At 47.2% G+C, this 72,089-nt stretch overlaps 1 protein-coding gene across 5 annotated transcripts; it reads right to left on the bottom strand.

Annotated features, from left to right (window-relative positions):
• Positions 1 to 14,017: 14,017 nt before the first annotated feature.
• Positions 14,018 to 71,177, bottom strand: RACGAP1 (Rac GTPase activating protein 1). Of its 5 annotated transcripts, none has more exons than XM_078689129.1 (17): positions 71,065 to 71,177; positions 52,018 to 52,109; positions 48,066 to 48,268; positions 47,712 to 47,845; positions 45,820 to 45,889; positions 45,298 to 45,351; positions 44,939 to 45,016; positions 40,284 to 40,410; positions 39,278 to 39,408; positions 38,995 to 39,159; positions 38,488 to 38,583; positions 37,118 to 37,316; positions 16,564 to 16,669; positions 16,215 to 16,347; positions 15,990 to 16,125; positions 15,026 to 15,134; positions 14,018 to 14,725 (listed from the first exon to the last, which is right to left on the bottom strand). In XM_078689129.1, exons 1-17 carry the CDS (start codon positions 71,100 to 71,102, stop codon positions 14,650 to 14,652), a joined length of 1,947 nt encoding a protein of 648 aa, XP_078545255.1. In that variant the 5' UTR covers positions 71,103 to 71,177; the 3' UTR covers positions 14,018 to 14,649. The 5 variants fall into 5 exon arrangements, with proteins under 5 accessions (XP_078545255.1, XP_078545256.1, XP_078545259.1 ...); XM_078689130.1 differs by having other exon boundaries at positions 40,296 to 40,410; XM_078689133.1 differs by having other exon boundaries at positions 70,895 to 71,074.
• Positions 71,178 to 72,089: the final 912 nt, after the last annotated feature.

Raw genomic sequence — 72,089 nt, 5'->3', positions numbered from 1 at the left:
TTTCCGTTAGAATGGCTAGGTCCAGATCCCTGGCTGAGACGAGATCAGCAATATCGGAGGAGTGTCTCTGGGCCGATCTGCAGTTCAGTAGGATGCACTTGAGTTTGGGAGAGAGAAGGGTGGTCGAGCTTTCTAGTGTGAGGGGGACTTTTCTGAGGTTGTTAGGGACGGAACATCTGTTGTTGAGTGATGGGCGCCTCAGCGTCTTCTTTAGAAGACGGGACGGAGCGGCTTTCGTCGTTGCAGGCGTAAGGAACAGCTCCTCCGCTGGCTCTACCAATCCTGGCATGAGCGGTAGTAGAGGGCGAGACAAATGCTTCTTGTGAAGTGTCTCAAAAATCACGGACATCGTAGGTTTTTGAGCAGTCACCGTGATTCCCAATTTCGCAGCACCCCTCAAGAGAACATCCTGGAACGTGCTGTTGTCATCCACGGGAGACACCCTCGTCCCCGGGGAGTCCGATAAGGTCGGGGAGAATGACCTGGTCCTGGAGGAATCCGTGCGGGACCGTGATCCGTGCCTCCTGTGGCACCGTCTTTACCTCGTAGAGGATCTGTGACGACTGCGCGACCTCCCTCTCCGTCCGGAGCGGGATCGCGACTTCCTTGGCTTCGGTCACCCTGCCGGTTCCACCGGGACGGGAGACTTTGGCTTGGATGAAGCCCTCGGCCGAGGGGTCCCCTTAGGAGGAGTAGGAAATCATGGCAACGACCCGATCCTCGGAGGAGGCTTGTCAGCCGCCAAATGGGGTTGCGGTTGAGGCGGTGGAGGAGGTGGAAGTGGAGGCGGGATGGGAGCCCGCGGAGGCAGTCCTCTCGGTAACGGAGGAGGCGGAGTGTAGGAGAGTGGGGTCTGCAATCCTATGGTCACCCCAGATTTTTGCTTCACTGGTTTACGACTTTCCCTGGCTGTGGGCCTGCTAATCAGACCCACAGCCTAGCTGTTCTCTCTCTAAATTGACAACCATGTACCTTAGGTGCATTTACCAATTGGTACTGGGCCACCTGATCAGTCCCTGTACAGTATACCTTAGGTATCCAGGGCATAGGTGTACCCAGGGCCTACCAGGGGCAGAAGCATGTATTATGCCACCCCTGGCTGGCCATCTAAACAGACACAACTGGCTGCACGACAGCTGGGGCAAGGTGGTGTAATCACCCTTTGCTTTAGATATAGTTACCTATATCTAAACCTAAAATGGACACATATATTCCTATCAGTCACTCCTATGGCAGGCCTTATCAATCCTGAAGGCAGAGTGCTTGGAATTATGTGAGATGGTGCTCTGGCATGAGCTGAGCCCGTTTGCAGCTTGCGGAACAAAGTCCTAATAGCTGTTCCATGATAACGCTATACCATATACTCTTAAGTGCATTATAATCCTCGCGGTTAAATGCTAACTCTGGTATAACATTATCAAAACATGTCGAGTAAGGTGTCATACGAATTGGAATACTACCCCCTCGCCAATTCTGGCGACGGGGGTAGCATTCCACCCTTCTAGAGGGACACGACATGTATGTAACTGAGAATCCCGGTTAAAGTTAACTCGAGCCTTGGCATCACAAAATGGATACTGCCACCACAGACACAAGTCTGACCTCCTGCTGCTGGGAGTCCTTCCAGCGAGGGAGGCTTGGACACAGGGTTTCCTGCCTTGGGAGGTGCTAGCACCACCCCAGACAGGATTTTGTGTATTGGGTAGGATAGGCCTGAAAGGAATGAGACATGCCCGGGGCACACAAGGTGTCCTGTGCATACACCGGTTCAAACCAGTTGCTGGGGCATCCCTGCCCCAGCTCTGGCGGGAAACCGGACAAAGGATAGGGGGTGTAGCCACCCCCCTTCCTGGTCCCACCCAGGGGAGGGACCTAGTCAGTAGTGCAGCCCCCTTTAGCAGGATAAAGGTAGGAGCTGGTCCCATTCCAGATTAGATTAATCCTGAACTACTCTACAAGAAGAAACTCTGGACTTCGACATTCTGCTCCACAAAAGACTGAAGAAATCTCCCTTGTGGGCAAGGAGTGTCCACCTTGCACAAGCAGGCACCATCAAGCGTCCAGCGGCTTCACTTTGTCGTTTCCCTCAAGGATCCAGACTTCAGAGCCCAACGAGACCCGGATTCCCAGACCTCTCCGACCTCCACTCACATCTACAGCAAAGCTGAGACCCGTGGGTGCGACGAGACAGGTGAGACCGGCCATCTTGAAAGAAACTGCACTTCGCTTCCAGCACGACTCCAGAGGTAAACTCGACCAAGTGCTTTGGGGACTGAGAAGCCCCATTCCCGAGCAGCCCCTGCACCGAAGATCAGCCCTCCAGCATCCACGAGATCTGCGTGGGGCCCTTCTGCTTGGTTGCTGCTCGACGCGTTGTCTGGTCACTTGCCGGCTGGCTAGTGGCCTCCTAGACGACAAACTCTGAAACACCCACTGCTGGTCTGGTTGCTCCAGACTGGCCCTTGCTCCCTTCCAAAAGAGGGGCACCCCGGACCCTCCTGGTCCACTCCAGACGCCGTTTCAACTCACCGCGTGGGTTGCCTTTGCCAAAGCCTGTTGAGGCCAATTCCGGATCCAACACCGCCAACAGCGAGAGCCTTCGTGGGACAGCTCGTGCCTCCATCCTGGTCTTAAAAGACACCTCCTGGTCCACGTGGCTGCAGAGTCAAGCCTCTCTTCACCTGATCGCGGCGACATCTGGTTCCTTCCTAGTTCCACTCCAGTCACTGGCTAGTGACTTTGAACATTGTCCCCTCTGCTTTCAGGTCCTCTTCTTCACCGATCCACCCTTGGATCGCACCCGACATCTTCCTCCTGGTCGCCTGCAGCATCTTTTCTTTCAGGCTCCATTGACTTCAACGCGAGAACCCAACACACTTTGGCACCTATGCACCCGCGGCCCGGGTTCTCAAGGGTAGTTTAACTGTCCTAGTGTCCAGTTCCACAGTCGTTTTAGCCCTACCTAGTCAGGATTGTCCGTACTCACCTTTAACTTGAACTGTACTGTCCATAGACATTGTTACGCATCTCGCGTGTGAGTTCACACTCTGCACACGCGTTCCGTGGGCCTCCTATTACTTACCTAGAGTTAGTGTAGCGTGGTCCCATCGATCCTACAACCTCTGGACAGCTCCATTCCTTCTATCGACTCTCACATTCCACTTACTTAGTATACGGTTTGTCGTGCCCCTAGGGCACCATTGTAATTTTGTGCAACTTAACGTATTTTTCCTAAGAGATTGTCATGTGCTTAGCCCTCTGACCTCATAAAGAGTTCAGAGGTGTTTGTTATTAATAAATATACTGTTTATTTTCATAACAACCTGTGTGGTGTCCTTTCATCTGGTATTCAAGGGGTTATATTGTGGTAAAACAGCTGGCTTCACATGCCATAAAGAGTTTAGCCTAAGACTGCTTTGTCCATGCTACCACTAGGATAGCTGGTCTATAAGGTTGACTTACAACCAATCACCATAAGGGTTGTTTGGACTGATACAAGGTGATCACTAGAACTAGTGAGCATCATAGATCAGGCCAACTTCTCACACGGAGGAGGAGTAACTGTCTTCGGCCTAGCAGGGGTATACACAACAGAGTACACCGAGCCCGGTGAACCGCCCTCCTTACTAGGCTGGGACTTTGGAGTGTCCTCCATAGGCACTTGACGCCTGCCAGATCGACTCCTGGCGCCAGAACTCCTTCCGCGCCTACCCGGCGTCGAAGAACGGCGACCAGACGGCAAGCGTCTGCCCCTCGATGGCGAGCTTCGCCTCTTCGACGGCGAGCGCCGATCCCTCGACGGCGAATGCCTTCGCCTAGACGTCGACCTTCTTCGCCTCAACGGCGACCTCCTATACCTCGACATCGATCGTCTACGCCTCGACGGCGACCTCCCACGCCTCGACGGGGACCTCCTACGCCTCGACGGCGACCTTCTCCTCGACGGCGATCTTCTCCTCGACGTCAAGGATCCCCTCGACGACTACCTTCTCCTCTTCGCCGACTGCGAACGGCGGTGTCGCCTCGACGGCGAGCGCCGAGCCTCTCGACGTCGAATACTCGACGATGACAACGAAATAGTCACTGGAGACTTCGACGCCGAACGTCGATGTCGCCTCAACCCAGAGCCCTGGGGAGACAGGGAACAGACTGCAGCCATCCCTCTCGACGTCGTGGTCGGCGCAATCGACGCCAACGGGGACATTTGCTGGTCTTCCTGCCCCTGGAGAGCCCCCCAGAGGCCTCAGCATGGGCAGAAGAAGCCCCTCCAGACCCACCTTGTGCCTTTCGTCTTCTGTCTTCAAGGCCCTGAAGCCTGATCTTCATCCTATCTCTCAGAGTCCTGGTAGAGAAACCCTGGCAGAGGTCACACTCCTCAGGGACATGGGATGAAGGAAGGCAGATGATACACACCTCGTGTGGGTGAGACTTGGCCTTCTTCCTGGAACACTCAGGGCATTTGTCGAATAATGCAGGCATATTTGACAATAAAGAGTGCACCCAAAGACAAACAGGAAGAAACAGCAAAGTACTTCAAGAAAAGCACTCAAATAACTTTGAAAAAGTGAAAAATATCACCAATAAACCCTTGAAAAGGGAGAGCTCACTGCTCCAGGGTCCTGCTTGCAGGAGCCGGAAAAAAGAACTGAAAGTAAAAGGGACCTGCAGTGCATTCTGGGATACTGTGAATTTCTGGAAAGTTTTCTTAAAGGCACAGTATCCGGTTTTGAGCCACATAATGGCAGCCTATGGGGCTTGTCTGTCCATGTCCTCCTCTCTATCATTCCAGAGGGATTTTGCTGTTGAAAGCAAGGGAAATCTGGACAGGCTTTGCTGTTTGTGGATTTTTGGTGGAATTTCCAGTTGAAGTACTGGACAGTGTAGCCTGTGGATATAGGCTGCATTATCTGTCTTTAATTCTTTCTTAAGTGTCTGTGCAGTTCTGCATTTTGACACCTTAAGAGATTATTTTTGATTGCTCCGAGGTCCACGCACATGGGCGGGACTATTCACTAGATTATGACTATACACAGAGATCCCCTACTACAGAAAGTGGTTTACCCACTTTGTCCTTTAAGGTGTCCCTTTCAGTATTGTCCTGGTTTTACCACCGTCCTCTCCAGCCTCATCTTTCTGGCAGAGGTGGGTGGGTTCGCTAGTGAATCCAGAAAGATCTTCAAGCTGCAAAACTACACCAACAGGTAAGAAACTATTCGTTTTGCAGCGTGAATCTTTTTGAATTCACTTAGTAGAGGTTTGTAATGTTTGTGGCGCTGGGTGGAAGATGAGCGTTGGTTGTTTAATATACGTTGAAGCATCTTCTGTCCTACTTGTGCTTCCTTGTTCATTTGTATATCCACACAGTCGTGCTTAGTGAACGTGTGAACTGAAGCCCATGTTGCCGCCAGGCATATGTCTTGAATGGATGCGTTAGCCAGGAAGGCTATTGTTGCTCCCTTTTTCCTAGTAGAGTGGGCCTGTGCCCCCTCTGATAGTTCTTGATCTGCTTGTTTGTGGCAGAATTGTATAGTTTGTGCGATGGTTCCCTTTGTCACTGGTCTACCCAGGAAATTGCTTGCAAAGGACACAAAGAACTGCTTTGTCTTCATGTGTTCCTTGTTTCTTTCTATGTAGTGCATTACTGCCTTTCTAGCTTCCAGAGTGTGCAGTGCCCTCTCTGCGATTGTTGCCGGTTTCTGAAAGAAGCTTGGTATTTGCACTGTCTGGTTAATGTGGAACCTCGCCACCACCTTTGGCATAAAGTGTGGGTCCGTTCTCACCACCACCCTATCATTTTGTATCTGGATGTAGGGTTCTTGAAAAGTTAGCGCCTATAGTCCGCTCACCCTGTACAGCGAAGTGATTGCCACCAAGAAGGCTGTTTTCATTGTTAGCATTTGTAGGGAGGCCTTATGACTGGATTTAAAAGGCGCTTTCATGAGCTCTGTTAGGACTAAATTAAGGTTCCATGCCGGCAGCAGCATCCTCTTTGGTGGTGCGATCCTTTTTGCCCCTTCCAAGAATCTCTTTACTATCTGTGATGTAAAGAAACTCTTCCCTGTTTCTCCTCGTGTAGGCTACTATTGCTGCCAGGTGTACTCTCAGCAAGGAGGAGCAAAGCTTTGCCTTCAGCAGGTGCGTGAGATACCTTAGCACCGTTGATTCTCTTGTCATCTTGTGTAGCTTCTTCTTGCTGCACCATTGTGTGAACCTCTTCCATTTCGCCATATAGCACCTTCGTGTGCTAGGTCTCCTAGCCTCTCGTAGTACCCACAGGATGCTCTCAGGTAACCTCAGGTACGCAAACTATGTCTTCAGGAGCCATGCTGCTAGGGTGAGGCTCTCCGGCTCTGGGTGTAGTACCTCTGCGTCTTGCATGGAGAGCAGGTCTTTTCTTTTCCCGAACTTGTGGGGAGCACCTTGTGCCATTTCCATTATCTGTGAGTACCAGGTCTGCCTGGCTCACTGTGGTGCCACCAGGATCAGAGTCATGTTGCTGGTTCTACACTTGTTGAGTACTCTGTATCAGTGGTATCGGGGGGAAGCGCAAGCAAATGTTTTCGGCCAGCTTATCCATAGGGCATTCCCCAGGGATCCTTCCCCTGGTTGCCTGGATGCGAAGCTTTGGCATTTTGCATTCAGGTGTGTTGCAAATAGGTCTATTGTCGGTGTTCCCCACCTTCTGAATGGCCTTCGTGTTTCCTGCGTATTGAGCTCCCACTCGTGGGATGCCAATGTCTGCTGAGCCATTCTGCTTCCACATTGTCTTTCCCTGGTAGGTGTATGGCTAGCAGGTCTATTTTTAGTGGGATGGCCCATCTCCATATCTCCTGTGCTAGGTTCGATAGCGGAGCCGATTGTGTTCCTCCCCATATGTTGATGTAGAACATCGCTGTTGTGTTGTCTGTTTGGATCAACACTCTCTCTGGAAGGCTTTCAGGGCGAGGAACACGGTCTTTAGTTCCAGGTAATTGAAGTGTTTGACCGCATCCGCTGGAGTCCACAGACCCTTCACCCTGAGTTTGCTCATGTGTGCTCCCCATCCCTTCTGGGATGAGTCTGTGGCGATGGTCACCCTTGGGGTCGGTGGTGATAGAGGCTTTCCTTCTGTTATGTTCTCCTTGTTCCACCACGACCTCTCCTCCTGCACTGCGTGCTTTACAACCACTAGATCTTCCAAACTTCCTGTAGCTTGTGACCATTGTTCTTGCAGCCATTCTTGGAATGGCTGCATGTGGAGGCGTACATTTGGTACCAAATGTATGCAGGAGGCCATCATGCCCATGACCTTGTTCGCTGTCCTCCCTGTCAGAGCTCGCCCCTTCTGGTAGAGGTGCGTCTCCTTCAGCAGTGCCAGTGTCCTCTTGTCGCTGGGGAACACCTTGCTCTGTATGGTGTTGATCTGTGCTCCTAGGAAGATGTGCGTGCTCCTGGCATGTCCTGTGTGAACTTGCCTTTATTAGCCAGTTGTCCAGGTAAAGGTATACATGGATCCCTTCCCAAGTGCGCTGCCACTGCTGCAAGGCACTTGGTGAAGACCCTCGGTGCGGATTTTAGTCCGAACGCTAGGGCGGTGAACTGGTAGTGATCTTTGTTGATGGTAAATCTCAGTAGATGTTTGTGTTGCCTGTTCATTGGGATGTGCAGGTAGGCATCTTTGAGGTCTATGGTGGCCATGAAATCTCCATCCCTTATCTGGGGAATGACCTCCTGCAGGGATGTCATCTTGAACTTTTGTGTTTTTACGTACTTGTTCAGGAACCTTAGGTCCAGGATGGGTCTAAGAGTTTTGTCCAACTTTGGAACCAGGAATTAGGTGGAGTACACTCCCTTGTTCCTTTCTCGGTATGGTACTGGTTCAATGGCCTTCTTTTGGAGCAGTTCCTCCGCTTCTTTTTGAAGTAGCTCTAGCTCTTTTCCTGACTGCGCCTTCTTTTTTGGTTTCCCGTTTGGCGGTGTCCTTTCCAGTTCTATGCAGTATCCGAACTGTATGATGTTTAGTATCCATTTGTCTGTGGTTATCTTCCACTCCCGGAAGAAATTACTTAGCCTGCCTCCTACTGGTGTTACATGTCCGCTCATTTTTGGTCCGTGTAACACTGTGTTGGTCTTTTTGTGCTCCACCCAGGGAGGCATTGCGTGGGTGGGCACGTATTGCGTGACGGAGTCAATTTGATGTGGGTTGTTGGCCCCCTCTTATTTTGCCCACGTCAGTTTGCCCTCCCGCGAAAGGACTGGCCCCTTTGCTGGTGGTGCCAGGTTTGTCTTTGGTGACCCTGCTGTGTTTGGCTGTCGCTCTGGTGGGACCATGGAATGTCTGGTGCGACGTTCCTGGCTGGCCCCCCCCCCCCCCCCCCCCTCTTCCGTTCGGTTTCCGTGACAGGGTACCCCTTTCCATTCCTCTGAATTGTAAGGCCCCCATGGACCTTGCAGTTTCATTTTCCTTTTTAAGCTGGGTGAGTTTTTTGTCCACCTGCGCCCCAAACAGCGTCTCTCCATTGAACGGGGTGCTAAGGATGTTGTGCTGTACCTCTGGTTTGAAGCCTGAGATCGTGAGCCAGGCCTGCATTCTCTCAGTGATTCCCAACATCATCAGCCTGCTGGATGTGTCTGCTTCATCCAAGGCTGTTTTGAGGTAAGAATTTGCCACATTCTTCCCCTCCTCCACAAGGTGTGAAGCTCTTTGTTGGTACTCGTCTGGGAGGTGCTTCATCAGCTGCCCGATTTCGTCCAGGATTTGGTACTGGTGCCTGTTCAGTAGGGCGTTTGAGTTTGCCATGCGCCAGTGCATTGCTGCATTCCTATCTATCTTTTTCCCAGTTAGGTCCATCCTCCTGCTTTCCTTGTCTGGTGGTGGCCCTGATGTCGTTGGCACATTGGCCCTTTTCCTTGCGGTCGCCGCAATAACGGAGTCCGCTGTAACTGCCCCTCTGATGTATGGAGGCTCTTTAGTGAAGTGCTTCTATTTCTTCTCCGTCCTTGGCACAACGGACCTGCATGTCGCCGGTTCCTTTAACGCCTCCTTCCCCTTGGCCATGACGCTCTCAAGCATGGGGAGGTACTGGCTCCTAGTCTGTGTGGGGAGCAGGGTCTCCAAGAGGAAGTCTGCCTTAAGTTTTTCCTCATCAAGCTTGACTCCAAATGCCGCTGCTGCGTTCTTGATGACCATATTGTACACCCCAATGTCATCTGGCGGCGAAGACCTCGAAGGGTACGTGTCCACGGCCTCTTCTGGGCTCTCGGTGTCTTGCCACTCTAGGTCCTGAGTCCAGAGGATGCCGATCCGAGGGTCGTCCACTGGTCGTCGTCACCCTCCTCGTAGGAGAAGGCTTCTTCCTCTGGATGTTCCTGAGTCTCTGGACTTTTCGGCGGCTCTTTTGCCTCAAAGTCCTCCTCCTCTTCCATCTTCGTCGCTGGCTTCGAAGGAATCGTGAACCTCTTCATCTTTTCAAACTCCTTTCTTTGCAGGATGTTAGCCATTTTAGCCTCGAGCCATTTTTTTTTTCTTTCCAGTTCGGCGGCCTGTTCTGTGTCGGCCTGATCTCTTTGCCGTATACATAGACGTCGAAGTGGGCTTCAGGTCCTTTGTCGACGTCGAAGCGACCTTCGGGGCCTTCTACTTTGAAGTCGAACGTTCCTTTGCAGGGACGTGCTTCGACGACCATGGCTTATCGCCGGTCTTCACCGCCTGGGAGTCCTTCTCGAAGGATCCGCTGGGCTGTTTGTCCTTGGATGCAGCTGCTGCCGTCAAGGTTTTCGGCGCCAGTGCTCCCTTCGAGGACTTAGACTCTGTTTTTCTAGAGTGATTCAGACCTTCGAGAGTCTGTCGGGGCTTTAGGGTTGGAGACTCTCCTACCTCTTTTGAAGTTTCCTTACCAGTCTCTGCAACCGTGTAGTCGTCTTCTCCAGCGACGTTGTCCTCCTCGTCGCTCAAGGACCCCAGGTCTCGAAGGGACAGCTGTTGGTCCTTGCCCTGCATGCTGTAGTTGGCTCTTCTGACGCTCTAACGCGGAGGGTCTTCGGTGTGAAGGCGGAACAGGCGTTGCAGTCCTTGCTCGCGTGGTCGACCGTTCGGCAGAGGTTGCAAACCAGGTGCTGATCCTTCTGCTCGTATTTGTTGTGGCAGTTACAGCAGAATTTAAAGGGTGTGTTGTCCATTTCTTGCCCTCAGGGGGCCCCCTGTGTGCGCATTCTCCGTTGTACGTCGAAGTTCTTCTTCTTCGTCATCCCGGCTCGATGGAGTCTTTCCTCGTCGTCTTCTCAGGCTTTTCCTTGCAAAATTCGACTCTTCTGTGTCTTCTTCCCTCCAAAACTCCGGAACCTCTCAGTGAACGATCCAGACCCACGCCCAAGGGTGGGAGCTTCCGCAGGAAGCGTGCCGACGTCATGGGAAGGACACCAAAAGGTGGGACGTCGACACCCACCTGGGTCACAAAAAAAAAGAAAAAGAAAAGACTACGATTCCGGACCCAACCACTACACTGCAGAATAATGCACAGCATAGTGAATCCAGAAAGATTCACGCTGCAAAACTAGTACATCAAACACCGTTCACAGGCATGATACATTGTAGCATCCTCTGGCAAACAGATTTTGACTCTGGCACTGAAAACATTGTTGGGGGGGGGTATATAGTTTTTTTCTTTAACTATACATTTTAGCAACAATAAGATCTTTAATGAGGACAAGCTGCAGTGTCGTAAAATAAAAAAAATGTTGGTCATCTTATAAAAAAAGTTACGTTACAGATACAGTTTCACCTGCACCCACAGGGAGGGTGAAATTCAATATCTCCCATTCTTTTGGCTCGTACAAACGAGACTAGTCTTGATCGTTCTAATAAAATAACTGAGTTTGTCAATTCCTTAGGCCCAGTATAGGTTAGATTTCTGACATGCTCCATAATACCAGTGCTAACTTCTACAGAAATGCTTCCTGGAGGACAACACTTCTGCGTTTCCTTGGCACAAAGGCTGCATAAGACCTTGTCAGGTGAATACGATTTCAGTATAAGCTCAAACAAGCATTTACAATGCAATTGTCTCTGCATTATTAAAGGTAGAGCTATTGGCATTGCTCATGACTTTTTTTAAATCATAAATAAATGGCATTTTATTAACATTGCCAATAGCTTAATCGTTAAATAAATGGCATTGTCATTTACAATGCCAATAGCTTAATCGCTCGCAAATGCATGACCTATTGCATTTACACCCACACAGAGCCACCCACACACATACAGAGCAACCCACACAATCATTCACATAGAGCCACCTACACATGGATATTAATCCTTTGAAAGCCATGTTCCTTCTGACTTCAAACACCCTCTGGTGACGTCACACGACGAAGGGTGTAGTTAGACGGTAAGGAGTCTGTTGAAGACCACAAAGGCAACATTGGACACCACACAAGCAACTTTTATTAATGTTTCCTAAACCAGTAGACAGTGTTAAAATCACTGCAGAGTTTGTTTCACTGTTCGTAAGTGGAGCTAAGAGAAGCAAAATATTATTTAATTTTTAATAATGTAAAGCGTTCCTCTACTGAATAAAGGGTTGCTGTAGAGAAAGAGGTAGCAACAGAGGAAGGTAGTGAGATGAGAGTTAGGAGGAACCAACGAGGAGAAAGAAGGGAGGTGGAGAGGTGAGGCTGCGAATAAAGGTTAGACAAATTGAGAGATTACCTTGTGAGAGAGGTGGGGTACACAGATAAGAGTGAGTGACGTGAGGAAGAGAGGAATGAGATGGAGATGAAGGGGGTGGGGTGGGGAGTGAAAGAGTGGGACTAGAAGGACAGAGAGAGGTGAGGTAAAGTGATATGAAAAGAGGCGCGTTAAAGGAAAAGATGAGCTTGAGAGAGGTGGGGCAGTGAGATGGTAACAGTGCGGTGAGGTGCACAGAGAACAGTGACACAGTAAGGTCATCATAGTGAGTGACAGAGGTCAGGTACATAGAAGTGTACCTGTGAGAGGTGAAGGGTGCTGAAGAGATGCAAGAAAGCCAGAGGCGAGATGGGAGTGGGTACATGAGGATATAGTGGGCGTGAGTTAGAAGACCTGAAGCAACCTAAGGACATAGGTGTGAGACATAGGTCGGTGAGGCAGAGATGGGGGCTAGAGGGTGGTACAGAGAGGGAACACTCAAAGGTAGATAAAGAGCTGCAATTTATTTATTGTGAGATAGATAGATAAGGTAATACAATATCGAGAGGTAGAAAGATGAGAGCCAAGGTAGAAGGAGATGATGTGAAGAATAAGTTAGTGGAAGTAGACAGAGGTCAGTAAACATTAGTGAGGGTAGGTAGAGGAAGATGGCGGAGAAAGAGGTGTGGAAAGGGGGAGATCCATACGTAGGGGGTTTGGAAGAAAATGATAGAGGCGCAAAGGAGAGAGAGTGGTGAGGTAAAGTAAGGATAGGTAGAAAGTACGAGAGTCCGGGGTAGAGGTACGCAGAAAGGTTGAGCTAAAGAGAAGGGTCAAGTACCAGAGATCACTTTATCGGTGGTGGGAGGTTGGGAGTGGCCTCTTGGAAAATGGGAGGACTGTGCCCAGGCTTAAAAAGCCTGTGCTTACTTCTTCCGTCTACGTGGACAGCTGAAAAATAAACGCAAAAGATCTAAAATTTGTAAAAAGCTGAAGCCGACGCTGAAACAAGGCCCTGTCATAAAAGGGCAAGAGAGGCCTGCAGACGTCCAGTGTGGCGGAAAGGGCGCCACAATGTTGGACGTTGAAAGGCGGGGCCCCAATACTTTTGCAATAATAGTGCTCCTTTTGGAATGCCCGAAGTGCAGGTTTGCAACACGTCCTAAGTCCCAAAAACACTTTATGCAGCGTATCAGCAACTTCTTTAGTGTCAACAACACAAGATGCAGGGTTGTAGCTACTTTTGGCCAGGTTGGAGCAGGCTGTGCGCTTCGTAGCGCTCTGGTGCGCTTCGAACAGGAAAAACAAAGGCCCTACCGATGCTCACGCATCTCGCGGTACAGGGCATACTGCTTGCAACGCAGGGACTCAGGAGTACGCGGCGGACAGTACAGGCGGTTCGCAGCGCACATTCGTTCAGTCAATGCGATGCGTACAGTTCTCTGCTTTAAAATCACAGCGTACAGTTCAATGCTTTTGGTCTTAGCGTACAGTTCCAATGTGCCCAGGCAGAGGTACGCGACGTACCGTTTGCCTGGGTCTCAGGGCACAGTTCAATATTAACCTGGTGTACACAGCGTACAGAGCTAACGGGGAAATCCGTGCAGGGAGCGTACAGCTCCCAGCATACGGTTCTTACTGAATTAAAGAAGACGAAGCGTACCCTTCTCTTCGCGGAGCAGCAGGGGTACGATGCAGCCAGATGAAAGTACGCCGCGGGTGGGTCTGTTCGAAACTTTAGCAGTGGCACACACTCTATGAGAAGCGTACCAGACGCAGGGAAGTACCGCAGGGGTACGCGGCGCACACGTGGATCCAGGCGCGGAAAACAAACGTTGCGGACCCCGAGTCAGTGAGACAGGCTGCTGAGCCAGCAGCGCGCGGAGAGCCCTACTGTCCACAAATCACTGCTCCACGCCATGAACACGACCACGTTTCTCCGAGGCGAGGCAGAAATGCCTCGGAGAAACACATGGCCATTTTGGGATTCGGGGGTATGTTTTTAGGTTTGAGTGAAAGATGACGTCACAGATAGAAAGAACCTAAAAAACACGCCCGAATCTCCAAAAGATGGGGCTTAAAGGGAGTGACGCGCCTCTCCTCCAATGGCTGGCCAGCATTTACTAGGCCAACCAATGGAGAAGAGGGGCGGGTTCAAGCCCCCTACACTAAGAAACAATCTTCGGAGCTCCGCCCACTGCTTACGCAGTGGGACTGAGTCCTCGACCTAAAAAAGGGACTGTGAGAAAAGGGGACATGTCTAGCATGATAAAATGGCTGCCTCTTGTACAAAGTGTGGCAACGTGCACGCCACCCTCTCCTCTCCCCCACACTGCCTCCCTTAGATGTAGTGCTGCCTGTGAACACAACACATTGAATTTAAAAACAAAAGCTTTAGTGGAATTGTAAATTACATTACAGATTCTGAAGCAAAATAAATACAAAAGCATTTTCTATTTACAGATTTTGCATATTTAGTTTAAGTCTTTAAAAGCATATAATGAGGGGGGAAAGGATGCAAATATTTCTTGCTTGAGAGGCAAAGATGGTCCGAGATTCTGCATGCATGTTTCTCATAGCTAAGCCTTTCAGCACAAAAAGAGTGAGATGAGAAGGTAGGAACTGAGTGTTCCAGCAGTCCATCACGCTGAAGGGTGACCGTGTAATTGCCAGTTTGTGCACAATTGGAGTATGTCAAGTGAAGGTACACATGTCAAAATAAAAAATACAAAAACAGAGCCAGGAGTCATTTGCTAGAGATGAAGTATAAACCATTCAGAGAGCATCTAAAATGTTTGTATTCTTGCTGAAAATAGTACTATCCATCAAGGTTTTAAATTCTAGAAGTCTTTTATATTTTTTGCAGCCATTCGGGATTAAAAGCTTTCGGAAAACTGCAGGAATATAGCAGGCTTGGAGTAAAATTCATGTGTAGTCTCCACAAAACCACTGGTACCGTCCATCGCTCTAGTCATGGAGTAGGCTAAACAAATATTGCCAACAGCTCACTTCAGCATGGGAGAGGCAAAGAAGTTTCCAGGACGGCCAATGCTGGTCACAGACTTGCTTTTGCTCCCAAACCTAAACAAGAGAAAAGCAAGCAGAATAACTGAGAATGCTTCCATACAAAAACACTTTTCAAAGTATCCTTTTGGTAAAGAGCAAACCAGCTAATATTTCAAGAGAAAGATGAAAGGAGAGTAATCCTTGAGAGGAAGGTACACATAGGCATATGTACCAACACTTCCCACAGTTACTGCATAGAGCAAGTTGATCTTCTGTGAGAACTGCTGAACAAGCTAGTCTCTCTCACCCACAGGAAAAATATGATAAATCTTGTTCTATAGAGTATATACTAATAACAATGGACAAGAGACATACTTGGGTGTGGTTTTGCCAAGGGTCGACCGGACTCTCTGGGACAATGAGCTGGACGAGGGGGTCTTGGAGAGTTGCTGCTCCGGGGTAGTGATTGGTCCAAACAGTTTCCCTAAAAGGTAAATAGACCAAAAATGAACACCCTAACCAGGGAAACAAAGACAGTAGTGAAACCAAACTATGGTACTGCAGCACAACCATCAAAAACAAAGTAGGATATTTCAACCAGGCTTCAACCATTGGTGAAATGTTGCAGACAGCAAAAACAACTCGCACATTCGTTGAAATATTATGCGGACTAGCTAGCCAGAATCTTCATAGTGCATTCTGTAACTTATGGGTCGGTCTTAAGAGTCCCTATGACCATAATTATTTGGAATGGCAGTGAGAAGAGAACAGCTGAACAATTACCGCATGATGAGATTTGAGCTTTCAGACCAATATTTTTTCTGATTTATTTTCCTCAGAGGCAAGATATGGCCACTGGTGTGCAGATGAAACTGTCCAGCCAGCAAGTTATTGTATTAAGCACATCATTTAGGTGGTAAGGTGACCAATAATAAATGAACAGTCTTTGTATTCAATATTGCAAGAAGAGGGAGGTAATCAAGCACTGCAAGGTGATTCATAGGTTATTGAACTCTACTTTAAATAACACTGATGCAAGTAATGAATGTCCTTAATGCAGGAGTACTTTGCTGAGCAAAGTTTGCCTTCGGACACTAAGGGGTACTGCTTTTGTTTTTTCTACTGCTGACATAGCATTGCAAGTCAACTTTCATACGAGAGAAAACTTCAACATTTCACTTTGATCTACTGCCAGTGGTACTTCTTGATGAGCACAATCTCACTGAAAAAGGTTTCTCTATAACAAGTTACTACACACACGGCGTCTAGATTTAAAGGATGCGCTACGTCAAAGTACAAGAAAAGCCATTATAATTACACAGCTCAATTACAACCATACCTTGTATGTCCGGTGTGCCTGGTGTGTTGTAAGCATTGTTGTTTTGTATGATGTGACTTGGGTCCATGTTCTCCTGTTCCACCATCATGAACTGGCTCCAGTACTCAACAGGCAATGAAAGCAAACGCTCTATCACCTTGGGGAAAATAAGCACATGGTAACAGAAGCTAGAGTCCAGCTACAATTCAATGTTTGAACTCCGTATTGTATACAATGCAAATTTACCTTGGGCTGTCTCTTGGTGTCCTGAAGGATAGTCATGGGGTCTGGGTCCGGCACAGCATGCGCAACAAGTGTGGGGCCAAATACCCTGGCTAGGTTAGAAATATCCATCTTACAGTCTGGACTCTGGGCAACTCTAGACAAGAAACAAGCAGTTTCCTTTGAGACCACCAGAAAATCAATCCACATTATAGTCAGCCTTGTAACAAAGTAAGAAATAGCTTTTTTGAAGGTTCCACATTACAGCTCAAAAGGCAAGGCCAACCATTTCACCAGGTCCACAGATAATCAACAGAAGGCATTGCGCCCTCACCACCACACCTTTCCCATCAGCAAATTACTGCTCACATACCTTTGTAGGTGAATCATAAGGAATGCCAAGGTATCCCGGTGTGCAGGGGGAAGTTCATCCACAGCCTGATAAATAGCAGCTATGCTGTTATCCTCGTCACTGATTTCTGTAAAAGTAGATGTTCAATAAGTCTCCCATGTGGTGTTAAGCTCTCAGCATTGAAACAGTTTAGGTTAGTTACGGAAAAAGTTTGTCACAGAACTAAACTGGACTATAAAAGATTAAGTGAGATATCGCCCTTCTGCTCATTAAAATTTGGTGAACCCACATCCACTCTTTAAGTACCATTCGTTCAGGGAGGGGTACAACATGGGGCAACAATTAAGATCTTTCAACTGTGCACTACAGCTTTAAGGAACCAGTTCACACAACAATCTAATAGGATACAGAATTAAATTAAAGAGAAATGTACATCTATCGAAGTAGCATTTGCCAAGACAAGACGACAAATAGTCCAACTATACCACAGGGTACAAAAGGGCACGGAAACTATTATTACCAGTGAACAGTTTAAAAGCCATATGCACAATCCACATTTAAATCGAACATATCAAAATGCTACTAAGACCTGGCACCAGTGGACGGCTGCAAGCATTCAAATAGAGTCATCAGGGCAGCAGATTTTATATACGTAAGTAACTTGCCTTTACTCCAATTTCTAAACCAGCAATGAACACTGCCATCCACACAAGATAGAAATGGATAAAGCCTGTTGCCATTTCTCCAACAAAGTCTTTAAGCATATGACTAGTACAGTGCTGTCCATGCAGAGCTGTAAAAAAGCCATTTACCACTCCAGGCACAGTATTACAGCTTTGAATTGGTAATGTTCCAACTAAGCCAACCTGAAATGAGTAAATGCAACCCCTGTATACATACATACATACATACATACATCTCTAATGAATGTTACTTACCCTGTAAGCACCAGTTTGTGGCATGTAGCGCTGTAGATTGACATGCCTAGCATAATTCCACCATTTAGTGTTTGGCTCGGAAAAGTGTGCACGTTGTTTGTCTGAAGAAAGGTTTGAGTCATGAGGTTATGCGACTCCTGCTCTTGCTCGCAATGCGCATGGTCCTCGACTCCATTGTTAGTGTTATCTGGTTGCCGGTGAGGATGGAGTATAAAGGATGATGAATCCTAGCGAGAGGATCATGGAAATAGAAGTACGATAACAGCAACACTCCTAGGTTTACGGAGAGGAAGGAAGGCGTATGTGAATCTACAGCACTGCATGCCACAAACAGATGCTTACAAGGAAAAAACTCACCATTTGATAGCCTGTGTGGCTATGGATACACATGCCTAGCATAGAATGTAAAGCAGTTTTCTTCCCAAAGCGGTGGCTAACTTGTGAGGGGTACATTTGCTTGAAATAATGTGTAGAACCGGTTGGCCTACATTGGCTCGTTGACGGCTAGGACATCTACACAATAAAGTTTGGTAAATGTGTGTGTGCGTGTGTGGGGTCCATGCAGCTGCCTTACAAGTCAGCCATGGGTATATTTCCTAGGAAACCCATAGTAGCTCCTTTTCTGAGAGTAGAGTGAGCTTTTGGAGGGATAGAGAGAGCTCCTGTAGCTCTTGCTTAACAGGTCTGGACACAGTTTACAATTCAACGCGATATGCCAGATTTAGAAATTGCTCTTCCTTTGTGTTGCTTGTTGAATGCAAGAAAGTTGTTGTCTTTCTGAATGGTTGAGTTCTATTAATGTAGAAATTAAGTGCCTTTTTCACATCTTGTGTGTGTAAAGCTCTTTTGGCAACTAAATCAGGTTGAGCAAAGAATACAGGCAACTCAATAGATTGGTTCAAGTAGAATTGAGTTACTACTTTAGGGTTAGTAAGTAGTACCGCCTTGTCTTTATGAAGTTGGAAGAACGGTTCTTCTAGAGTTAATGCCTGAAGCTCAAGGACACATCTGAGTGAAGTAATTGCAATGAGAAATGCAACTTTAAATTAAAGGAATAGGAGAGGGTATTTGCGGAGAGGTTTGAATGGGGGGTCCCATTAACCGTGTTAACACAATGTTGAGATTCCAAGCTGGAGTGTGAGAAACTGGGCTGAATAACTCTTGCGACCCTGTAAAAACGTTATTAGGGATCCCGAAGATAGAGGTGTGTTTACTATTTTGTAGATAAGTATCAACTGCAGGGGGCGTGGCTGGAGCGCCGATGTAACCAGAAGCGGGACTCCGGAGCTCCTCCGTACCTGACCCTCTCCGGCAAATATCCAACCCCTATACTGGACCCCTGACCTCCACAGGCGCATCGGAGATCCTGGGGAGCATTGAGGAGGAGGCTGGAGGTGCTGGGGGCCCCACGACCACTGGACAATTCCTCCTCCCCCCCCACCCCCCCCCCCCCCCGAGTGCAGCGCCGGGGTAGACGGGCTCGCAAAATGGCGGCCGGAGTCCCTGACCGTGCTGCCTGACGGGTCGCCGGAGACCATTGGAAGTGGCAAAGACCTGCTGAGGCTGGAGCGGGGAGGCCCACGGAATTGCGGGGTGGGCGAGCCCCGGGAGCGGTGGTCCGGCGAGCTGCCCGACCTTAAGATGGCGGCGCCTGCGTAAATTCGTCAATCCCCGGCCCACAGCTTGCAGACATCGGGGGGGGCCCGCAGCTTCCCCTCGAGAGAGACCCACCCTGTTATTGGAGCGAGGACACCAGCGACCATTACCCCTGGGGACAGTGCCGACTGTTGGCTGAGTTCCCTGGCTGCCTGGGGGTCCGCCCTGCGAGGTAGACAGAAGTGGAGGGGAGCGCCTTCGCGGGGCGCCCGTGGGGGTCTGCCACCGCCGATGAGCTGGATGTCGGGAGACTGGTGCCCTGGATACCGGAGGTGACTGTGATTTCTGCCTTCTGAGCCCCCCAGTAGCACTAGGACCTGGGACCACTATATCCTCCTGCACCAGGAGCTGTGATGTGAGCGAGGCCCATTGTGGACCTGCGGAGGGAGGTCCGAAGACCGATGAGAGCTGCTCACTGGGCCGGAGCGAGATCCCTGCGGCCTGTCCCTTAGCCTGCTGGCCATTGCGGCGGACCGCTTGGAGCTGACCCTGGAGCGTTTCCCCTGCACTGCCCTTGCGCCCACTGAAGGTAGAAGGGATATACCTACCACAAGAGACGGAGGAGTGTGGGGCCAGCATTGGCGACAAGCTGTCGTGTCGTCGTCAGACTCGCGGACCGGGTGTACTGGACCAGGGTGGGCGACGCCTGTGGTTTCAGCATCATCGCTCGAAGTGGGCATTGAAAGCTGCCGCAAGATGGTCAGGGGGACCAGAAAGAAGGGCTTCGATGTGCTGAGACTCGATGATCCGGGCCATTCCATGACAGGAGACAGGACGGCGTCTGGTTCTGGGGGCCCGGCCCCGCCACAGGACCCCTCCCTAAGCGACATTATGCAGGCCATTGTGGCATCACGTGAAGCCCTGGAGAAACGGATGGACACCATTGGGTCTGACCTGTTCCTATTGAAGGATGACCACAGGAAGCTGAAGGAACGTGTGACGACTTCGGAAGCGATCATGAAGGATGTTCCTGGCGACTTGGCTGCCATGAAGGCCTCTTTGGCGAAAGTAGCGCAGAAGGTCCTGGTGCTGGAGCTCAGGGCAGAGGACAGTGAGGGGCGCTCCAGACGTAAGAGAGAGGAGGGCCAGGATGCGGTGTCCTTCTTGGAAACCTGGTTGCGGGCGGAGGTGGCGCCAGAGGGGCTCTCCCCGTTTTTCGCCCTGGAGCGAGCCCACAGAGTCCAGACACACCCGCCTAGAGCTGGCGGCCCTCCGCGCTCGATTGTGGTACGCCTACTGCATTACCGTGACCGTGACCACATTCTACAAGCGGCCAAGGGTTATCGAACCTGCGCATTGGTAACAGCAAGGTCATGATTTTCCCGGACTTCACCAGAGATGTTCAACGGGCTTCCTTCCTGGCGGTCAAGCGAAATTGAGAACTATGCAACTACCCTATGCCATGCTATTCCCGGCCGACTGAAGGTAATGGCTGGAGGGGACACACTTCTTCCCTACACCACAAGCGGCTTGGGACTGGATAGAAACCAGGGGGGAGGCTGGGGGGGGAGGCTGGCGGGGACACCCCCCCCCCCCCCCCCTGCGACCACGCCTAGACGAAGCTCCACTGATGTGACATCGACGCAACGCCCTGGCTCCCCGGCTGGGTGGCAACAAGAAAGGAATAAGGCGGTGCTGGCGGTGGCGGCCATCAGCCAGGGGGAGGTCAGCCCCTCCAGTAACGCCTCGGCGCACTCGAAGAATACGGATTCAAGTGCTGGCTCCAGCAGCGCCCATGGTCTCTCAGAGGCGGACCTACCGGTGGTGACTCCACAAACGGCAGATGGCGTCTTTGGCTGATGTGGCTGTGAGGACAGTGGACACGCTGATATACGGTACTGGGTCGCGGGGTGGGCCCTGCCGTATGGCGCTGGGAGGTGGGGGGCGGCTCGCTGCTGTTGATAATACTGTAATGGGGGAGGAGGTGTGTTGTGGATTGTTGCTACTTACTTGGGGGGGGGGGGGGGGTGTTAGCTTCGGATCTGACCACGATTGACGTCTCGCCTAGCCTGCTCTGGTTGATTTACGCTGCATTGCAAGGTTTGGATGGGGTTACCACGTTGGTTGTCGGTCCTGGGGAGTGGGAGTTGGGTAGGGTTATTTGGTTGTGGCTGTGGGGGTGGGATCTGGGCGTGTCAGAGGGTTCTGTGAGGAGACTTGTGAGCTGTGATGTGAACCGTCATGGGACCCGACTTAGGTTACAAATGTATCACGTGGAATGCGAGGGGGATGCATACCATGCATAGACGTCACAAGATCCACTCCTATTTAATTCGGCGGGGCATTCATATAGCCTTCCTACAGGAAACACATCTTTTAGCACAGGAGGGGAAAGCTTTACAGCGGAGGTAGAGGGGACGGGTCTACCACACTGGTTACTCGGCCTACGCTAGGGGGGGTGGTCATATGGATAAGGGCGGGGGTTCCCTTGCAATGCATACAACAGCTTATTGACCCGGAGGGGAGGTACGCAATGGTGAGGGGGAAACTGGACGGGAGGGACCCAACGTTGGGTTGTCTGTATGCCCCGAACGTAGAACAGCCTGCCTTCTTCTCATCCTTGTCCCGCACACTGGCCCAGTTTTTAGTGGGACCAGTGCTCCTGTGGGGGGGGGGGGGACGACTAATTGTGTAACTGACACCACACTGGACCGCTCACATCCCCCCTTACCAAATGCACCAGCGAGAAAACTAGCGCTTGCGCGCTATGACTGGCAACGTCAATGGGGGCTAATTGACTCATGGAGAGCTGGCCACCCATTGGACAGGGATTATTCCTTCTTTTCCTCCCTACACGAACTCCATGTCCGCATAGACGCCTTCGTATGTTCCCCGGAAGTGCATGGCGAGGTGTGCCACAGTGAATACCTTACGCGCACGATCTCCGACCATAACCCGCTGCTGGTGCAGATGCGTTGGTCGCAGCGTCTCCCACGCATTCCCACCTGGAAACTGCGTCCGGAGACGCTCGACGATCAAGTCTTCCGGCACGTGATAGCCTCGAGTATAGAATCATATTTTCAGATCAATGCGGGGACTGCGGGATCGGCCACCGTTGAATGGTGCGGAGGGGCGTTGCATTGAGACGGTATCGGGGGTGCGGAAGACCTTAATTAGTGAAATTCACCGAGAGGACGAGAAGCTGCGCTCACTGGAGCGAGAACGACGAGGGGAGGGAATCAGCAGCGGCGACGGTAGAACGCCTCGGGTGCTTTGACTACAAATCCTACCTCACGCGCGCCCATTCGGAACGGGATAAGACGGGGGCTCTGTTGGCCTGGCTGGCCAATCCGGCTGGCCAATCCGGCTCGCAGCAGCTCGGTCATCCTCGAACTCAGATCACGCGGGTCAGGCGCGTTTCCACCAACAGGGAATTAATGAGCTATTCTATGACTATTACACTGAGCTATACCGTAGTCGGGTCCTCCCATCGGAGGACGAGTACCAGAGATTCCTGGAGGGCTTGGGTTTGCCGGAGCTGACCGACGAGGAAGCAAAACCTCTGGGAGATAAAATGGAGGTGAGGGAGGTGAGAGTCGCCATTAAGAGTATGGCACGGAATAAAACGCCTGGCTCTGACGGTCTCCGGACGGAGTTCTATCACACCTATGTAGATCTCCTGGCGCCCCGGCTGGCGTGGCTCTACAATGAGGCTGAACGGCTAGGTGGCTTGCCGAAGACCACTGGTGAGGCACCAATTGTCCCACTACTGAAGCCAGGCAAACAACCTTGGGACAGATCGGCATATCGCCCGCTGTCCATGCTTAACCTGGACTACAAAATATGGAGCAAAATCTTGGCGCCGCGTCTACTCCCCCATATGTCCACACTGATCCACGTGGACCAATCTGGCTTCATCCCGACCCGCAACACCGCGCTTAATATACGAAGGCTCCTCCACGTTCTGGAGGCTGACACCTACGATGTGGACGAGGCAGCGGTGTTTGCAATCGACATGGGGAAGGCCTTCGATAGTCTGGAATGGCCCCACCTTTTCCATGTTATGCGTGCAATGGTGCTAGGCGAGGGTTTCGTGGATTGGACGGCACTTTTGTACCGGAACGCTACGGCTAGGGTCAGAACAGGAGGGATAATATCTGAGGCTTGCACCGTCGGACGGGGCACCCGTCAGGGGTGCCCGCTCTACCCCCTATTGTTTGCCATAGCGATTGAGCCTTTGGCGGCGCGAGCCCGGTTGGGGCAGGCATATCAGGGGTTGGACGTATACCGACAGGTGCACCATATCGCTTTATACGCTGATGACCTCCTGCTGTTTCTGGCAGACTCCGCTGCCTCCCTGCGGGGAGCTAAATCCCTCAAATCACTGAGCATGGTGTCGGGCCTCAGAGTGAACTCGGCGAAATCTTACCTGTTCCCGACTCGTGCGCGTAGAACATGCCCGCACACTACGGAAGGAGTGGCCTGGGAGGGGAGGAGTCTTCACTACCTGGGGACTTCGATTTACCACAACAGCATAGACATTCTAGAGGGCAACATTGGCTCGGCGATCAGGCTCACTAAAACGAATCTCGCCTTCTGGGGTACGCTCCCGCTGTCTCTGGTGGGGAGGGTGGCACTCCTCAAGATGGTGACGCTACCAAGATTGCTCTATTTTTTCCGAACCTTACCAGTCTGGATCCCGGCGAGTTACTTCCGGCATCTATGGACCATGGTGATTGACTTTCTCTGGGGTTCGGGCAGACGCAGAGTGGCACACACCACGCTCCTACGGCCTCTGGGTGAGGGGAGTCTTGCGGTGCCGGATTACGAACTATATTACCTGGCGGCCCAGTTGCAATGGTTGACACAATGGGTGGCGAGAGCCACGAGGGAAGAGGATGGATCTGGTGAACCGGCAGGCTCGGTTTAGGTGGTGTCCCGGATCGTCCTGGGCCTCCCGATGGGGGACCTCCATCTCACCCAAGAGTTTGCGACGGTTCAGAAGTGTTGGAACAGATATCTGCGGAGGGGACGTATTGCGGTTCCATACACACCGGAGATCCCGCTCAGGCTGTGTAGAGCGCTCCCGCACGGAGGCACGTGGCACCGGTTGGAAGACTGGGAACAGCAGGGTCTAGCGACCATTGGAGATCTGTTTGAGAACGGTGTGCTGATGCCTTTCGATCTCTTGAGGGATCGCTTTGCGATTCCGGGGGGGGGATTTCCTCCTTCATGCGGCGCCGTCAGCGGCGATCCGTAGGCATTGGAGGTCGGGTGTGACGGAACCGCCTCTGTCCATGGGCTGTCAGTACGTGATGGTGGCCGCGGGGACGGTTAAGGCCATTACGTGCCTCTATAGGCGCATGACTACGGAAGTCTTAACCCCGCTAATGGCTCTGAAGGCGAAATGGGAGGCAGATTTAATGACTGAGATCCCAGAGACAGCGTGGCCTGGTATAGTGGAACGGGCCTGGAAAGGGACGCGCAACGCGAGGTTTCAGCTGGTGCATTTTTACATCCTGCACAGAGCACCCTGACAAATTACATAAGTACTTCCCATCACACTCGGCGGCCTGTCCGCGCTGCCCGGCAGAGGTGGCTGATTTCCAACACATGTTCTGGTCCTGCCCGGCACTGGGATCCTTCTGGCAGGGGGTAGTGGAGAGCCTGCGAGAGGTCAGAGAGGGATTTACAACCCACAATGGCGCACTGCGTACTCCACTGGTTCCCACATACATCAAAGAACAAAATCACTAGTACGTTCCTAGACCTAGGACTGCTCTTAGCGAAACGAGTCATAACATCCCAATGGAAGGCGAATAGGGGTCCTACGGTGGAGCGATGGAGCGGAGCTCAGTAAATGGGCCCGCTGTGAAAGGGAGGTTCGACTACAGATGGCACTTAGAGCGGGTACTGATACTGCTCTAGAGCGGGCCCGAGCATGGGAGAGATTGGTTCTGGGCCTCACGGACTCGGACAGCGAGGGCTCCCCTGCGCGTAGCCCTGCACCTTCATTACATTAGCCTGGGTTTTGGATCGGCCGGATCCTTTCCCTTGGATTGCCCCACACCCCACGTGATGACTGCAATCCCCTGTTGATCAATCCCGATATCTGGTCTCGGACCTGCACTACTCGTGCGGGATTCTGGCTTACCCCTGTGGATCTCCGACACGCCGGGGGGGGGGGGGGGGGGGGGGGGGAGAGGAGGGGGGGGGGGAGGAGGTATAGGGGCAGGAGATGGGGTGTTTTGGCGGGTGAAATGTGTATATAGTTTTGTTAGCAGCTCAACGGACAGGGAGTAAGAGAACCGAGAAGAAAGAAAAGCAGTCTGGTTACGGTTCAGCCGTATTGGAACATTTCTACACCTGTCAGATATTAGTACTCCACTGTATGATGCCGCTCGACCTCCGGGGTGTGAGCTGAATGGCCGTGTACAACTTCTTTTTGGAGCCTGTGGTGATGAGTAACTGAATTGATTATCGGAATGTTTGTACAAATTTGGAAGCTGCAATAAAAATATATTACAAAAAAGAATAAAAATAAGTATAAACTGCAGTGAAGTGCATCTTTATGGAAGTGAAAGGTAACTCAGAAGTTTGAAAATGCAGCAGGTAACAGATAAAGTGTGTGTGTGTGTAATATATATATATATATATATATATCAGTATTTTCATGTGATTTGGAAACAGCCACAGCCCTTTTTAGGGTGCTTTCCCTAGACTTGTTGCTTTTCTCCTTCCCAGTTTTCTATTGCTTTGGATGCTAGCCTTGGAACTTGAATGTGTTTGGCATTGCGTGCGGTGTCAAAGCGCTGTGCTTATTTACAAACGGCAGAGAGGTGTATATATGATTGGCTGATTCGAGTTAGCGGTCACTTGTCATGGGGTAAGACCTATACCAGGGGCTGGTATCTCAAATGTGCATCGGTGGGACAGTCGTACTGGTTGTGCCGTCCACTTCGTATCTTCGAAGGCCATGGTGGGTATAACTACCGGGGCTTTGGCCTCTGAAGCACAAGTTACTACTTGTGTAACGATATATCTGTAAGAGACATTAGTTAGTTTTAGATTCCTTACCTTAGAATATCCCCAAGCGTCAGAATTTTTGCGTAGCAGTACCCTTGCGCGTCGGTAGGCGTCTTCTGCGGCTCCGTCGTCGGAGTACTTAGACGCCGCCTCCGCGTGCTGACGTCAGTTCTTAGACACAGCTTTTCCGCGCCAGAAACGCAGAGCCATGTTAAAAACCAACACTGGTGCCATTGAAACTAGGGCCCTGAAAGGGGATAACCCTAACCCTAGAGATTGGTTCGCAGAACGGGGAGGATGGGTGGGTCGGTAAGGAATCTAATACTAACTAATGTCTCTTACAGATATATCGTTACACAAGTAGTAACTTGTGCATCTGAAAGAGACACGTTAGTATTAGATTCCTTACCTTAGAATAGATACCCCAGCAATACCAACCCCGGTGGTGGGTCTGCGAACCAATAATCACACCAGAAAGTCCTGGAGGACGGAACGGCCAAAGAAGCCATCCCTCCGGACTTGGCTGTCCAGGCAGTAGTGTCTTGCAAACGTGTGCAGCGATGCCCACGTAGCTGCCTGACAGATGTCTTGTAAGGGCACACCCCTGCCCAGGGCAGTGGTAGTCGCCGTGGCTCGGGTAGAATGAGCCCGCAATCCAGCAGGGGGCTCCTTCCTAGCCAAGGAGTAGCATGCCTGGATACACAAGATGATCCACCGGGAGATGGTCCTCTTGTGTACCGCTTTCCCCTTCTTAGCGCCCACGTAACCAACAAAGAGTTGGTCATCCACCCGGAACTGGCGTGTGCGATCCAAATAAAATGAGAGCGCACGTTTTGGGTCCAGACGGTGGAGCCGCTCTTCCTCTTTAGAGGGATGCGGTGGCGGAAAGAAGGTTGGCAAGGTGATAGACTGCCCGATGTGGAAGGCCGTGACAACCTTGGGCAGGAAAGAAGGTTTGGTACGTAGCACCACTTTGTCCGGATGGACAGAAAGGAAAGGTGGAGTACAAGAAAGGGCCTGGAGCTCACTCACTCTCCTGGCAGAGGTAATGGCAACCAGGAAAGCAGTCTTCAAAGAGAAGAACCTCAGAAAGAGGGGCAGCAAGAGGATCCACAGCCTTTGCTGTGCACCATGCCACAAATCTGTTCCACCTGCAGGCGTATACAGACTTTGTGGAGGGACGCCTGGCTGCCAGAATGACGTTACAGACTTCAGGAGGCAAGTCAAATGGCCTCAACTGTCGCCGCTCAATCTCCAAGCATGGAGGTGGGGACAGGACAGGTTCGGGTGGAGGACCGTCCCCTGCTGCTGCGACAGAAGGTCCTCCTGAAGAGGCAGACGAACCGGGGGATCGACTGACATACTGAGTAGCTCTGGATACCAGTACCTTCTCGCCCAGTCCGGAGCCACAAGGATGACTTGGGCCCGGTCGCGCTTGATCTTCTTCAGCACTCTGGGCAGAAGTGTTATAGGTGGAAAGGCGTACAATAGACCGCAACTCCCCTCGCGACGAAAAGTGTCTTCGAGCGAGTGCCGCCTTGGAAATTCCAACGCGCAGAACAGATGACATTGCGCGTTCTCTTCGGTGGCGAATAGATCTAACCAAGGCTCTCCCCATTGCTGAAAGAAGCCTTGCGCCACGTCCGAGTTCAGACGCCATTCGTGATCCATCAACACCGACGGCTGAGCTCGTCCGCCCTGGCGTTCAGAGAACCTGCCAGGTGTTGAGCCACCAGGGTCACGCCCTGGCGTTCCAGCCATTGCCAGAGGCGCAGAGCCTCCTGGCAAAGGGTCCACGACCCCACCCTGCCCTGTTTGTTGCAGTACCACATGGCGGTGGTGTTGTCCGTGAACACCTGCACTACACTCCCCCGGACAGAGGGGAGGAATGCCTTCAGTGCTAGACGAATCGCCCGTAACTCCAACAGGTTGATGTGGAGCCGGGCCTCCGCCAGAGACCAGAGGCCTCTGATCTCCGCCTCTCCCATGTGGCCTCCCCAGCCCTGGAGGGACGCGTCCGTTACAACTACGTGCTCCGGTTGGGGAAGGGAGAGGGATCTGCCGCTGACCCAATCGCGGTCCGTGAGCCACCACTGCAGTTGTCTCGCAGTGCCCTCCGAGATCAGGACGTGGTCGGATAGGTTGCCCTGATGCTGGGCCCACTGAAACTTCAGGTCCCACTGCAGAGCCCGCATCCGCCACCTGGCGTGATGCACCAGAAGGATGCAGGAGGCCATCAGCCCCAGAAGCCGCAGCGTCAACCTGACCGAGATCCGGGATAACGGCTGAAAGATGGGAATCAGAGCCTGAATATCCCAGACCCGCTGTTCGGGTGGATAAACCCGAAACTGCGCCGAGTCCAGAACCGCTCCGATGAAGAGGAGATTCTGAGAGGGGCACAAGTGTGACTTTGGCACATTGTTGGAGAACCCCAGCAGGTGCAGGAGATCTGCCGTAGTCTGGAGGTGGCGGACGACTGTCTGGGGCGAGCCCGCCTTCAACAGCCAGTCGTCGAGGTAGGGGAAGACTGAAACCCCTAACCTGCGCAGATGAGCTGCGACCACCGCCATCACCTTTGTGAACACCCGTGGGGTGCTGGTAAGGCCGAAGGGGAGCACGGTAAACTGAAAGTGCTCGTGGTCAACCGTGAACCGCAGGTAGCGCCGGTGGGCCGGCAGGACGGGGATGTGGAAATAAGCGTCCTGCAAGTCCAACGCTACCATCCAGTCTCCTGGGTCCAGGGCAGCTAAGACCTGAGCCAGTGTCAGCATCTTGAACTTCTCCTTTCGGAGGAAGCCGTTGACGTTCCGTAGATCCAAGATAGGGCGTAGGCCCCCTTTGCCCTTCTTGGGTACCAGAAAGTAGTGGGAGTAGCAACCACACCAGACTCCTGGCCCAGGAACGTGCTCGATGGCCCCCTTGGCCAAGAGGGCCGTAACTTCCTCCTGCAGAAGTTGCAAGTGATTCCCCCGATACACGGTGGTTCTGCGGTGGCATGGCTGGAGGAGTCGCCTCGAAGGGGAGGGAGTAGCCCCTTCAGACGATCTGCAGCACCCACCTGTCCAAAGTGACAGTGCGCCAGTGGAGGTGGTGATGGCGAACTCTGCCCCCCACTGGCGTCACATGGGCCTGAAAGCACGGACTAGGAGGGTTTTGAGGCGGATGCTGCGGGGGAAGGTGTGGACTGACCTCGCCTTTGACCCCTACCGCCCGGACGGCGGTTACCACTGTCGCCACCGCGTTGGGTATTGCCCTGCGGAGCGTGGCTAGCGGCACGTGTGGGTGCACCCCTTCCGTGGCCACGAAAGGAGTGGTAAGCAGCCGATTGCTGGCGCGGGGCCGAGAGGCCCAAGGACTTGGCCGTAGCCCTCGAGTCCTTAAAGCGCTCGAGCGCATGGTCTGCTTTGTCGCCAAAGAGGCGACGGCCATCGAACGGCATGTCCATGAGTGTGTTCTGGACATCTGCCGAAAAGTTGGCGGACCTCAGCCAGGCTTGGCGTCTGACCACCACCGTCGTTGCCATCGCTCTGCCTAGCGAGTCGGTGGTATCCAGCCCACACCTAATGGAATACTTGGCTGCGTCCCGGCCCTCCACAAGGGCTTGGCCGAGTTTGGCCCGTACCTCCAACGGGCACTCTGGCAGCACATTCATGACCGTATCCCACAGAGTGGGTGTAGCAGCCCAAGAGGCATGCGGTGTTGGAAGACCGCAGACCCAGACTAAGGGATGAGAACATCTTCTTTCCATACTGCTCATACCTCTTGGATTCCCTGTCCGGCGGGGCGGACGGGAATGCGGTCTGGGAATTAGAGGCCTGGATGACCAGACTCTCGGGGGTGGGGTGGGTGGACAGGAAACATGGGTCGCCCGGGGCTGGGCGGTGGCGTCTGGCCACGTTCCTATCTACGGGAGAACCCGTAGCGGGCTTGGACCAAGTGCCCAGAAGAACGTCGGTCAAGGCCTCATTAAAGGGCAGCAGAGGCTCGGCCGAGCTGGACTGCGGTTTAAGGACCTCAGTGAGGAGATTAGTCCTCACAGCCGCGACGGGGAGCTCAAGGCCCAAGGCCTTGGCAGCCCTCATCAGCACCACACTGTAGGTTGCCCCCTCCTCCGAAGCCACGGTAGGAGGGGAGACAAAACCAGTGTCTGGAGAAGTGTCCAGGCCACTGGCTTCCCCAAGGTCTCCTGTCCAGTCCTCATGAGACGGACACTCCCTGGTCAGAGGGTCCTCAGACCCCTCCCAGTCCTCTTCATCACCCATCTCCTGAAACTCAGGGTTCTCAACCAATGGGGCCTGTTCATAAAAGTGAAATTCACCAAACGACGTCTGGAGCGGCGCTCATCGGGGCCGTCCAGACGGCTGAACAGGAACGAAGGTGGAACCGGGGACGGTGCCGCCCGAGGACGGCGCCGGAGGCGACACCTGAGGGTCCGACCCCGGGGAGGTCGTAAGATCCACCGGCAACGAACCAGATTCCGAAGGAGGTCCAGCGGCTTCCTGCGGCGCCGGGCCTGAAGGCGCCGGCGGCGCCAGAACAACTGAACCCCTCGGCCGAAGCACCCGACGGTGTCAGGGCCGGAGCCGCCGACCCGCTAGGGGCCCCAGGAGGGTCCGCTGGGCCCAGAGGCGCCGCGGAGCCCGTCGGAGGAGAGAGTTTCCTCATGGCCATGAGGAAGTGCTGGATCTCCTCCGGCGTCGCGTTAAGCCCAGGGACCGTAGGGTATGGGGCTGGACGCGGCGCCCGCGACGAGCCGCGTGGGTGGTGTCACCCGAACCCCCGGCCGCATCGCGCGAGCGTCGGGGGGGAGTCCGAAGAGCGATGACGCCGCTTGGACTTCTTGTGCCTCTTACCTGACGACGACTTCGACCCGGAGGAGTGCGGCCTACTCTCGGAGCTGTGGAGACTCCGAGCCAGCAACCTGTCCCTCGACCTCCCGTGGGACCGGGACCGTCTGCCGGAGTTCGAGGCGCCTGCGGGACCGCTCCCGCCTGGCTTTCGAAGAGAGGGCCCGGCAGTCTGAGCAGGCCTTGTCGTCGTGGTCGACGCCTAGACAGGACAAACACACGCGGTGAGGATCCGTGACCGACATCAGGCGGTCGCAATCGTCACAGTGCTTGAAGCCGGGCATCCCTACGGCACTGTTCGGAGTCGAGAGACTTCGAAAACAATCAAAAAAGTTAGTCACAAATTGACTAGGGTTACTGCTTTTTCCAGATCTGCGCTTGCTGGCGCGGAAAAAAGAACTGACGTCAGCACGCGGAGGCGGCGTCCGACGTCATCACGGCGCCCGCGACGGACGCGGAGCCGCAGACGACGCCTACCGACGCGCAAGGGTACTGCTACGCAAAGATTTCCGGATCCAGTCTGACGCCTAGGGATATTCTAAGGTAAGGAATCTAATACTAACGTGTCTCTTTCAGATAGTAGAGACATACTATACTATGCTGTTTCGATACTTGGACATTGACACGGGGAATCATCAGGGCAGAAGGGACTGCAACTGGACTATGTATGTAAGAAAGGAGAGGGGTACCCCCGACTAGAGTTCCTAATTTCGGGATATGTGACCGTGTGTCAATACAATAATTAGGAACAAGATAAAAGGGCGGATGATTACTGACAAGAGAAAAGGAACACTAAATCAACAAAAAAGTGTGCGGTGCAGTTAGGTTTCATATCTTTTTATTAGACAATCATATATCAAAAAAAGGGGAGAAAAGGGAGGGACCAATATATTTTATACATTCATTATTGTATGGTCTCCGTCATATTCTACAACAGCATAAAGTTATACATATTTGTTGCTATGGACAGCTTATTTGAGATTTACATTTGTAGTGCTGTGTAGAAGATTACATTAAAATACATGGCTAAAGATTAGAGTGTTACTACGCGCGTTTCGGCTATTTAGCCTTCATCAGGAAGCCATGATGAGTATTTCTGAAGTACCTGTGCATCCATAAAAAAGGAAAAATAAAGAAAAACATATGTATGAGATAACGGTTCCTATCAATGTCAGTATAGAATCCTAAGCTATTTACAATCTAAAGTCTAAAAACATCACATCTCTTCAAAAAGTTGATGAGATGACGGTTTAAAAGGAAAACAGTACTAATATACATGTCAATACATCACTTCTATCTATTACACATATTTACAACTATTTACATGATATTCTATACACAGTATTTGTATCTATGTGAATTTTCACAAATTCTACATTATTTTGCATCTGCTAGTAGTTATACCGTGTCTGTACATTTATATACATTTAGAGTTTAATAGGCTGATGTGATGGGTATGCCTTCTAGGCTGGTTGTTGAAATCACATGCACTTGTACATAGTAAGGGCCAAAATGGTGGAACCAAATTGTGTATACTTTTGTGAACCTTTTATCGGTTATAAGAGTGAGAAGGCTGAGATGGATTGAAACCCCAAGGAGCACCTAGATAGCAGGTGAGTAACCTAAAATAATTGTAGAGGTGAGGGGTAGGGAAGGAAAAAGAGGAAAAAGATACAGGATAAAGAATGAAGAGTAAAGAGTGAAAGCTCACCCGGAACTTATTGATGTAACGTCCTGCAGTATTGGCACAGAAGAATAAGGTGGATACTGTTCGGTTGCCAGTGGAGGAAGGTAAAGTTCTGGTAGAATGGGGCGAGAGTATGATGGTTAGAGCATAAATTGGAAACACAGCGGAACTGTATGATTGTGAATTATAGTAGCGAGGGGTACCTATATGATAACGAGCTTGACGACAGTCTTTAGTAGTGCGTGAAATTATTTAGTAGCACTTCATAATACCTATCTGTAGGTATGGTGGGTCCTCCGTTTGGAGCGATCACTGGATGTTTGATATTGCAGGATAAAGTGGCAGTAATGGCACTAATAGATCGTACCTATAAAGATAGAAAGCGGTGCTCGCTTGGTTAGTCCAAGAATTAACTGAGAGGACTAATGCAGTTACTTATGGGAGCTGAAATAGAACGAGCGTACCTTGTGTGGATCACTGGTATATTAGCTGGTAGCCGGTCCTTTCTGCTTACAGGGTTAGCAGGTGGAGCTATAAAGATAGAAAGCGGTGCTCACTTGGTTAGTCCAAGGATTAACTAAGAGGACTAGAGCAGTTACTTGTGGGAGCTAAGATAGAACGAGCGTACCTTGTGTGGATCACTGGTGTATAAGCTGCTAGCCGGTCCTTTCCGCTTATATGAGTTAGCAGGTGGGGCAAGGCTCTCCTGTTGTAGCGCTAGGAACAGGGGGGGAACACTTAAGATTAACCGGGTGTTACTTTGTTTGGCATAGATGGTCTGAAGTTAATAGGGACCGCGCAAAGTTACCTGTTTAGGCGGGCCGGTGCGTTTCCCACTGGTGGGTATATATTATTTTGCGAGCCAGCCGCTAGTTAAAAGAAAAATGAGAATAATAGTGTTCCGTTACAGGCTGTTCCATGAGCACTCTAACTGTAGACGCGCAGCTGGACAAATGCGTACCTGATAGAGATGCTGAGCGAGCCTTCCAATCGTGGTTTCCTGCAGAGACCCGCGTCCCGGTGTGAAATGAGAAGGGAAAGTATAGAGGGATGATGGTTCCTTTTATGTGGAGATTGCGCGCGCATATCGGTGAAAGGTCAATGTGGGCAGAATACAAGCCCGGGATTCCGAGGGGTGTTCCTAGGAGGGTTCTAAGTAACGCGGCGGCCATATTGGAACGGGTTAAGCGTATTAGTGATGTTAAGGAGCCGGTAACGATACTCTGTTCGTGTTCTCTACATAGTGGTAGAGTCAAATTGAGAAATATGGATTAAATTCTAGTTATATGGCATATTATGGGACCGGCAAATGCGGAACTGCAAGGAGTGTTTCTTAAGGGGTTCGTGGTGGCACAGCGGCCATGTTGGAACAGGATGTGCGTGCTGATGGAAGTATAAAGCTAGGAACAATGCTATACTTATGTTCTAAACAGAACATTGGGGTCATATTGAAAGAAATTTAACAAGTATTGATAATATGACATATTTTAAACTTATGTTATTGTTTATCTATGGGGTGGATGATAAGCCCAATCAGAAATGACAATAGAATTAAAACTGATGTAGAGGGCATCATGACTGTCTCTAATAGGACCATGGCCTGTAACTCTAGGGCGATGTATGAGCCCAGGGTGTTAGCTCGTATCTGTGAGGCTCATGGCGACCAATAGTAGAGATTGTTTAAATATGACAGACAATAAAAATGGCTTACCAATGCCATCTATTGGAGATGGAAAGGATAGAATTCTGCCTTTAATTTATTGCAGTTCTCTGTGTTATGGTTCACTTAAGGCTACCTGTGATGACATGGCTGTGTATGTAGTCCACAACATAATTTCAGGGTGTGGACCAGATATCTAGCATGTCAGATTTTGATGTGCCGGTGGTAGGCAAAGAGACACAGTGGATATATCAGCCATAGTTATATTTGAGTACCTGATCCCAGGGTAGTTCATTATTTAGCCCTTTTGCATATGTGTCCAGTGAAAAAATCCAGTACACTTCTCGGCATTTACGAGTCTGGGTGCTCAAAGTGCCTGAGGACTTGCGTATTTTTTCCAGGATATACCACCGTATGTCATTTGGATGGTGTTGAGCCTCTTGGAAATGTTTCACTAGAGGTGCTTGGATTTTCCCCGTGCGTATGGCCGATCTATGTTCAGATAGGCGGGTGGACATCATGCGGGCGGTTTCCCCCACATAGCCCAAATTGCAGGGGCAGAGCAGTAGGTAAACCACATTAGTGGTTTTGCAATTCGTCAACGTTTGGGACGTGAGGGTTCTCGTGTTGAAGGTCCATTGTTTTGTTTCGATGGCTGAATCGCATGCTGTGCATGTGGAGCATTTAAAATTGCCCACAACTGGTTTCATATCACTGATAGATCTTTGTACAGGTATGGTGTTTTTCTGTTCCATTCTTGACCGAACGATCAAGTCTTTAAGGTTCTTATTCTTCCTGTACGCGAACACTGGTTTGGGTAGTTGATGTTCCTTTGGTTTTGTGGCATTCAAAATATGCCAGTTAGAAAACACAATGTGCTGCAGTTTGGCATTCATAGTAGAATGTCTGGTGACAAACACCATTTTAGGGCTGGGTTCTTTGATTTGTGGAGTTAAGAGATGTTGTCTGTCAAAGAACCTGGCTCTTTTGTAGGATTCACGAATTAAGCGCTTCGGATAGCCTCGCGAAATGAATTTTCTTTTCATTTCTTCTGCTCTGGTGTCAAAGTCTGCAAGTGTGGTGCAGGACGTTACATCAATAAGTTCCGGGTGAGCTTTCACTCTTTATTCTTCATTCTTTATCCTGTATCTTTTTCCTCTTTTTCCTTCCCTACCCCTCACCTCTACAATTATTTTAGGTTACTCACCTGCTATCTAGGTGCTCCTTGGGGTTTCAATCCATCTCAGCCTTCTCACTCTTATAACCGATAAAAGGTTCACAAAAGTATACACAATTTGGTTCCACCATTTTGGCCCTTACTATGTACGAGTGCAGGTGATTTCAACAACCAGCCTAGAAGGCATACCCATCACATCAGCCTATTAAACTCTAAATGTATATAAATGTACAGACACGGTATAACTACTAGCAGATGCAAAATAATGTAGAATTTGTGAAAATTCACATAGATACAAATACTGTGTATAGAATATCATGTAAATAGTTGTAAATATGTGTAATAGATAGAAGTGATGTATTGACATGTATATTAGTACTGTTTTCCTTTTAAACCGTCATCTCATCAACTTTTTGAAGAGATGTGATGTTTTTAGACTTTAGATTGTAAATAGCTTAGGATTCTATACTGACATTGATAGGAACCGTTCTCATACATATGTTTCTTTATTTTTCCTTTTTTATGGATGCACAGGTACTTCAGAAATACTCATCATGGCTTCCTGATGAAGGCTAAATAGCCGAAACGCGCGTAGTAACACTCTAATCTTTAGCCATGTATTTTAATGTAATCTTCTACACAGCACTACAAATGTAAATCTCAAATAAGCTGTCCATAGCAACAAATATGTATAACTTTATGCTGTTGTAGAATATGACGGAGACCATACAATAATGAATGTATAAAATATATTGGTCCCTCCCTTTTCTCCCCTTTTTTTGATATATGATTGTCTAATAAAAAGATATGAAACCTAACTGCACCGCACACTTTTTTGTTGATTTAGTGTTCCTTTTCTCTTGTCAGTAATCATCCGCCCTTTTATCTTGTTCCTAATTATTGTATTGACACACTGCAACTGGACTATCCTCAGACTTGGAGTTTGTAGTACTCCATGAAGGGAACTTTCACTTGGTGGAGTTTGCCTGGAAGTTGCTGGCCTGCAACTAGTGCCAACTGTTGTGGGCTGGATATCGAACCACTCTGTGAGGACGGATGACCCGGCCTCCTATTCACAAGATCCCAGGGACAGATAGGATCTGTGTCTTCACGAGATCGTATGGACCACACTGGTTGTGGAGGAGAGAGGTGGAAGGGATCGTGGTTGGGACAAGGACCGCCCTTACATACACCTTTATCCCGCTGTGCAAGAGGATTGCGGCATTTGGCCATATATGAGATTGAATAAAGTGCCTATGTCTAAACCTCTGAAGTCTGGCCTACAGCGTTTTCCTTCAGGAGAGATTTTTCTTTTTTTATCCGTCAGTAGAAAATAGAGCGATCTGCTCCTTTATTATGATTTGGTGGATTTCTTCCTGGATTACTTTGACAAAATGGACAGTGGAAATGGGAAGATAAGGCGAATTATAAAGTGACAGTTAGGATATGAAGAGAACTAACGTTTCAGGGGTGGGGCAATCCTGCTGATCTTACACAAAGTCCGGAGTCCTTTTCATTCTACATATTGTAGATGTCATTAGTTATCCAAGGCCTTCCACAATTCACCAAGCGTTCCGAGCCCAACCATCTTTTGAAGAAACGGGTCTTAAAAATACATGTGGTCTTAAAAATACATGTGCTTACCTGCTGCAGTCATGAAGGTCTTGTTGAGCCGAAAGGTAAGAAGAGGTTCCTTCAGGTTTCGCAGAAAGTCTTTCAAGAAACCACACACAGCATGGATGTCTTCTATCTTACTGAGCAAAGGAACAGTCTTACTGCGTAAAAATTTCTCTTTTAAGTCCTTCACTGTGCGGTCGCATCCTGAAATTCGGTAAAGGCCAGTCTGGCGGGAGAAGAAGGTAAAGCTTCAAAGCCAAACAAATGACATCAACCCCGTTCTCATACCTATATTTTCTAAGCCTTGTAACATCCCAATGAGTGCATTCTATCCATCTGCCGGTCAGCACTACTACCCCTCCCCCCATGCATCCTAAAATCTATCTCCAGTCATTCCCCCAACCAATCTCAAAGCTCCCACATTTAACCCCGTCCCAACCTTGTTTTCAGAGGCTCTTCACAAGCCTCCTTTCTCTTGGGGTTTTCATGGCCGAACACCCTCCACTCTGAGGTCCACAATCAAACTTCCCACTTCGATCTCAGGTCTGGTTCTCTCCCTACCCATCTCCTGCAAAGCTCACACTTCCAACCATCTCCCTGTTCCATCTTAAAGAACTGTGGTATAGACACACCCCAGGAAGTTCAGTGCCACTTCACCGTTTGTAATCAGATGGCCACTGGTCCAGCACCCCTTTCTATCAGAGGTCTCTAGTAATTCCTTCCCGTTCTTGTATTTTACAGATGCATGGTTCGAGACCCACCTCCAATCTATCTCCCATATTTAGCCCAGTTTATCCTGTCCACAACACCCATTAGCAAGTGTTAAGACCCAGATACCCTGCGTGCCAACCATCAATTCAGCTGTAGTCACCACCCTCCCAAATCCATGATTCAGACCATAACCCAGTCTTATCCATTTCACACCTTCCACATTCTACTCAGATGTACATGGTCGAACCACCTATCTCATACATACCTAGCCAACACTTCTAGCGTAAAGATCCCAGGTTCAACCCTCTTCATCTTAAGTCCCTTGCCCATCTTACACTTGAAGCTAGATTGCTACAACCCTCCTTTCTGACATTGATTTTATAGTTCCATTGGCCATGCCATAAGTTGAGGTCTGATTATGGGCTATTTCACAGTCTCTTTTCACAGAGCCCAAAGGTTAAAACTCATCCATCTCAAAGCGCCATGGGCCAACTCGCTTCCACCCCCATGATCCAATCTTTATGAACTATTATGGCAAAATGAAAAGCTCTTCAGAGACTCAAACAATGCCACCATCAACTCCTGCATCAAATATGTTCTATACTCCCACCCAACTGACTTGTGGTACCATTTAGCTTCCCATCCACACCAACCTCCTTAATAGGAAAGTCACCAGTATCTCTTACCTCATGGAGTCCCCTCTGCTCAATCTCATTGACACAGTGCACAACAACAGAGGGGATCATGGGTGGTGTTGAGGACACAAAATCAGACAGGCTGCCCTGAAAAGCAAGAGAGGAGATAAGAAGACATATCTTACAGATTTAAATCCCTGCAATTTCTGCAGTTAACTCCCGCGTCACTCACACCCAGCACTCCATTCAGTGGCCAAGAAAAAAGGAAATGCTTTAACTATGCTGCTCTTTAAACTCAAATAGCTTAAATCTTAGTCTGGCTCTGCTCACCAAGTGTCACATCGCTTTCCAAATTTACCCTAAAGATTAAGAGATTTAATTATTCCTCTCATACATTCCATGATCTTTCCTACACATTTTTTCCAGCATTCATCCTCCCAAAATTATTTTCAGAGTCACACGAGCAGCCTTTTTTCTCTGCCAACGATTCACCCTGCATTAACATCTTTTATTGCCATAGTGATTCACATGGCTGAACTGTGAGCACGTCTGTTGTACCTCTCCAATCCGGACAGGAGTGCCCCCCAGTGTTGGGATACAAGGAAGGGGGCAACGATCACGGCACTCTGGATGAGATACCACTCGGCAGTCTCTACACTTGAGCGACAGCTTCCCAAACTTTATACGCTTCCCACAGGGAACGCACGACTCTGGCTTGATAACCTGATTATGGTAACAAGGAGAAAACAGACATTTTTTATTATAAAGTACATTTTTTAAAGTGCACTGCAAAGCATATAAACAGTAAAATAATTCATGTCTCCCTTTGTTGAACACCCACCGTTTTGGATACAAATTCATGCAACCGCATTCCCCCTGTACCCTGTGGAGTTCTGGTGCCGTCACTTGCAGAGTTAAAGTCCAAATTCCTGCTGCTCAGGGTGGAGTCACTGCTCCATGGTTGCAGATTGGCTGAAATAGAATAGAACAGCAAGTCACTTTCCAAATACATTCTCTATTGCTACAGCTAATTAATCCCCTCGCCCAGCCTTTGGAATGAAAACAAACACTCTTCCTAACATCGCTATTCATCAAGTCCATAGCAGACCTTGTGTTGCCCAGTTTTAGGGTTTCAACAGGCAACATTGGTACATGTACAAGCGTTTCTTCTCAACTACTCAGATTGAGCCGATAGGATATGTGGACTAAGATCTTTCCAAGAGACTTTCAGATGGCTGGTTAAAAGTCCTGCAGGGCTGACCGGGGTTTCAAAGGTGGATAAGTCCCTTGAATTTGATCCAATCAATTATGTAGAAGTCCCTACATAAACAGCCCTTATATGTTATTATACATTATTTGTAAACTACAAAGTACAGTGTGCCATCAAGGTAGATTAAATAGCATGGTTTGAGCAAGACACTTTAAACATGATTCTTAACAGAAGTCACTAATACACATTAGTTACAGAACATAAATACCAGTGTGAATTTAGCACACCTGAGAAGGGAAGACCATTAGCTAAAATGTTTACCTTACTTAAGATGCAAACACAGGCCCCCAAAATTGAAAGATGTGAACAGTAGATGATCAGAAATGCAGTTAGACACTAGCTCAATAAATACACAAAATAAGGGAGGGCACCCTAAACAGAGCTAAACTGGGTAAACCATTAATTTTTTTAGGGGAAAATCAGGGTCGAGCTCCTACAATTTAAGAGTCATGAATAAACTAGCCCCAAAACTATGTTTGGCACAATCAAGAATCCCTGGACGCTGTGGAATCTGCACGTCAAACACGTCACGTTTAACCTTTGCTAATTGCAGGTTTCTATGAAAGTATCCTCTTACCTTTCACCTCACCTGTTCGCCTCCGACTTCTGGTCCAATATGGCCCAGTCTCAATGGTGGAGATAGCCTCAATTGGACCACCATTGTTTGGAACCGTCACAGTCGTCGTTGCCACAATGGAATCATTCTGGAACACCAAAAATAATCCAGTAAAGGTTCAGGTTACGATGTAATCATCAAGAAAGCATGCAATTCATACGAACAGTATTTCCTCACCACATTAAAAACTACTGTGGGATGGTGCCATTTATATCAAACTGTTTAAATCCACATTGGCACAGATCACACACTCTAAAATAGTTTTTGGATTGCACTTTCAAGTGCCTCATAACTTTGAGGTTTTTTTAGTTTTGGTTTTCTTCCTACATTAACTGGACTCTAAATTCATGTCCTAAATGGTTTATGTACTTGACTCAAAATTATCCCCTTCCCCGTACATTTCCATTTACTAGGAGCAGTCTTCCCATCACTAAGGTGCAACATAGACCTATAATAGAGGTTTACCCGAGATGTTTGAATGAACCAATATATGAGAACACTCCCAAGCTGCACAATTCAAAAGAAGCACAATATGTTCCCCACTGGCGCACCGGCCACCTAAATGCATTATTGCACTAACATTTTTTGTTGTTAACTGCTTTGTGCTAGTGCTAGTACTATAGGGACATGCAGCTTCTTTACAAGGGCCATCAGAAACTATCCTAAGGAATCAGTGTTTCTCACCTTCAATCCAAAATGTAGGTGCAATTACCAGCCGCATACAATTTCAAGTGAAAGTGTAACAAGTCCTCGAGTTTTAATGACTGCCTTCTACAATCCTCAACACATCTTTTCTACAAGGGAAGGAAGCACTGGAACTTCAGTTTACATCTCTGCTTGATAGTTCCAGAGGACTCTAGATGTGCAGATTTTCGCGTTCAGGGTACATATGATGGTTTTCCTCTTGGATTGAGAAGGACTCATGGCCCTATTTAATGTAATTCCTGTACCACCTACCCTGGGTGTCCAATCACCTTTGGGTGAGGTTCTAACACACATTTTAAAAGATGGTCCTCTGCATCACCCACACTCAGAAGACATCCTCAAATACAGACTCAGTACAACTGTGTAGCTGCTGAGGGTATTCTAAAGCAGTGGCTCTTCATCTTAACTTCTGTGGAACCCCACTTAACCTTTAATGGAATGCTGTGACCCACCACTGAATACATTTTGGAACCAGGAATCCCCCACTAACTCATTGTAATTTGGGGACTCTAGTCGAAGCAATTCTAATGATTTGAATGGGAGAATAAACAAAATTACAGAACCAAGCATTCAAACAAATACACAAATGATTAAATATTTTATGAAATTCAAAAACATTTTTTTTTTAAATCATAATTTTAAGAACAATGTTGTAGCTTTTCTAAATTCAATTGAGGCCACCCATTGTCAATACTACATTCGGTTTGATGCACTTGCACTGCTCCCACAAAGAAATCCGAGGATGCCAACTTCTTAATGTTTAGCCTCCAATTTCAAATTCCCTTGCTGAACGTTTTTTTCTCCAATGCTGCTTCTTTATTGATACAGCCCCCCCCCCCCCCCCAAGAGTAGACACTGCAGAGTCTTCGGACCACAAGTTACGGACGGCTGATCTATAGGTTCAGAACGTAGGACCAAGGAACCGTGCCAAAGGCTTAAATAAGTAATCAACATTTCTCACCCAAAAACCACCTTAATCTTTAACCAGGGAATTGGAGTGCATATACAGACAACAAAATGGCAATGTTGTGTGTGCACAAGCAGAGGTTCAATTACTCTGAAGTGCTACAGCCTGGTAGCGAACATAACGTTACACCAGGCATTGTTTCAGCTAGTCGACCTAGTCAGCAGACTGGACTATGCTGCGCCCAAGTGGCCTACATCTGAAGGAGACACTACATGCTTTCCAAACGGTCCATTTCCCAAAAACATTTATTAATCTAATAAAAACTACAATGTGCCAAAAGTATGCAATGTGAACAGGGAAGGAATCGCCCTCTCTCGAAACATTCCAGTCCAACTTAAACTGCAAGTTCTAAATAGACATTCTTAATAGATCAACTTCACAGCTCTGTCACAGTACAAAAGGATTTTACTGACCCAGTGTCCCTGTTGCAGAGAAGAGGCAGTCAACACATAGAGTACCTGCTTTTTACATTAATAAACCTGCTTTTTACATTAATAAACCATCACTTTAGCCCTCTGTAGTAAAAATATCCATCTTTCAAGTGATCATAAAGGACATAAACAGAAGATATTAGCGTGAATGGCCAACTTGTTCGCCATTGGGTCTTACAGAATAGATAAACCCTCGCAACAACTGTTAAGTCAACGGGAGCACAGAAGATAATTTGGATACTGTGTTGGCTTTTGGGCCATTTTTAAACCAGATGGTAGACTACTTTCTGTCTGGGTTTTGAACAGTGCAGTGAATAAGATTGCAGAAGACTTCAGACCCTACCATGCCGTCTAGAGGGGTTGTGTGTCGTCCCGTCTCTCGTCGTCCTCAGGCCTGGTAGTGCCATTGCGATCTTGCGCGACATCGCTCGCGGCGAGTGCAGCGCCCGCCCCTGGGCCTGTCCCATGTTGTAGTGGGACCATGGCACGGGCTGCCGCGGGGGGTGTGAGCTCGTTGCAGGCACATGTGGCGGGGATGCGGGCACTTTCTCTGTGCAAGGCGAGTGCCCCTCAGGGGGGCAGTGCAGGGCTGTGCTGGGCCAGTTGGTGTCATCCGGGGCTGTCCCTGGTGTTTGCTGGCATGGTGGGGGGTGATCAGGGGACAGCGGTGCCCCCCCCTCCCGACATGGTGGTAGTACTCTGTGTTCGTAGGCACTTATGCCCTTGTGTCGTATGTATTCGAGTGGCCTATCCACAGCACGGTTTCTTGGCTGTGGCTGAGCGACGGTGTCGAGACACCTGGGGTCGGGGGCCGCAGTTGGACTATGTGCGAAGTGCCTTTTCACCACCCGCCAGGGCCTCTTCAGGCTTCTCGAGGGCCCCAGGCCTGCCACTGTTTGTTTGGGGGCATGGTTCGACCCGAACGGGCAGCGGGAGTGCTGTCTTTCGGGAGAAAGTGAAACCCCCCCCCGTTGACCACGGGTTTGAGGCGATTTGCATGTTTGGGCACAGTTTAGTTTGTCCCCATGTGACCCCCTCAGATTTCACTGTGCGTTCTATGGCATGGTCCCGCCTGGGGTGGGTGCTTGCGGGAGAGCCTGGGGGTTTGGTTTTGTAGCAGAAGCAATTTGGTGGGGCCCACGCGGTTTAGCCTCTATCCCGCACACCTATGGTGGAATGGGGCGCTGATGTACGAGGAGCATATGCCAAGTGTGTTTGGTTGGTCAGTGGAGTCTGCGGCCTTTGACATTTCTCGGCCCCCCCTCCAATGATGAAAAGAATGGTCGGCCAGGTTTTGCAGGTTGCACTGCACGAGATGGAGCTGGTAGCCGTGTCCCCAGGAAAGGGGCATGGGGGGGGGGATTTAGGCCGCGACCTAGCGTGCCACTCGTGTGGCCAGTAGTCTCTTTTGTGAGCGGAATGATAGTGACACCAGGGCGTGAGTTCGATCCCCGTGCGGGGGACAGCTGTTACATGAAGCGGGGAGGAAATGCAGTGATGCACAGGGCTTATGAAGACCTTGTGGGGTAGTTTTCCCATGCCATGGGCTGCCCCGGGAGCAGTGTATCATGGACGACCCTCCTCCCCCCCTCCATTTCACATGGGGCATGCCAGCGAGCACTTCGAGCGGGTGGGGGCAACCTGGTGCGGGGACACTGTTGTGGTGTGGCCGCGCGCGCACTAACAGGGAGGCTCAATTGAAGAAACTTTGAAAGGCGGTGAGAGCCGCAGTGTCACCCACTCGTCCCTTTCATCTCGCCCTTCCGACAGACAGCACACGTATTCACCTTTAGACATTTCTCTTTTGCTGGACTGCCTTATCTCTTTCTCACCCTCAGGTCCTCCTCTTTGTACTTACTACCATTCCTATGAGTTTAGAGTTTATCCGTTTGTATCTCTTCCTTGAGTGACTTTACAACTTGTACATTTGCAAATTTTTCATGTTTGTATCTCTTATGTAACTTGTGTGATCCAAAGTCCTTATGTAAGGCAACTGGTTCTTTTGTAAAGCGCTCCGACACTTTCGGGTAATGTTTGCGCTATATAAAATAGCATTAAATAAAAATAAAAGAAACTCGACTTGGGATGTGGATGGCAACCTTTAGTGTGCCAATTATCCTGGCCCACAAAATTTCTTTTAAAAAAAAAAAATCAATAAGCTTCAAGCATACTCGTTTGAGGGATCTTTAGAGGATTTCCACAAGGATTACGACAATCCTCAGGATGCAGCTGCCTATTATGTTAAAGAGCAAAACATAAAATGTGGGTTTGGTACCGATTGGGCATTTGGTGCCAAATTACGTTTTCTTGAGTCACCAGTCCCACAATGGGTGGAGGTGTGGAAGGATTAAATACTGTTGTCTCAACAGTATGAAATGCAAATTACTTTTTGAATCAGGTCTCATCTACACTTGAGCTATAAAGCTACCCTTGCATCAGCCGCTTCCTCACGGGCCCTAGTGAATTATTTAAATACAAATTAAAACATTATATAGCGAGTGAATTGTCTGTACCTGATCAGCCGAAGCTCCGATGGAGCGATTCTTCTTAACAGGTCCTGGGGGGCCCTCAGTATGAAGTCTGGAGGAACGCTGAAGATAGGGATACAAATTAGAGTAATGGCAGAGTACAAGGGGTCAGAGTAAAAACACCCTAATAAACATCTATCAGCTGTACAGACAGAAAAGCAAAGAAAAAGGAATGACTTTTTGGAAGTGTCTTCATTTACTGCACAAGCGCCACACCAATCAACTTTCCTTAGACAAGCCCATGGAGTACTTGAGGCTGAGCCAACATGCTGCCCCCGCTGCAATGCCCACAAAGTAACATACAAATACCAGAAACCGATTCATTATATGAAGTAATTACATACTCTCTTCTCCCGCTTCTTTAACCGGACAGTCCTCACCAAAGACGAATCCCAGTCCTACAACACAAGAAGACAACATTAGTACACACTGTGCAAAGAGTGGGGAAGATCCTAGAGATTAAATAGAAACAAATGATGCCCCCCTCCACGGTGTCAGCGGCAATCATATTCAGGTCGCAGCTGCGATTTTTGACCATCGACTCAGCTAACTTTCATAAGCTAATTGTGGTCACACGTGCACCAGATGCCTCAATAAGCACAAGTCACTTTCCTAGCACCTTCTGCCAAGGCACAAAAGGACTCTAAAGGCTATGAAGGAACAACATCTCAACCGTAATATCCTCATACACCACCAGGGTTACCCTTCACAACATGTTGGCATGGCACGGATCTCAGTAGTGGCCGTTATTACTACACCCCTTAGTTATCTGGTACAAATTGAAAACTACCTTCCACCTGTGCCATCATAATAATGAGATGTCCTAACATGCCCACTCCACCACCTGCAAATAAAGGTCACTTTACCACAGAATCGTCAGTCTTGTCAAAACTGATATCCGAGAGGATGGAGGCAGATTCATCAATAGTCGACAACCTAAAAGCAGTGGAAGATAAAAAGTGGATGAGTGTTCATAGCTTTAACACCTACATGTATATGTGGATGTCTGATCTCAGCCACATCCACAGGTTTCTGGCAACTTGGGTTTAAAACTGAACCTGAAGGAAAACATTTTGCAGACTATGGTTGGCAGCATTGTGGGTGCATGGGGGAGCTGGTCATTAACCATGCTTGCACAAACTGATCAACCATCAAAAGAACCGGATTGCATTGAAGATATTTAAGCACTGCATATGCAGCTTTTGTACTCAAAGACAGCACTACCGGAAAATCATTATTCTACAAGGACAGGTTTACGGTTTTTAATAAAAATAGGTCACACAAGCTAACAAAATGCACATTCAAATTGCAAGTACTCTGGTCAGAAAGAAGCCCCAGTAAATTGGTATATCAACATTAAATTATTGTAGACACTTTAGTCAAAACCCCTGCACCAGCGCTTCCGAAATAGCAGTAATTCCCAAATGCACTAGAGTGGGCATTCTAAAAAATACCGATAGGCGTCCCTCATCATATACCCAGCAAACCAACCAAGGTATTAAAATGGAAACATTTTGAGTTTGGAACTGAAAAAATGATTTGGCTTTACAGCTTGGGAATGGCACCGTCTTTTTGGAGCCAAAGGCAGTGACAGGCTGGCAAATATCACACAACTATGCGGTTAATGGATCGTGAAGCAGAATGCAATGACAACTACATATGGAGCCACAATAAAGACAAACTGAGAAACCTGAATTCTGCATTTGGTATGAACATAAAAATATACACAGAGAAGTGTCAGATTCTACCCCAGAGTTCAAAGACTGTGCAGGCTTCGCCACGCCTGTGAAAGTGTTTTAAAGGCTTTGTATTACAACCGCTTGACAAATAAAAAAGGTGAAAGTAAAGATAAGTCCTTTATTTGTTGGGACTTAAGCTACAGATTAACCTACACCAAAATTCAGAGCATGTCTTGGAGTGAATGCAAATCCTTTTGCGCCCAGATTAGACTCGCCCAAAATAAGGCACCCTTAAGTGGATGAGAGGAGTTGGCCTAACGGCTAAGGCGCTCGACCTCGGACCTGGGGATCTGGGTTCGAGTCTCGGTAACGACACCTCCTGTGATTCTGGGCAAATCACTTAATCTCCCCGTGCCTAAAAATGAAAGCGTGTGTTCTCATGTAAAACGTAACTTGTGCTATGTAAAGCGCTCTGATACCCGATTCAGTTCGGGTCTAGTTCGCGCTATATAAAACGGTACCAAAAAAAACATACAGGATACTAAAAGGATTTGCAGGGCAGGGAGGCCAGCTTACAGCAGCTGGCAAAAACAGGATAGAATAGAGTTTCAAGCAGCAGCATCAAATCAAGTGGTAACCAGCTATTGTTTATTTTAAATCCAGGGCAGTGATGGACAGCTGAGAATGCGCATTATCCAAGAGCAAGTACATGGATTTTAGTTGGATGTGCCAATGCTTAGCAATTGTCAATCAGCCTCCAACAATCTATTGACTTTCATATTCTACTGAAGCATTACTGATCAGTTTCTATTTTATTGTGTTTAAACATTTTTTTTAGCACAAACTCGACTCATGGGTATTAAAGCGATTTAGACGAGCACCAGTTATATTACACAAGGTCACGTTCATTTTTTAGGTAAGGGGAGATTACTTATTTGCCCAGAATCACAGGATTTGGAGCCGACGCCAAGGCTTACATCTGGTACGGAAACACTTGCCGTTAGGTCACATCCTTTTCCTTCTGTGAATCTGAACTAGTGATTCGCTGTGCTCTCACACAAAAATAAATACATGCACACCTTTTTGCACCGCCCGATGAGCGAGTGCGGTTATTATTTAGGAACGCCAGGGCATTCTTCTGCTGCTCGCTGAGCTGAATGGAACCAGAGGCATCACACATCAGCAGCTCCCGAATCAGTTGGATCTGGCGCTCCTGCGATAAACAAAAATAATTAGGGACGGCTAGACATCACATGATCCAAAAGAGGAGAGCTTCAGAGAAGAATCCTTGGGCTCATGAGCCTAGAAAATGTGTACAGGAACAACAAGATTGTTCAAAGAGTAAAGTCATTTTTAAAATAGACAACTTTCCCCCCTCATCAGATAAGTATGTCTTAAGGAGGTAGGAGATTTGTCTTCATGGCTGTACTCACCAGTCGCTCACAGTCTGCCTCAGCACGCTGCCTCCGCTTGATCTCCACATCCACCTGATTACGAGCATGTTTCAGTTTCACCTCCAAGGCACTGCGCTCCGTCTCAGTCTTCATCAGGGCCTCCTTGGCCCTGCCTAGCTCTTGCTCAGTCTTTTGCCATTTCTTTCGGAATTCATCAAATGTCTTGGCCAGCTGGATAAACTCTGGAGCAGAGAAAGGGTGAAAATTCAGTGATCCGAAATAGGTCAACAAAAACAGTAAAGGGAGCAGTCAATCTGACACAGACTGTTGCAACAGATTTGAGACTGAAAAATATATTTTCTAAAAAGCAAGCAACCTCTTTTCCAGCCCTGTACATGCCACCTACCTGGCTCCAACCCTTTTCTTCCATATATACAGAGCCACCTTATTTGATAGGTGTAACCGGGTTGATGCTGGAGCACACTATAAACTGCGAACCTACAACCCCAGTCGTAGACACTGAAAGATGGAGTGCAAGAAAATTGTATGTGTTTTTTCTCTCGATCTGGAACCATAAAGAACCCTGAGCTGACTGAACATGTGCACTTACCACTCGCCTACTTCGATGACTTTGGCTGAATTACCATTTGCACAACCTCTTACCAAACTAACGGTGTTGTTCAAGACATACTACAGCTCCCTCTAAACCAAAAAACATTGGGATCATTCCAACCTGTAAGGATTGTTTTTTCTAGTAAGAAATTCCACATCAGCTGCACGACAGCAGTGCCAAGTGAAAACCCTTAAAACATACCCAAAAGGTTTTCCACAGTAGCGGACATCTCTGCTAAACTGTACTGGAAAGATCCTCGTAGGGCGATAACAGGAGGGGCCCATTTTAGTGTACATGAAAATGAAAAATGAAGGGAGGGACCTGTGTGTGCCTTTGTCTATCTCCTGGCTTACAGACCAACACACAGAGCCACTGGCATTCAACAGGCATGGCAATTCATTAGCATGAACCAGCCAGTTACACATCTAATGAATATTATACTGCAAGTCAATATCAAATTATGGCCTAAAGAACCGGAGATATTTTAAAAACCTTTTACAAATACAGTTGCAGCGGAACAAAAAAAAACAAAGAACACATAGAATTGTGTCAGATCAGAGCCTCAATGAGTTACACAACATAGACGGGAGAACTCTGTAGGGTGGACCAGACCATACAATAAACATCTACATTCACGGCCAGATACTTGAAATACAGTGATTACTATAAGAGCAACCTGTTCAAATCAGCCAGGAAGTGTATTTGGCAAAAATAATGGATTACTTGTACCAGGAGACCATGCAAATGCAACACGCCTGCAAAAAAATCCTATCAAGAATAAAGTCTCAGGGGAGGAGCCAAGCTGGCGACCAAGATGGCCGCCTAGGCTCCCGGCTCCGTCGACCTCCTTCTCCTCCCACAAGATCCTGCCACATATCCTGCGCCTATGCAGTGTCCTTGCATAGATGAGACGAAGGGATGCCCGACCGTGTGATCCCGGGTGATCTACCAGCTCTGACGACGGAGAAAGACCGACGTAAAGTTTGCGGCCTGTACCGGAGTTGGAACCGGGGCCTTGAGTAATTGAAAGGCCAGGGGCGAGTTGAACAACATCGGCCACGAGAGATCGAGAAGTCCCGATCGGTTCGGAAGTGAGCTGAGATTTCCCGATTCCAATGGTAGACCTCAAATAAATAATAGCAGCAACAACGCAGCGGGGCACTATTACCCCGACTATCCCACAGTGATTTTTCCCATTGATTCAGTCACTGGAAGGTACGGAGGTTCACTGGAACTTTGACCGAACAGAACAAGGGTTTACCGGAGATGACCTGTGATGTCCCTGTCATTCCTGAGTTCGGTCGTTCAATAGGGGTGGTTGGAAGATCTTGCCTTTGGGAGCTGCTTCATGTGAATGGATGTAATACATGACATGGCGTCCTCGAGTGCTACCCTATCCCGCTTCACCACAGTGACTTCAGAGGCCCAAGTGAGTGTGTCGGAGCCAAATATCCTGTCTGAGGGGGCTGTGGCAGTGAAGATGACTGTGCATACTGAGTGTGGTGATACGAGACCAACGCTGAGAGCTGTACTGGCGGCTATTGTGAGTCTTCACTCCTCCGTGAGCATGCAAATGCAAGCCCTAGATGTTACACTGGAGAGTATCGCGCCCGGGAGTGGATTACAAAGTGCGGTCCCCGTTGATTTGCGAGGCGACATGGAGGTCCTTGGGTTCGCTATGGATTCACTACCAGACGTCGGGGATTCTGTGGAACGAGAGGCGTGGGAATCCAAGGACAGCGAATTCCCTGGCTTTGGGTGTTTGAATGTGACTCTCTTTGCTCCCGGAGCCGGTTTCAATCCCTCGACTGGAACTTCTGGACTTCCTGTCGGTACAGTGGAACTGTGAAGAGCACGGGGGCAGACATGCTTTGCCATCTCCGATGGACCTAAACATACCAGTTCTGTACTTGGACTATCCTGACATTGCTGTGGATGGGAAGGGAAGTGTTCATGCTCCTGATCGGTCAGGCCAAGGCTGAGCTGTAAGCGAAATCTCTTGTACTTTGTGACTCGGTGGTGTGGGATCTCATTCTTTTATGTGCAATATGCGAGAGGAGAGGCAGGCGAATTATAATTCCCCTTCGTCTGTGTATTATAATGATTGATGATTAGATTTGTTTGACGAGGGGACACTGGACTGTGGGGGGAGGGGCGGGTGACGAGAGCCCGTACCAAGGCCCCCCTCCATTTTCTTCTTTTAGAATAGTTAGTTTTGTTTTGGGGCCACAGGCACGCTGCTAGTTGGTGACGGGCGAAAGCTAATGCAGGGGTGCAGGGATGGGGTTTATGTTTAGTGTAGTTTATTTTAGGCCAGGGCGAGTATATTTTTGTTTATCCTGATCGTATTTCTCGTTTTTCGGGGCAATACGCGTATGGGTGGTTTATTTTTAGTTCTTAGTATGGTCAATTATCCTGCGTTTTTCCTGATTATGTTTCGATGTTCGTAATTTATCCTGGTCATTTTGCGTATATGGGTGCAATACAAGCTTTATTATCCTGATCTGTCGGTGGGCGGGGACTGAGGGCTGTGACGCCTGGGGTGTATCTACCATTAAAACTGCTGCATGTCGTACTGGTTCTTAGCGCCGGGGTCTACGTAATCCCTCTTGTAGTTTCATATGTCTATTCAGCTCCGACTAGTATGTACTGGGGCATTACATGCTCGATTATCCTGACTTACTGAGTGGGCGGGTCCCGGTGGTCTGTAGCGCTTTGATTCGGTCGTGCACTGTATTAAGTGATATAATTTTAACTGATTCGTAGCGTGTGTGTCCTTTTCTATGTATCATGATATTTGGAATTGCCCATCTTGCTACTGTGACTGTATTGTACCTGATATGTTTTTATTTTTTTTCATAACAATAAAAAGAAACATAAAAAAATAAAAAATAAAGTCTCAGAACACCACTCCAATGCAAAATGTTCACGCCGACTATATTTATAATTCCCACTGCATGCGTTCTTCACAGGTATTTTCTTAAATTTCTTTAGAAGATAAGACTTTGACCAAACGCTTGACAAGAGCACCACAGATGGTCCCAAAAGCAGTGATGGAAAGGTGGGCAACACAGTTCAAGAGTACCATTAAGTCATCGATGCATTGCACCTGATAAGTCATCACAGAAGACAGGAGACAGGTGTACACGTACACTAATTACACTTGTAGCTCACTTGTGCATTCAGGCGTGAGATGTACATATTTACATGAAACTGAAATTAGGACAGTACTCATTTGTGCTCTTCTGTTTGCAATAGAGTTCTTTTCAATGTTCTTTTGACTAACTAGCCCCATCAAAAACATACAGAGTACCAAACCTTTCAACACAGCTAATGAACAGACAATCACCACCCAAAAAAAAAAAAAAAACCACTTACGGGGTTCGATGCCCTCATTCAACACGTCCACCTGGCGGATCAGCTGCTCAAACAGATTGCGCAGATTCATCATGGTCGTCATCGCCATCTCCCTGAAACGTGCAGCGGACAGTTAAAAAGTGTACAGTTTTAGTGAACATCTTGAGAACTTTCCTTGGAGAAGGAAACAGGAATGTCATCTGATTTCAGAATTCACAAAGGTCTACAGAGTCTCGTGTTGAAAACAGCAGTCTCTCTGCGGAGCACCATGTTCCTTCTAGTTGACAAGGTCTGAAATCTCTGAAGAACCCAATTTTGTGCAATCAGCTCGTTACACTGCCCTTTCTCACAAAGCACAGCAAGTGCCTTGGGCAGTTAGGTGAGACACGCTTGCAGACTAAAGCTTGGCAGGTAGGAGTTAAATGTGAGAGAGCACTACTCATTGCATTGCTTTGGTAACAGCTTTTTAAATCAATTAGGGAAGGATGCGCTCTTTTTTGTTTCTAAAGCAGGTGTTCTAGGCTTGCTCATTTGTATTTCCCACAAATGACACCACATTCTATACTTTTCTTAAACAGAACACATACACAAGATTCTGCTAAAAGTGTAACCTGTGGACCCAAACAGCAAGTGTGTGATATATATATATATATATATATCACACACAATATCTGCTATACTAATACGTTTGAGACTATAGAGAACACACGGATACAACAACCGGGTTTCATCAACAAAAAAAGCCACTTGGCTTGCACCTCAACTGACATGTCCTCCCCAGCCTTTATGGGAATTAACAAGATGAATATGATGTACTGCCATTTTTTTTAGCTTATCTATGCAATAATCTTATGTTGGGGCATTATGTACACTCTGCATCTGCTACACCAACACTTTGCTTTTTATTGCCTTTCTTGCAATTTATACCAATTTGTAACGCCTAAAATAAGTAACGCAATATTGTAATTCAATCTCATTTAATTTGTGAAATCCACAAATATCAGATGTGAAGTTGCGACATGAAATGTAATTTGGTGCTATGATTGGCACCCCACTTGCTCGCATTTACTTTGATGTTTACTATGTCTATGAAGTCATGCGACTTTCCCTTTCTGTAAAGATGGGGCACAGTGCAGTTGTAATCAAGCTGTGACGAAGCCCCAGAGTGGGTGACACGTGCTGCTGCAATAAACTATTGTGGAATTTGAGGTCTGCGAGTCTTTCCAGAGTCTGATTCCAAGGCCATATGAGTCCTACGCCTGTGTGCTTGCACTGATCCCGCTTGGTGGATATGGTCTGGTTGCCACAGGTGGATGGAGAAAATATATATATATATATATATATATATATATATATATATATATATATATATTAGAGCAAATTGCGCAAGCGCTTCGGGAGGGCTCACCGCTTCATCCGACCCTCCGGTCTGTATTTGGCTCCTCTGCAATGTTCACAGATTCCCCTAAGTTAAAATTGGGTCAGACGCGTTTCGGGGCCACAAACGCCCCTTCCTCATGGACTGTGCACAGTTCAACACCATGTTCTCTTCACGCTAGTCAAACGTGTCTTAGTTTGAGCAGCTGGCGTCGTCCTCCCTGAGTGGGTGGAGTTTGGCAACACCGGGACTTCTGGTCAACGTAGTCCTGTGAAGTGAAACAAAATAGTAACCTTGAGTAGGTTGGCGTGTCTGCACTTTCATTACTGTCATTAAGATCCTTAAGTAGGATGGTAGGGAAGCTGCGGGCATCACGTTATTATTCAAATGGATGTTGCGCTGACAGGCGAGTGCGTGTGTTTTCGCCTCAGTCTCTTAGGACAAGATACAAGTTCCGCCATCAGAGTGGAGCTCCTTCCGCGACCAAGGCTGGCCGCTTGAAAATAGTAGAGCAAATTGCGCAAGCGCTTCGGGAGTGCTCACCGCTTCATCCGACCCTCCGGTCTGTATTTGCCAAACTCCACCCACTCAGGGAGGACGACGCCAGCTGCTCAAACTAAGACGCGTTTGACTAGCGTGAAGAGAACATGGTGTTGAACTGCGCACAGTCCATGAGGAAGGGGCGTTTGTGGCCCCGAAACGCGTCGGACCCAATTTTAACTCAGGGGAATCTGTGAACATTGCAGAGGAGCCAAATACAGACCGGAGGGTCGGATGAAGCGGTGAGCCCTCCCGAAGCGCTTGCGCAATTTGCTCTACTATTATATATATATATATATATATATATATTACAGCTCTCGTGTTACTGAACACACCACACTCGCGGGGGTTTCTCAAACAGGCGTTTATTGGCAGCAGCGTGCTTGATAGCTCACAGGTCCATGTGAAAGCCTCTGGAGAATTCAAAAGGCCGAGGGTTCGTCTTTATACTTTCCGACGCGTTTCAAAGGTCCATGCCTTCTTCCTCAGGGATAGACGAACTTGACGTATGGTCGCAGGTACGAGTTCACTATTATATGTATATATATGTTTATAATCCAATTGCCTCAGCTTTCCAGGGTGCACTCTACAGCACGTTCCCTCGACGGTCTTTAGCATTTCTCGCCATCATCCGGGTAATTATATTCGCCTGACGCGTTTCTGTGGCCCAAGTACCACTTCCTCAGAGGCGTTCTCCTGCATTGGCTGAATTGCGCTTCTATCACGCATGCTCATTTGCTGATTACCATATGTGGGACCAGCTTAATTTCTTGATTGATCCACACTGCATGCTGGTCTTAGTAGCCCTTTGCGCAAAAAAATTTTTTTTCAGCTAATGCAGATATTTGGAGATAGTGTCATTTTCCTTAGCAGGATCCGATTCGTGAAAGCGAGTCATTTAACATGCAACGCGCTGTGCTGACAGATTGGAAAGGTTCCTCTGCCTTGGCCGCTCGCTTGTCTGAGCCGGTGCATCCTGCACGGGAAGGCCCCCGTGTCAAATTTTTATAATCCAATTGCCTCAGCTTTCCAGGGTGCACTCTACAGCACGTTCCCTCGACGGTCTTTAGCATTTCTCGCCATCATCCGGGTAATTATATTCGCCTGACGCGTATGTGTGTGTATATATATATATATATATATATATATATATATATATATATATATATATATATATATATATATATATATATATATATATATATATATATATATATATATATATATAAGAATCTGTCCATTTCTTCTGATCTAAAGCGGAGAAGTTATACAGAGAAGCAATATTCTAATCTGATCCGCAAAATCAATGATCATGGTAATATTGTTAAAGCAGATAAGGGAAATGTAATCCTTTGGCCTAGGGAGTTGTACATTAAAGAAGCAATGAGTCATCTGAATGACCCAACTTGCTATAGAAGAGCTTCATACAATGAATTATTCAAAGTAAAGGAACTGGTCCATAAACAGTTGGCACAATGGAAAAGGGAGGGTTTGATTAGTAAAAAGGAATTTTTATTCTTGAAAAGAGATCATCCCATCACCCCTACCCTTTATTTCCTTCCGAAAGTTAATCAATGTGTATCTCCTGTTCCTGGGCGGCCGATCATTTCCGCTCAAAATGGGCTTTTGGAACCAATGTGTTAACTTTTTTATTCGTGAATATGTGGAAGCTCTTCCTTCTTACATTAGAGATACTGGCCATTTCCTGACGAAACTAAAGGAGGTTTCTTGTAATTCTGAGTGTTATTTCATTGTGATGGACATCTGCTCACTCTATACCTCTATCATTCATCAAGATGGATTACATGCTATCCAACAGTTTTTATCAGATAGAGACATTAAATTTCATCAACATAACAAAATGTTAGTTAAAATGATTCAGATGTGCCGGAGCAATACTTTTTTCCTATTCAACAATGAGGTTTTTCAACAACTGTGGGGTGTGGCTATGGGGGCATGTTTTTCCCCCAGCTATGCACGTTTACATGTAGGCTGGTGGGAGAAGCATGTTATGGGTCACACCCCCACTAGTGATGTTGAAACAGGTATCATCCATATGTGGCGTTTTAGATGTTTTTATAATTTGGGTCTAGGGAAACGGCTATGAAATTTGTTGAGGACATAAATATCATTACACTTCATCTGAAATTTACTGCTACGATTAATAATGAGAGAGTCAAGTTTTTGGACGTAGAAGTCTATATTATTAATAATGAGATTCACACTAAAAGGCACAGGAAAAAAACAGCTGGTAAGTCGGTTTTACATGACTCTAGTGCCCATACTCATCACCTCATTAAAAGCATCCCCTATGGGGCGTTTTTAAGAATCCAAACAATCTGCAGCAATGAAACTGATTACCACTTACAGCTGTCATGAAAAGAAGGTTAGAAATATCCTCAAGTTCAACTGGCCTATATTGAAAACTGATATTACTTTAGCACCTCTACTTAGTGAGTCACCTAATATTACCTTTAGAAGGGCTCCCTCTATGAGGGATGCTCTGGTGAACACGAGTCCTGAAGTTATAAAATTGTCTAATTGGCTCCCTAACAGATCTGGCTTTTATAAAAGGTTCCTGCAGGGCCTCCAAATTTGGGGAGAATACCCTAGAATATCCGAACGCCTTCTCGCAGAAATGTGTAATATCAAGGGGATGTTTACCTGTAAAACAGATCATGGCGTTTATGTTTTACAGTGCACATGTCAGTTAAAATATGCTGGGAGCAGCAAGCTCCAGGTTTTCAATAGGATTTTGCAACATCTCCAGGCCATTGTAAACTCAGACCCCAGCTACCCCGTGGCACGCCATTTTAAATTAGTTCACCAGAACAATTTAAACGACCTGAAATACTTTGTAATTGACGCAGTTCCATGGTCTAAAAGAGGTGGAGACAAGGAAAGAAAACTGCGACAGCTGGAGAGTCAATATATCTTACTTTTGGATACCAAGATTCCCAATGGCCTGAATACTGGGGAGGATCTTTACAATTTTCTATAGGATTTTTTTTGAGGAAACTTTTTCCCCTTAGGTCCTTTTTCTGCATTGATCAGTTCATGGGGTAGGCTTGTCCCATTTTTCTTATTGCTCTATTTTATTTCATGAGCCATATAATATAGGAGTTATTTCTATTTGCTGCTCTATGAATACTCCGTGTATTTTAAGTGTCTTTAAGCCTGATTATTTTTATTCATTTCCTTTTATGCCTTACTTATCGGATTTTTTAACTGGTTTTACTAGGCTCCTAGTTTTACTGGTTTTAAGTCGGTGGATGTGAGGTGTAGGGATTGGGTACTAATCGTTTGGCAGGGGGGGGGGGGGGGGGGGGGGCGGCTTAAAACACCTGTAGTCTGGTTGGCTTAACTGACATATGAGGAACGTTTTGTGGTCCTTTCCATTTATGAAATTTGCGTTATGTTGCACTAGTTTTTTCTTGCTATATCTGAATTTGGTTAAGATTGTGAATAACGTTTTCCGAATAATTATATTTTGCACATTAACTTGCACTGTACTTATGGCACTATGAACTTTGTTTATTGGCGTCTGGCAACATATGTTTTACATATCCAGTATGATGTAATAACTGGATCCTCCATGTATTCATTTATTTTTGAATTTTTATCTTACTTATTTTTTACTGTGGTATGGTTTTTCTTTCCTCCAGACTACTTGCATTTTAGTAATTTTTAACTATTTGGGATATTATCTATTGCAGTACATGCTTCTTATATTGCACTGAAGTGGGCACTTGCCCTTGATGTTTTATGAATTGATTAATTATTTATAATTGTGTATATTTATAAAATTTAGCGATTTTAGTGTTTATAGAGTGCAAACTTGACCCGTGAGGGTATCAGAGCGCTTTACAAAAAATACAGTTTACAGGTGTGAACAAAAAGGCATAGACATACAGAAGTACACGAAACGATAGGAAGGGGCAGGGGAGCTGGGTACATAGGGGGAAAAGGGACACGTAGGTCTGGCTACAGATGCAGTTAAACAGTATAGAACCCCAATGTTTCTTGGTGGGGCGAGTAGGTGATCTGAGGACCAGGCGATGGTCTTGGCATAATCAGGTTCTCAGTGGTGGTTAAAGGTAGAGATTAGGATAGGAATTTTCCCAAGAGGAAAGTTTTAGCCTGCTTTTTGAAGCGTGCCAGAGAAGGTATTTTTCTGATGGCGGGTGGGAGAGAGTTCCAAATTCTTGGTGCGGCCCCCGAGAAAGCTGGATTGTAGTTTTTTTCTTTTGAAAACGGGTAGGTTGGAGCAAGCGGTCACTGGCGGAACGGGAGTTTCGGCTTCCTCCGGATAACACTAGTTTGAGCAAGAGAAGCAGGGGAGTTCGCGTATAGAGCTTTGTGTGCAATGCAAGCCAGTTTCAGCTGTATTCTGGCCTCTAAGGGGAGCCAGTTCAATGCTTTCAGATGTGGAGAGTTGTGGTCGAAATTTCCTAGTGCCGGTAAGTAGTCTGGCGGCCGCGTTGAGGCAGGCTTTTAAAGGTGCGAGGGAGATCTTGGGTAAACCCGAGAGGGGAGAGCAGCCATATTCCAGCCTAGTGATGACTTGTGCTTGGACTGCAATTTTTAGGTCAGGGGAATCTATGAAGGGTTTCAGCTTCCATAGGTAGCCAAAGTGGAACCTGGCTGATTTAGCCATCGAGTTAATCTGGTCCTGCATGTTCAGGTTGCAGTCGAGGATTATTCACAGAGATTTGGCAGAGTCCATGATAGTCAGTGGTCAATTTAAGGCTGTAATAGCCTTGATCCACATCTGAATCTCTGGGTTGGCTTTTGTAGGGGTAAATAGGAGAAATGTGGTTTTCTTTGCGTTGAGTTGGTTAGAGGCGAGCCATTGGACGGTCAGTTTCAGGGCCTCATTCAGTGAGAGGATCCCCTCAAGTGATGAAATTTTGATGTATATTTGCGTGTCGTCTGCGTACATATGGTAGGAGATGTTAGCAGTGCATAGTACTTCGGTAAGCGACTCTAAATAGAGATTAAAGAAGGTAATATATTTATTATGTGGTATTATAGTAACCCTATTTTGTGGTTTTATTTTCCAACTATAATTTTGCTGGCCACATGGTACAATAAGCCTTGAATCTATGGTTCCCAATAGAATGTTGTCACTTTTTATTGAAGTAGTGGGAGGAGTATTTGTCTAACCTCAACAGTATTTAAACACATATGGTCTAGGGCATGTCATGTGATCAAGACCGGGGTTTCCCCGTTGAAACGTGCTATGCTGCTGTCTTGGATAAATAAAGCAGGAGGATCGTGGAGGAACATACATACATACACATTTCCCACCAACACCAAAAACGCATGGGGAAAATATACTCCAGGATACTAAGATCTCATGGGACAGTAAAGTACAGACTTTTGCTTTTTTTGTATGCTACCATTTCCCAGTCTATACACAATATTGTTATGCTCTGCGAAAACGGTTGGCGTCTAGTATCTTGTACAATATCACTATTATCAAAAATAGTTCCTGTAAATACACTCTGCATCTTATAAGAGAATAGGGTCTAGGTTTTTATTTTTTAGATCAAGTGCCCCTTAAACAGAGACTCCAGAGCATGAACTTGACACACTGGAGGGAAAGAGGGACACAGAGTCTGCTAGAGACAGACACAGTTGAGGTCGCGTTGAGTATAGTAGAGCACCCTAGAACCAGACAGACTGCTATATGGGACTGGACAGCAGGAACAGTTAAAGTGCAACATAATTAGGGCTCACCGTTTTCCGTTTTTACTGATTTTTAGGTCTCGCCTAGGCAGCGCTTTCACGGCCTCTTTGAAGTGTTTTACTATGAATATGGGCTTGGAGGACCTCCCTTCTTTTCAATTGGTTCCTCTTTCAGTCCTTTGGAAATGTCGTTTAGTGGATACATTTAATAGTCCCTCCTTTAGGACTTTTGTATCCTCCCATGAGGTCTACTTGTTACATGCCTTGAAGCTCGTGATGCTTTATAGAGAGCTTCTAGAGCACTTATTTCGTTGGCCTGCCTCTGCTGAACGTGTTCTGTTTACTTAGCTTTCACAGCTTTATTTGCCCTGTTTTCAATGACTCTCCCTGTGCCACCACCCACCCCCTCACACAACACTGCTTGCCCACCTCCACCACCCCTACAGGATTGCTTTTTTTCATTTAAATGTTTACATTGATATAGCGCAGGGGATAAGTGATTTGCCCACATTTACAAAATGTTGAGCCAAGGCTCGAACACGGATCCCCAGCACCCAGTTGGCAGGTGATGTCAGAGCACGTGGTCAGCTGCTATTGGCTGCTGGCAGGCTACAATGGGAGGCAGTGGCAGCAGCCAGCTTACTGTAGTGCTCCAGGGCAGTGCATGCTGGGAAGGGAGCTGCAATAGATCAACTTGTGCCAATGCAACCGGAGTGGAGCCATGTGGAGGAGGTGGCACTGCTGCCCTGATGAGGACTTGCATCGGACGCTTGCGAGGTACATTCAATGTGATCTCCTGGTCATGCTCTGCACCCAGTGGTGCCCTTGTAGGGGCATCTGGTATCTATCACTGCAGAGTCCAGGCAAGAGCTGTGGGGTGGACTTCTAAATAGCGCTAGGACTTGTTTTGTAAACACTGCAGGCTCCATGTCCAGCAACTAGTCAGTTGCGCATGGGCTGCAAGTGCCTGGCATGAGGTAGCCAGAGATAAACATTCTCCCCCTTCAGGACTGACCCTATATACTGCCCTTCATTGCTGCTCCTTCCCAAACCTTTCCTTGTACCCCATTTCAAATTTGTTCTATGGAGAAATTCCTGCATGTGGCATCAGGAAACTGCAGTGCCGTCTTACTGCACTTTGTGAAAAAAGGGAGTGTGGTCCTGGGATGCAGGGGAAGCTGGACCAGTTAAATGTGAGCAATAAAGAATTTGCTAACCCCCACGAAAATGGTTAGAAAAAGAATTTTTAAGAAAAGCACAAAGAAATTCTTCTGCTTGTGCAGGTATTTTATTTAAACCTGTTTCAATTTTTTATCAAATTTGTGTTTTCATGGAAGAGAAAGGTACTTATGTACCACATTTATACATATTTACAACAATTAACCAACAAACATATACAAATATAAACAAGTTATTACACAATCTTCTTTTACAAAAGCTACGTATTCACAAATATTAATTCTTTGTGAAGTATTTCTCACTTGTGATTACCAAAAAATGAAAACAAGAAAAAGCAACCCGATTCTTACAAGGGGAAGATCAAAAACAATTAGTAATGTGATCAGAAATGAATTCCTGTTCCCTTTCTTTAAGTGATTTTCATTTTTGTTTTCATTTTTTGGTAATCACAAGTGAGAAATACTTCACAAAGAATTAATATTTGTGAATACGTAGCTTTTGTAAAAGAAGATTGTGTAATAACTTGTTTATATTTGTATATATGTTTGTTGGTTAATTGTTGTAAATATGTATAAATGTGGTTCATAAGTACCTTTCTCTTCCATGAAAACACAAATTTGATAAAAAATTGAAACAGGTTTAAATAAAATACCTGCACAAGCAGAAGAATTTCTTTGTTTGTGCTTTTCTTAAAAATTCTTTTTCTAACCATTTTCGTGGGGGTTAGCAAATTCTTTATTGCTCACGTCTTACTGCACTTTGACACTGTTTATCTGTAGTTTCCTATTACCTAAAAACATGGAAGCGCTTTCAATTAAACATGTGTATAACGTGTGGGAAAACCGCTATGTTTTTACCTCATCTCTTCTCCCAATACGTAGCCCGATAAGTGCTCCTTCACACCTCCCCTTAGACTTCTGACACATACCACTTTTATTAATCACATGTTCAAACTGTGTGATCCTGGCCAAGTCGCCCATCATCCCTTTGTGCCTGTTCTCTGACAAACATTGGACTTCAGGAGTGCTTAGAAACAATCTGTATACCTGTATTAAACAGCTCTATATGGAACAGTACTGTTACATTGGCAGTCGCTGCTCGAATCACAAGCTACGGTTATTACTGGTGTAACAGCATATCAGACACGATTACATTAGTGGCCTTCATTCTTTTTTTATTTAACTTTTGTTTTTATTATTTTTCAATACATTTGCAGTTTACAGTGTATCTGTTGTTGGATAAATAGTGTAAATACTAGAACACTCATCATCATCATTATCATCATCAACAGTAATAAAGCGCAACTAACACCCTACGGGTATCCTGGCGCTGTGAAACGAATGTCTACCTAAGCGTAGATACAAATGGAATGCCGTTACCAAAGGAAAAGATTAACAAGATGTCAGAGGGCATACTTGAGGATAAAGCCATGCCTTTATCCTTTTTATGAACTGCAGTAGATCATCCATTTGTCTAATATGAGGTGGAAGTTTGCTCCAGAGGCGTGAGGCTGCAGTACTAAAAGCCCTACCTCCTAATATAATTTTCCTGACTCTGGCCACCTTCACCAGATTAGCCGAAGAGGAACAAAGCATTCAGGGGGAGGGGTGTCCATACCATGCGAATTTGTCCTGCAGGGATTTGGGTCCGAAGCCATGCAAGGCTTTGAACACTATACACAATGCCTTAAATTGTATCCTCTGCAAGACTGAGAGCCGGTGCAACTCAGAGTACCTGAGAGGCGGAAGAGCGGCGTGATCATCAATGCCAGCTTGGCCACCATGGTCTGAATTCTCTAATCTCTCGATCAAATACAATAGTGATTCCAGCAGCAGGGCATTACAATAGTCCAATCTACTGAGGATAGTGCTTCTAACTATCAGTGTTCTAGCCTGTTTTGAGAAAGTCTGGAACATTTTCCGAAATGCTCTAATCAAGGTAAAGTAGCTCCCAGCTGTTTTGTTAACATGATTTTCAAGTGTCAGTTTATTATCAACATGACTCCCCAAGTTACGTACCATGTTACTGGGAACCAGTGGGGTAGCAGTGGAAGTAGGCCAGAAATCAAACGGGAGTGTAGGGGGAAATTCTACCTACTGCACAATGTAGGACCTCTGTCTTGTCAGCATTAAAGTAAAGAGAATTCTCTCCAAGCCAAAGTGCTGTGTACTGCAGACAGGCATGGAAGTCTTCTAGGGATACTGATTGCTCACCCTCTAGAGACAAGATAAACGGAGTTTCATCTGCGTAGTTCACGAGAATAAGGTTATGAGCCCTTATAACAGCAAGTAAAGGGCTTATATAGATATTGTAAAATATGGGACTAATCGCAAATCCTTGCGGGACACCATGCAGAGTGTTAGAAAACTTGGAGCGAAAAGGGGGAGAGCTACTGCCTGTTGTCAATTAGATCGATATGATGGAAACCACTTTAAGGCAGTGCCCACAACCCCCACCTCATCAAGTCTGGACAGAAGAACCTCATGGTTTACCGTATCGAAAGCGGCAGACAGGTCAAGAAGAATCAGTATAGCGGACTGTCCCCTGTCTGCACGCATATATAGATTGTCCTCGATGGTCACCAGGATGGTCTCCGTTCCATGGCCCAGGCAAAATCCAAATTGCACCATGTCCCGAATGTTGTTGGTTTCTAAAAACTGGGAAAGTGCTTCACTGACTAATCGTTCCAAGATTTTAACTGGGTATGGTAGAAGGGAAATAGGTCTGTAGCTTTTTGGAAAAGCCGGGTCAAGTGATGCTTTTTTCAGGATGGGCTTCACCAACGCCTGTTGCCAGCAAGTTGGCACAGATCAACTAGTCAACAATTGATAGCAAATTTGCCGAAGTACTGGGAAGAGTTCGGGGGCCAGCTCCTTCCAGATTTTATGTGGAAGCAGGTCCAGGTGGAGAATCCTGAAGAGACCCCCCTCCCCCCCCCATGGCCACTTTATTGAATTCTTCCACAGAAAGTTTGGGAAAGTGATCTAAGGAATAAGATGTACCCACCCCTGCCAGTCTTATAGACTGGCGATTCCTTGGGCGTATTGCCCAATTTAAGTCTATCAATAATGTTGCTAATCTGGTCCTTAAAAAAAGGTCGCTAGACTATCACATAATCCCTGGCTGGGCACAATCTCATACTTTGAGCAATCTGGATTGATCAGATCATCTACTATCCTAAAAACACTGAGTAATGTTTGGTGCCTTCAGAATAGTATCTGCAAAAAACACTATTTTTGCTACAAGATATTTGTTTTTTATACTCCGCTATTGCCATCCTCCAGGACATTTGTTCTTCGTCTGCGTATTCCCTACGCCATTTCCTTTCCACTTGCTTACAGCCCAGTTTCAAGTTTCTCAATTTTTCTTTAAACCAATTTTTTACGACTTAACCGGGTCAACTTGGTCCAGCCTAGTGTTTGTGTTACATAATTTTCTTCCACATGCTTATTTACATCACAACGCTCGTGAAACAGAAATATTGAAGATACCATTGCCTATTTGAAGAGACCCTTCCAGTCCCTGCTTTGAAAGTTCCTGACTTTCTTAAAGGTCGGTTTATTCATCCTGGGGTTACATAGCTGAAAAACGATCAGATGATGGTCCAACCAACACACCAGTAAGACGTCTACTGTTCCCATTGTCGGTTCATCAGAGAACACTAGGTCCAGTATGTGTCCCCTCTTAAGTGTATGCTCAGTAACCCATTGTTGTAAATTTAAATTTCCACAGGATTGAATAAGATTATGATATCCTGAATCCAGAATCCTGTTAGGCCACAAATTAAAATCCCCCACAACAAGCAGTCTGGAGTGGGTCAATGCCAGATTGCTTAGGACTTCAATTAGCCCCTGCTGTAATTGGACTGGCTGTTCCAGGTCTATAGCGTACTATACCAGTCAGTACTTCCTTTATGAGGAATCTCAGAAGTTCAATGCCCTCTAGGTTATCAAAATCAAAAGGAGCGAAGTCACAAATTTCTTTGAAAATGACCCCCACGCTGCCTTCTCTGCCACTGGGTGGTGGCGTATGGAAGGCTTTATATGCAGGTGGGCAAGGCAATCCCTGTTCCAACTCTGATCCAGGGTGTGTCCACGTTTTGGTCATGAACACCACATCTAGTTCATACATTTCTATTAACAGTTGAGTTACCAAGTGGTGCTTGGGCAGGGATCGGACGTTAAGCAATCCACATCTAAGGCTATCTCTTCTTGCAATGTCAGATTCAAGCCCTGCACTCTCTTCTAGCTTGAACCGGCCTCTCCTACCCCCGCGGCCCCAATCTCACGCAGCGGTTCCATGGAAGAATAGTACCTCCTGACTCCAGCTTTCTTCAAACGGGTAGCATGGCTGACGCTGTGCGTGATCAGTGCGAGGACCGGCACAAACAGGCTTGACTTTAGAGCGTCCACGCCACGTGTCACTTTTATGGGTGAGGAGCGAGGAGAAACTAGGACCGTTGACATCGGAGTAAGCGGGTCCACTCTGACAGACACACACCGCGAGGTGAAAGGAGCCGGTAGGAGTACTTTGGTTTTAAAAACAGCCTATCAGCGGACACTTCAGGCTATTATATCAGTTACAGACTGCTTGCGTCCAGAACGGTTCTAGTATCGTAGCACACAGACAACTTATGCATTACTTATATAACAGGAAACGTTGAAACCCAGCACCTAGAACCTTTACAATAGGGTAATACTTTTCCCTGTGTGCCACCCTCACAGTACATTAGTGGCCTTCATATCGCCAACAGAAGACCACCTTAGTGCCACAAACAAAGGTTGCCATCAGTAATGTAAACAGGCATTGGCATAGCCAATAGGTCTCGCCTTTGGAACCTTATAAGTGCTTAGCCATGCAACAGTTGATGTTGCACCAAGGATATTGTGCTGCATAACTAAATACTTGTAAGATCCCAAAGGCGAGAATGGAGAGCTGCGGTTATGTTAGGGACACCCACAATGTGTGTCACAGGAGCCACTATTTTGACAGACTGTTTCCTGTAATGCTCATTACAATGAGGTAGGGCCACTATAATGCTAGAAGGCTCCAATACTGTTGCCAGGAATGCATACAGAGTCTAGACCTGGCACCATTATATCAAGCAGAGCCACAAGGCCAGCTGCACCCAGTGCCTGCAGCAGTTATGAACTGCTGTGCACATGGCATAAGAGTCAACAACTGCTCTCGGGTAAGCACATGCCTCTGGGTGTTTAACATAGTGGGGTTACCCTGAGAGACTGTTAAAAATCCATATCAGCCTGCATACCTGTTCAACCAGTCTTAGGAAGACCACAAATCACATAATTTATTCTGAATGAATTTTAAAATCATAACCACCTTAAATCTATTGCAGAACTATAACTGAACTGCAAGCATTTTAATTTCTAATGATTTATGGTGCTTGCTTTTTTCTGACAACAGCACAGAGGGAGGATGCTGATCACGAGAAAGTGTGCTGTTTTCCAGTCTAAGCCACCCTCCCATCCCATCATGCTCTTTAGACTTCAGAGTGCAATTGTGTGTTTGAGAGCAGTATTGGATGCCAAGGGTTACACTAATCTACATGTATTTTAAGGTATTGATAGCGCAGCTAGCCAGACCTTATGTAAACCAAAAAAGAGCCTTCAAGGTGCTACTAAGATAAGGGCTTATCCACCACCCACTTGTGGGTTCAAATAAAATATTTTATAGGTCTGAAGAGGAGGAGTGCTCCCACTAAGAGTGCTTGTATTGCAAATTTTGGCGAGTAGCATAGCATTAACTCAATACAACCGGACTAAGTTTGATATGGTGGCAAGTAGGGCCGGACTGGGACCCAAAACCCGCCCTGGCTAAGTGCTTGGCCAGCCCCCCCCCCGCCCCCCGGGTTTACCAGCGCCGGTTTCTGCCGATTTCGTTACAGCGGCAGATATTGCAGCAATGCTGCAAGAAAGGCCCTATAACAAAATGGGTCCCAGGGGGCCAAAACCGGTCCCAACCCTGGCTGCCCACCGAGGAAATGTCTGGTGCCCGCTATGGCCAGTCTGGCCCTGGTGGCAAGCAAATGATCATGACTAAATGCCTGACTAATGTATTGTGAAAAGCATGTTAACACCAATCCATTTGAGGCTTGATTGTTACTACTCTGTACTTTTACATGGAATCTCAGATTACTGTAGAAGGCAAGGGTGTTTGTTACCTCCTGTGGGAAACTGAGATTGATGTATTCTTGCAATGGATGTAAAGAGTACAAAAATGAACAGTACAAAAGGATTTGGACATCAATGACCAGAAAAGCATTTTCATTTGTAAGCCAGACCTAGTGGCACACCAATACTTGTCCCAAAAGGCATACCTATCCTGTGGTGTATCAGATAAAAATATATCCGTATAGAGTAGACTAAGTGCCCAGCTCCTACATAACCATGCAAAATTGGGGGCTTGTGTACCAAGGTTAAGTCTACATAACAAGCAGTACGATGCTAGAAAATGTTTGTGTCCTTTAAGATAAAACACCAAAATCTAACAGTTGGTGTTAAACAAACACTTAATACTCTCAGGGGTCAACGTACATGGTCCCACTTTAATCCATAAGATCATTTGGACCGTAGTGTTGGTTGCCAGACATTTATGTTCTCAACTGACTGATATACCCTAGCCATAAGTAGTTTACCATCATTAGGGCTTGTTCCTGACATGGCGATACAAAAGGGGATGATGGACGGAGCGTTTGAGCAAATCAAACACTCACCCCCAGTCAACTGATCTGGGTTTAATCCATCACCATTCTTTAGCAGACTCAGCCACCCCATTTCAGACATGGCTATATGCAAATCAGTCTGACCCTGTGCCTCATGGGAACAGTCCAGCCCGAACTGCCAAGCCATGTCTTCCATGGACCGGAAACAAGCATCCTGGGACCGGTTTCGGATTCATAATCCTCATCAGCCAGGCTATCTTGAATCCAGTGGCCAAGTGAGCAAGGGACTCACGTCTGAGCATACTCTGCCACACTTAGGGCGAACAAAGCGATACAAAAGGGGATGATGGACGGAGCGTTTGAGCAAATCAAACACTCACCCCCAGTCAACTGATCTGGGTTTAATCCATCACCATTCACTGGATGGTGATGGATTAAATGAAAAGATTTAGACACTACAATGGTGATCGGTTGGAATGTTTGAATCACAAATATTTACTTCAAAATGGGTGGGGTTAAGGGAATATGAAGGACTGAAATACATTACATTTACTGCAGACCTAATGGTGGTAATACAGGCTACAAGGTACTACATCCCAGTCTTGCAGAATGCCAAGCACCACACATGGCCAACCACTGCAATGATCTCCACAAAACACCCGAAAGGTTACTAACAGTAACGTTATACTCATAAAATGTGTTGTAAGATACACCACCCCTCATTTGATGGGGTGGAGACATAGGGACTGATTATGATGCAGTTGGAAACAGGTCTGACCGTTGGTTGGAGCCTTTCCGACTGCATCATAATATGCCGGTCGGATTCCTTTCCGACCGCCTCATTACGATGGAGGCGGTCGGAAAAGATTGCGAACAGTCATTCCGACTGGCTTCCGACGAGCTTGGAGAGCCCTTCCGCCAGTCGGAATGCGGCCAGTAATCCCAAGGGCGGCTCTTTTTGCCCCCCCCCCCCGGATTGCGATATCTGGTTTCGGCAGCCTTTTCGTGCCAGTGTTTCCAACATGGAAAGGCTGTCGGAACTTAGCTTAGGGGGGGTCCCAGCAGGGCCCTCTTAGGTGCACGGCCTCCGGCTGGAGGCAGAGGGGGCACCTATGGTGCTCTTCTGTTGACCCCTATACCTCGTGGCAGGCACCTTGACGAGCCTGCCATGGGGTGCAGGGATGAACTGCACCTCCTATTTTACAATGGGAGCATGCATTACGCCCGGAATACATGCTCCCATTGTAAAGTACAGGAAGGCGACCGAACAGTGTTCGGATAGCATCCTAATTAGTCAGTGGGGACCGCCAATCAGGTGTTGGTCTGTCCCCTGACAGAGACGATGTCAGGCACAGGAAGCTCAGCCAGACATTGTAATGAGGCCCATAGTGTACACCTAGATATAACTCTCAATTAGGAAATGGCCAATAGCCTAGATATGAGAATAGATCTACACGTTCTTAGATCCACTAATGTAAATGGTCTCCTCCATGTGTTATTAATTTGACGAACTAAAATAAAATACACTGATGGAACTCTCCATCAACTTCAGTGCTAGAGATCTCTTACTTAGCCAACAGTGAATCAATGATCTACTTCCACCTGAAAAAAGGTCTCTCTTATTCCCATAGCTAATGCATGTCTAGGTTGCACAGTTTTATTTCTTTTTTTAACTAACTTTTTTGTGGGATACCAGAAGACCATTACTGCCAATTGAAGAAGGTTCTTTGGGGCTGCAAAAGCAGTTTTCATACCATTGTTGTTGAATTTTATTTTCAGTAAGTCCAATAAAAACTAAGTGTTCTCTTCACTCACAAAGTGAATGAGCAAATCAAAAGCAAAAGACAAACCAAAGACACGCTGCTCAAGTGCATAAACGCCCCTCATTTGAAACTGCTAGCTTTTTAATATTCCTCAATCCTCAACCTAAAAAAAGTTGATCCCTACTACAGATGTTTGATCATTCATCATGCAGATCCCAAGCTACCCGCCCTCTCTACATCCATACCTTCCAACCTACTCGTTTTGGGTGGTAGGCACTGCCTTTTAGCCGGCCTATTAGTTTCGATTCTAATCGATACATTAAACCGCCTCCTGCTGATCTGCCAGTTCATCACAGAATTGTAATAACACCTGCTCTATGAGCGATTAGGGCGTTGCTGCAGGGAATGGGAAATGGGTAGCCCTCGCACAGAAGACCACCCCTTTTCTCAGCAGGATTCCTGATTCTGAAGTGGCTGACAAGTTAAGGAAGGGGCGCAGTGATGAATAGAAGAAGATTGGGGCACTCGCGGTTTACATCACAGGAAAACAGAACAGGATGAAGGGATGATAAGGAAGTACCAACGGAAGGAATTAAATAAATACAAAAAGGGGAGCCTGGATGATGTGGTGAGGAGATAAAGCCAAAAAAGGGGAGTCTGGAAGCAGAAGAAAGAAAGAAAAAAAAAAAAAAAAAAGGGGAGCTGGAAAGGAGAGGTGTCAAAAAGGCGGAAGAATCTGAGGAGGGATAGAAAACCCTCAGAGAGGGCTAGAGAGAATAGAGAAGATCGAGGACATAAGTAAACCGGGTCAGATGGATAAAAAGGATTGAAACTCTCCGAGAGCAGACTATAGGGCACACTGAATAGGAGATAACAGAGAATGAGGAAGAAGGGCCAAGGGAGGGAGAAAATAAGATCGAGACGAACTAAGAGGAGGACAATTGTAAGAGGAAGTGGGTAAACAACCCCTAGGAGCAGATGGCAAGACTGGTGTGGTTGTAGAGAAAACTGGGGAGCAGGGCAGGGAAAAGAGCGAGGAAAGAGAGAATGATGAAAGGAGGGAGAAAAACTAATAAGGCACAGGGGCGGGGAGAGAAAAACAAACAAAAATGGAAGAGTTGTAGAGAATAAAACGGCACTTGGGTCACAAATCTCTTGATTCTTTCCATCGGACCATATCCCTACGCGTGTAATTTGATTTCCGATGACAGCATCGTAGCGTCAATGATGTCATTAACAGCTACGTCAGCATTATATGATAATGACAGGGTTTAGAATTTGAAAAAATATCCTACATCCTTTAGCCATAGAATGTAGGTACGTATGTACCTCACGCCTTCTTCCAGATCCCCTCCATTGATCACCCGTTCTTCAGTTTCTCCACATCCTCACGTGCACCTCCACACCGAGTATCCTCCAGTTTTCAGCAATGCCCCTCCCCTCCTTCAAGTGCTACACAGGAGTTCTTCATACAGTATTTCAGATCAACCTTCTAGGCAATTCTCACGCCAAGCAAGTATTTTTGCAGCTGCTCTAATTCGAATCTGTGAATGTCATATCGCCCCTCCTCCCGCAGCTCCCCACAACACAGTTTCATTCAAAAACCCAACATCAACCACTCGGACTACAGTAGTACAATCTTCCGCGGCTTCACACACAACTCACCCCCCACCCCGGGAGCACAGGGTCAGGTCTCCGTTTCTGCGGCCGGCTCGCTCCCTGTTCTTACATCCGGCCCCGCGCGCTCGTCCTGCTGTAAACCCCTTTCTTCCGTAAGTAAGTAAACGAACTCAAACACGAAGCTGCGCGCCTGCCTCCTAGGTTTGAAAACTCACTTTTGCCCAATCCGCGTGCACTTCCGGTTAGTAGCCATGGAGAAATGTTGGCTTCCTCTACTCCTCCGCAGGGCAATAGAAACTGGCTTTCATGGACATCGTGAAAGGACTCCTGCACAGAGCGAAACGCTGTGATACTTTAATTTATGCGTTTTTATACTGAGTTCAACAGCTACTGTGAAATACCACAGCCCGGAAAATATTACTTTTGCTACGGCCAAACAATATTTCCCGCATAAGCCATTTAATTAAACAATGTTTAAAAATTGAGCCATACAAACGTAAACGTAGTATTTTTTAATGTTTTTGCTTTTCGGTTTGCTGAACATTTGAGTCTTTACTGTATCAGAACGATATCAGAATATTTAAGTAACATCAACAAAACGGTTTATGTTTCTATAGCAAGTTAATGAATTAATCAAAGATGGCCCCAAATTGTCCAGATTTGCCAACTGTGAATACAATTACTTATATGCGGTTACAACGCAAACATATTGTAAAAAATATGAAAGGTGTCAGCATTAGGTTGAAACAGGAGTAAAATACATATTTACAAAGTTGACCTCATGTGAGTTCTAGATGGTCGTAATGGTCAAACAAGCATTTGCAATGCAATAGGTTTCGCATTAGGAACGTTTGAGCTATTGGTTTTGTAAATGACACATTTTTTATTTATGTTTTGTTTTTGAAAATAGCGAAATTAATAGCTTTGTCATTTACAATGTCAATAGTTATAACTTTCGCAAATGTGACACCTATAGCATTTGTAATGCAATATGTGTTGTATTTACGTGACTTACATGTATTGATATTACAAATAACAATGGCTTTTAATTTTTTTAAATAATTAATACTTAAATAAAAGTTATTGTAATTTATAATGGCAATAGCTTAAACTTTTGTAAATAACTTTTGTGAAGATTATGTTCAGTGTAGTCAGTCAAGTCAAAATATATGTTTATTATGACCATAGTCTTTAAACAATGCAGTGAACATAACGCAGAATGGAGTATGTACCATAAATT

This window comes from Lissotriton helveticus, chromosome 1_1, assembly GCF_964261635.1.
Source record: "Lissotriton helveticus chromosome 1_1, aLisHel1.1, whole genome shotgun sequence".
Taxonomy (NCBI): Eukaryota; Metazoa; Chordata; class Amphibia; order Caudata; family Salamandridae; genus Lissotriton; species Lissotriton helveticus.
The sequence above is the reverse complement of the archived record's forward strand: the minus strand, read 5'-3'. Positions and strand labels throughout refer to the sequence as shown.

Coding starts and splice junctions, on each gene's coding strand:
- RACGAP1 (XM_078689129.1), bottom strand. CDS start 71,102: ATGGCTACTAACCGGAAGTGCACGCGGATTGGGCAAAA. Junction 40,411..44,938: donor TCGGAGCTTCGGCTGATCAG/GTACAGACAATT, acceptor TTGGTGTTCCAG/AATGATTCCATTGTGGCAAC. Junction 16,348..16,563: donor CTTATGATTCACCTACAAAG/GTATGTGAGCAG, acceptor TTTCTTGTCTAG/AGTTGCCCAGAGTCCAGACT.